Raw genomic sequence first — 57065 nt, forward strand, 5'->3', positions numbered from 1 at the left:
GTGGGGCAGAGATGGGATGAAGACTTTGGGGGTTTTTCTAGGCTCTGATGTCTTTCAGAAAAAGAACTGGGAGGGTGTAGTGGAGAAAGTGTGTACCAGACTGTCAAGATGGAAATGGGTGCTGCCCCAGCTGTCTTATAGGGGAAGGGTACTGGTAGCTAATAATCTTGCTGCCTCTACCCTGTGGCACAGACTAATGATTTTACAGCCACCAAAGGGTCTGATTCAAGAGCTTCAGAGGACCCTTGTCAATTTCTTCTGGTCTGGACAACACTGGATTAAAGCTGCAGCCCTGTACCTGCCACTACACGAGGGTGGGCAAGGTTTGGTGGATATTTCCTCTAGGATCATGGCTTTCCGGCTTCATGCAGCCCAGAGGCTGTTGTACAGAGATGGTTCTAGCTGGGTCGACACAGCCTATATATTGATGAGGAGAGTTGGCTGTTTGGGCTTAGATAAGCACCTTTTCCTCTTAAAACTGGAGGGGGGTGATTTGCCTGGCCTGACTCCATTTTATGAGTCTGTTATGCAGGCTTGGAGAGTTTTTGTGAAGTCTCGTAAGGCCAGCACGCCACCAGGGATGTGGCTTTTTGAAGAGCCTCTTTTTCACAACACTGCCATCCAGTCCCGTGTTCTGGGTTCAGCTAGCCTACGTTCATGCCTGTTAGGCGTGGGGTGTACTAAACTGGGTCATCTGATGCAGAACAGGAATAGATCGTTGGAGGAGCTGGGAGAAAGAGCGGGGATCAGATCATCTCGCCTACTGAGGAAGGTCGTCGCTGAAGTCTGTGACTCCCTGCCAGTGCTTCATCTGCAGTATGTGACTGACATTTCCAATTGTGATCGGTGGAAGGAGGGTCTGGATTATGTGTTCCCTGCACTGATTGTTAGTGCTGCAGCGGGGGCATTCATGGAGGACGTGGGGATGCTGCTTTCCTTCGATACCCCGGAGCTGGGGGAGTTCAAGGAGGTGGGAAAGAAGGCCATGTACAGAGTATGTGTAAAGGTGTCCCATGCATCTTCCCTGGAAGGGGTCAAATCGACGAGGTGGGCGGATGTGCTTGGTCCAGGTGCCTCTCCAAAAGGCTGTTGGCGATCACTGTACAAACTGCCTATTGATAAGAGGACAGCTGACCTCCAATGGAGGATAATACATGGAGCTATAGCCACTAACATGCATCTGGTACACCTGGACCCTACTGTTGGGGAGGGGTGTCCATTTTGTGCTGAGTCTGAAACTCTGGCACATCTGTTTTTACAGTGTCCCAGGTTGGTCGGGATGATTGACCTGATCACAAATTGGTTCTCAACGTTGGGAGAGGTTTTTTCTTCTCAACTGTATATATTTGGGCCAAAGTACAGGTTCAGTCGAAAGGGTGTAGTTGTGCTGCTTAATTTTGTGTTAGGGGCAGCAAAATTAGCGATATGGAAGACCCGAAAGAACAGTATTCAGGGACAGGGGTCTGTTGATGTGGTGGGAATGCTGGAGGGAATGTTGGCAGCGAGACTGAGGGTTGAGTTTGCATATTATAAACTGGTCAACAATATTGATCTGTTTATGAGTATATGGGGTATTCAGAGGCTGTTGTGTATAGTTACTGTGGAGGAGGAATTGGAGTTGTGTTTTTAATTGATGTGTAACTGTGTTTTTTTTGTATGAGTATTTATTGTATGGTGGGCTCCCAGACCCAATAAAGATTATTTAAAACTCAAACTCTCTTCTCTCTCTCTCTAACCTCTCTCTCTCTTCTCTCTCTCTCTAACCTCTCACTCTAATCTCTCTCTCTCTAACCTCTCTCTCTCTAACCTCTCTCTCTCTCTAACCTCTCTCTCTCTCTAACCTCTCTCTCTCTAACCTCTCTCATCTCTCTCTCTCTCTAACCTCTCTCTCTAACCTCTCTCTCTCTAACCTCTCTCTCTCTAACCTCTCTCTCTAATCTCTCTCTCTCTCTCTCTAACCTTTCTCTCTCTCTAACCTCTCTCTCGCTAACCTCTCTCTCTCTAACCTCTCTCTCTCTTCTCTCTCTCTCTCTTCTCTCTCTCTAACCTCTCTCTCTCTCTTCTCTCTCTCTAACCTCTCTCTCTCTCTTCTCTCTCTCTCTCTAACCTCTCTCTCTCTCTCTTCTCTCTCTCTCTCTAACCTCTCTCTCTCTAAACTCTCTCTCTCTAACCTCTCTCTCTCTCTCTAACCTCTCTCTCTCTCTCTAACCTCTCTCTCTCTCTAACCTTTCTCTCTCTCTCTAACCTCTCTCTCTCTCTAACCTCTCTCTCTCTCTCTAACCTCTCTCTCTCTCTAACCTCTCTCTCGCTCTCTCTAACCTCTCGCGCTCTCTCTAACCTCTCTCTAACCTCTCTCTCTCTAACCTCTCTCTCTCTCTCTCTCTAACCTCTCTCTCTCTCTAACCTCTCTCTCTCTAACCTCTCTCTCTAACCTCTCTCTCTAACCTCTCTCTCTCTCTCTAACCTCTCTCTCTCTAATCTCTCTCTCTCTTACCTCTCTCTCTCTAAACTCTCTCTCTCTAACCTCTCTCTCTCTCTCTAATCTCTCTCTCTCTCTAACCTCTCTCTCTCTCTAATCTCTCTCTCTCTAACCTCTCTCTCTCTAACCTCTCTCTCTCTCTAATCTCTCTCTCTCTAACCTCTCTCTCTAATCTCTCTCTCTCTCTCTCTAACCTTTCTCTCTCTCTAACCTCTCTCTCGCTAACCTCTCTCTCTCTAACCTCTCTCTCTCTTCTCTCTCTCTCTCTTCTCTCTCTCTAACCTCTCTCTCTCTCTTCTCTCTCTCTAACCTCTCTCTCTCTCTTCTCTCTCTCTCTCTAACCTCTCTCTCTCTCTCTTCTCTCTCTCTCTCTAACCTCTCTCTCTCTAAACTCTCTCTCTCTAACCTCTCTCTCTCTAACCTCTCTCTCTCTCTCTAACCTCTCTCTCTCTCTAACCTTTCTCTCTCTCTCTAACCTCTCTCTCTCTCTAACCTCTCTCTCTCTCTCTAACCTCTCTCTCTCTCTAACCTCTCTCTCGCTCTCTCTAACCTCTCGCGCTCTCTCTAACCTCTCTCTAACCTCTCTCTCTCTCTAACCTCTCTCTCTCTAACCTCTCTCTCTAACCTCTCTCTCTAACCTCTCTCTCTCTCTCTAACCTCTCTCTCTCTAATCTCTCTCTCTCTTACCTCTCTCTCTCTAAACTCTCTCTCTCTAACCTCTCTCTCTCTCTCTAATCTCTCTCTCTCTCTAACCTCTCTCTCTCTCTAATCTCTCTCTCTCTAACCTCTCTCTCTCTAACCTCTCTCTTTAACCTCTCTCTCTCTAACCTCTCTCTCTCTAACCTCTCTCTCTAACCTCTCTCTAACCTCTCTCTCTCTCTAACCTCTCTCTCTCTCTCTAACCTCTCTCTCTCTCTAACCTCTCTCTCTCTCTAACCTCTCTCTAACCTCTCTCTAACCTCTCTCTAACCTCTCTCTAATCTCTCTCTCTCTCTAACCTCTCCCTCTCTAACCTCTCTCTCTCTAACCTCTCTCTCTCTAACCTCTCTCTCTCTAACCTCTCTCTCTATCTTCTCTCTCTCTAACCTCTCTCTCTAACATCTCTCTCTCTAACATCTCTCTCTCTAATCTCTCTCTCTCTAACCTCTCTCTCTCTAACCTCTCTCTCTCTAACCTCTCTCTCTCTCTCTCTAACCTCTCTCTCTCTCTAACCTCTCTCTCTCTCTAACCTCTCTCTCTCTCTAACCTCTCTCTCTCTCTCTCTATCCTCTCTCTCTCTCTCTCTATCCTCTCTCTCTCTCTCTCTAACCCCTCTCTCTCTCTCTCTAACCTCTCTCTCTCACCTCTCTCTCTCTAACCTCTCTCTAACCTCTCTCTCTCTAACCTCTCTCTCTAAAACCTCTCTCTCTAACCTCTCTCTCTCTAACCTCTCTCTCTCTCTAACCTCTCTCTCTCTCTAACCTCTTTCTCTCTCTAACCTCTCTCTCTCTCTCTCACCTCTCTCTCTCTCTCTCTCTAACCTCTCTCTCTCTCTAACCTCTCTCTCTCTCTCTCTAAACTCTCTCTCTCTCTAAACTCTCTCTCTCTAACCTCTCTCTCTCTCTCTAACCTCTCTCTCTAACCTCTCTCTCTCACCTCTCTCTCTCTCACCTCTCTCTCTAACCTCTCCCTCTCTAACCTCTCCCTCTCTATCTAACCTCTCTCTCTCTCTCTAACCTCTCTCTCTCTAACCTCTCTCTCTCTAACCTCTCTCTCTAACCTCTCTCTCTCTCTAACCTCTCTCTCTCTCTAACCTCTCTCTCTCTAACCTCTCTCTCTCTAACCTCTCTCTCTCTAACCTCTCTCTCTCTCTAAACTCTCTCTCTAACCTCTCTCTCTAACCTCTCTCTCTAACCTCTCTCTCTCTCTCTCGTTGTTCCTTTGTAGGTTTACTTAGTTTCCACTCAGTCATGTTCACACACAGATTCATGCACCTTACATTATGACATTTCCACACCTCATTCCTTTTTCGTTGTTTTCATTTTTGCCACAGGCTATGAGCCGGCCTGTGACAGTTTATACTCTACACCAAACAATTAAACAACTTTATTTTTACTGTTTATCAACTGCAGCTTATGTCATGCGTTGTGCATCCATGGACGGCTGGAAGACGGTGGAGTCTGGTAAACTAAAGAAGGCCTTCATTAACAAGTGCTGCCACCGTGCTGAAAAATCCAAATGTTAAAAGAAGATAGGCAAGTTGGGGGATTGGGCTCTTAATTGAAGTATTGTCTTATTGTAGTTAATTTGAGTAAGGACTACATTTGGTTAGTGTATTTTTATTTTTATTTGTCATGATCTTAGAATTATAAGATTCAATCTGGGTTCTGAGTGATTCTGAGATATTGAGCAGAGTTTTCACATCTCAGCAAAACTGTTATTTAGTATATTAAACTTTTATTGCTCAACAAGGTCATCACTCTGAAGGTACTAAGATTACCAAGTATCTACATTCTAGGACATTTAGATATGCAGGTGATTTAAAAAAAATCTTAGCTTCACATATATTTAAAGAACAGATTTCAGATCAACATTGTCAATCCCCCCCCCCCCCCCCCCCCCCAAGAAAAATGCCAGATAGAACCTTAGAATTATACATTTTAAATTGGTTATGCTAAACTTGGTTATAAAAAAGGATACCTTAAGTCCATTAAGCCCCTTGCACACTGCCCAAAACAACCCCAACAAATGCCAACAAACTCAAACATAAAACGGTGTTTGTTCAGTGTTCAGCACCACAGTTGAAACGGCTCTAGTTAAGCTAATAACTTTATTTAAGCAGCTGATACTGGTCAGTGTTACATTGTATTTCTTAGACAAGAGTGAGATCCTGGGGAGATTATATTGAGATCTTATACTTCTCAGATGGTGCTTAAATGTTTTATTTTTATTTTATTTATTACAAAAAAACACAAGGGGTAACGTTAAAGTATTGGAACATGAAGGACAAACAATACAGCATCAAGACACTATCAAACATGTATCAGTCTTTCTGCAACAGAGCCATTCTTATGTGTGAGGGTGCATGTGCATGGTAGTGATATAAAATGTCATAGTTTCCTTTTTCATGATCACAATCTTGTAAAACCCGAACCCTCCAAGATCCCCCCCACAGTTCCCCAATAGCTGTCCCTCAACCATTTGAGACCCCTCCCACAGTCCCCCCCCCCCCGAAATAAAAAAGACATTTAAAAAAATGAATTCCATTCCCCACCCCCAAGAACCCCCCCAATGCACCAACAACTATGAGAATGAACTAAAGAGAAAAAAGGAAAAGACAGAAGAAACAACAATCGAAAAAAATTTAACTAAATAATACATTTAAAACCAAGGACATCAAGGACAACTGAAATAATAACAGCAATGCCAACTGTATATGTTTGTGCATGTCTGGCACTATTACATGTATGTGTGTTCTTGTATGTGTTTATTTGAACGAGAGTGTGTGTATATATGCATGTGTACAAACACCTGCACGGCATCAGCCTCAGGCAAACCGGCATTAGTTGTAAAAACACTGCCACTTAGTGTCATTCAAATGTACTTTTATTATGTTTTATTTAGACTTTTTTCCCTTTATCTTTTGACCATCATTCTGTCTCACACAGCAACTCCACTCCCACTTGTCTCCAATTCCACATACCAACCCTCAGCTTCCCTCAGCCCATCCCATCTATCTCTGCTGGCCACCCACTTCATGTTTCTACGCAGCACATATCTTTCAACTATGCTATGATGTTTAACATACAATTTCAATCTATCGAATAGAATCTACAGATTGCGTGTTGAAGATAAATACTTTCACTAAGAATATTAGTAATTGACTGACCTGGTCTTTCCAGATTTCCTAACAGTACTATTTCTAGGGTAAATTTTAGATCAATGCTATGCATTTTCAGCCATCCCTGAACCTGAGACCAGAAACAGGCTACCTGAGGGCAAAACCAAAATAAATGGTCTATTGATTTTGTATCCTCACAACAAAATCTGTAGAGCTTTGATGATTTTATGCCCCAACTATTCAACATTTCGTTGGTGGCAAGAATTCTATATTATAATTTTAGCTGACAAGCACAAAGTCTTGAATCTTGCGTTGTTTTATATATCAACTCATACACCCTGTACCATGGAATCGGTACATCATAAATCTCTTACCAACTATTTTGCAATCTGTATGGCACAGTTGTCAACATCCTGGTCCTCAAATGAAACTGGTATACTTTCCTATTTATGCTATTTTTATTCATCTGCCAGTTTTGATCCTTTATATTGGGCAGACAGACCAGGTCCCTACCTCCTCCCGCTGCCATCCTCCTGCTCTATTTTTGGGGCAATGCTGTAATCAATTGGTTGTACTCTTGGATTGAGCAGACCTTCCCGTACAATTGTGATAACTCCATGAAGGACATAACTCTACCTTTACAATATCATTTAAGAACAAAATACCCTTTTCAAACATCTTTCCCATAAATACAGGTATTTTATCAACCAGCACATTTGAGTTCAGCCACAATATTTGCTGTAATATTTGTTCTATCTTTTCAGGGGGGTGAAATTGAAATTGTAGCCAGCTCTGCAATGCTTGTTTGAAAAAGACAGATATTTTGAAAAAAAGTTATTAAAAAAGTAGCCGTTATTTACTATTTTACACCTGGGGTTGCTATACATTTCTTTTTTTTAACCATTTTATAAGAGAATTACTGAATTTGAAAAAATCCAGGCATTTATAAATAAAATCTACTCTTACTTTATCAAATGCCTTTTCAAAATCCACTATAAATACAATTTCTGGCTTGTTTCATGATGTTCTATTATTTCTAGTAGTTGTCGTATATTGTCTCCAATGTATCGTCCATGTAAAAAAAACCTGTCTGATCAGGATGAACAATACCTGGTTAATCCCTTTTAATTCTGAGTGCTATGTATTTTTGCATCACAACATTGAAGTGTAAGGGGCCTCCAGTTTTTTAGATAGACTGGGTCTTTATATTTGCCATCTGGGTCTTGTTTTGATAATAGAGAAATCAGACCTACCTGCTGAGTACCTGACAGACTACCATTTCTATAGGAGTAGTTAAAACAATCTAACAAAGGAGCTTTTAGTATATAAAAAAATACTTGATATACCTCTACCGGTATGCCATCAAGCCCTGGGGTTTTTCCAGACTGAAAGGATTTAATAGGGGGGGTCTTAGAAGAAATACTTCGGACTCAAATGATTCCAAGTAATACTAGTTTGAGAAACGCCGTTATTTTTCTTGAGATTGAGAAAAGTTCACTATAAGCGACTGGTTTTCCCTCTGGGTTCTTAGCAAACAAATGCACTGCCTCTGATTGGGTTTTGTTTACATTCATTGACGTTTATGACATTTCCATTTTCACCCATTACACATCAATATGATCCAACAGCGCAGTGCCAACGCAGTATAATCTATTAGCTAGCTAGTTTCTTACTTGCTATCTTTTCTAAAATGCAAACAATGCCTTGTAACATTACGCTGTTTATAGTGCGCTCCAAACTTTCTGCCAGTATGTCCTTCAGGGATATCATTGCCACCTCCGAAAGGTCTCGCTCTTCACAGAGCATGGTGAAGAGCCTGTGATTAACGATACAAGGTAGTTGTCCTGGTCCACCACTGACACCCAGGTCATGTAGGGCTGCTCCTTTGCAACAGTTCAACTCTGTGACCATTGGCATTGCAGTGCAGTTGCCACAAGTGACCACTTGCAATTGTTTAGCCTGTGGTGTAATCTGTTTACATTACAACTACATTCTCTTGCTCAGAAGTTATTGAATGTGCTACTAGGTGACCACGATGAACATGTTTAAGGCAAATGCCAGGGGATGAACAGGGACAGCCTCGATGGGTCCACCTTCCATTTCTTAATTTACCGCTGGGACACAGTCTCACGCTACAATTCCGATGATGTCAGTCGTATACGTCATGCCAACATGGCAGCGACCAAGTCAAATATTTTGCTTTTCTGGCATTTTTTTGTTTCCATTCACTATATATTATTAAATACATATGCGAAAATTATATCATGCCTTGTTTTAGCATTTCAGTTCATCTTTTTAAGGGTTCATAGGCATTTTTAACAGATGGAATTATGACTTCTCCATGACTTTTAACCAAATTTCCATGACCAATTATTGGTGGCGTCTCTATGTAGCCTACATGAAAAAGTCAGCATGAATCTGGTATTGACACCAGAAGGCTACTGGTCTCTGATCTCATGTAGGCCTACTATCTCCTGGCATTGTTTTTACACTGCTGCTACACACAGCCTATTATCTATGCATAGTCACTTTACCCATACCTAATTATCACTTTACCCATAACCCCCCCCCCCACATTGACTCGGTACCGGTACTCCCTGTATATAGTCTTGATATTGTTCTTTTATTGTGTTGCTTTTTATTATTTTTTACTTTAGTTTACTTAGTAAATATTTACTAACTCTTTCTTGAAATGTGTTGTTGGTTAAGGGCTTGTAAGTAAGCATTTCACAGTAAGGTCTATCTATACCTGTTGTATTAGGCACATGTGACATACTATTTTATTTTATTTGATCAAGGCAAGGATTTGCTGACGCAAATCTATACTGAACAAAAATATAAAAGCAACATGCAAAAATGTCTAAGATTTTATTGAGTTAAAGTTCATAGAAGGAAATCAATCGAAATAAATTAGGCCCTAATCGATGGATTTCACATGACTGGGAATACAGATGTGCATCTGTTGGTCACAGATACCTTTAAAAAGGTAGGGGTGTGGATCAGGAAACCTTTCAGTATCTGGTGTGAACACCATTTGCCTCATGCAGCGCAACACATCTCCTTCACATAGAGTTGATCAGGCTGTTGATTGTGGCCTGTGGAATGTTGTCCCACTCCTCTTCAATGGCTGTGCGAAGTTACTAGATATTGGCGGGAATTGGAACACTCTGTAGTATACGTCGATCCAGAGCATCCCAAACGTGCTCAATGGGTGACATGTCTGGTGAGTATGCAGGCCATCGAAGAACTGGGACATTTTCAACTTCCAGGAATTGTGTACGGATCCTTGCAACATGGGATTGTACATTATCATGCTGAAACATGAGGTGGTGGCGGCAGATGAATGGCACGACACTGGGCCTCAGGATCTCGTCACGGTATCGCTGTGCATTCAAATTGCCATCGATAAAATGCAATTGTGTTTGTTGTCCATAGCTTATGCTTATGCTTACCCATACCTTAACCCCACCACCACCGTTGGCACTCTGTTCACAATGTTGAAATCAGCAAACCGCTCATCCACATGACGCCATACACGTGGTCTGCGGGTGTGAGGCCGGTTGGGCAAACTGCCAAATTTCGTTGGAGGCGGCTTATGGTAGACAAAATAACATTCAATTCTCTGGCAACAGCTCTGGTGGACATTCATGCAGTCACCATGCCAATTGCACGCTCCCTCAACTTGAGAGACCTGTGGCATTGCGTTGTGTGACAAAACTGCACATTTTAGTGGCATTTTATTGTCCCCAACACGAGGTGCACCTGTATAATGATCATGCTGTTTAATCAGCTTCTTGATATGCCACACCTGTAAGGTGGATAGATTATCTTGGCAAATGAGAAATGCTCACTAACAGTGATGTAAACAAATTTGTGCACATTTGAGAAATAAGCATTTTGTGCGTATTGAACATCAGCTCATGAAACATGGGACCAATACTTTACATATTTATATTTTTGTTCAGTGTAGGATTTCCCAGCATTTTTGCAGGAGGTAGTCATTTCTATGCGATATGGCCACAGGCACGTGAAGAAGTACCATAATGACACACACAGTGCGACCAAAACAAAAATCAACACGCATGCAATAGCCATTTCTCACTCGATACAAAACATGGACTGAATATCTTGGTATCTCTGTTTTCTGTAGATCTACCTGCAACTGGACTCTGATATTTATAAGAACCTAGTCTTGGCGATACTTTCCTCATTCTCGATTCGGGAAAAGGGTTAACACACTGTAGCTACTTGCGCCGATGATCTCCCTCATGCGCGACTAGCAAGCTAGGGCTAAAACTTGTGAAAAATAAGTGAAATAGGTAGCTAGTTATCTGGTAGCTAGTTAGACTTTTCATATTATCATGCAAAAACCTAGTCACGTTAATTTGTATTGACGTTCGTTTGAACTTAGTCTACCTGTTGTCTGCTGTTTTTGTCTTTTCGTTTTGTGGGTTGAAATTTGGGACAAAATATCCACAGGAAAGTATTACTAAACCGACTTCAAAACGCAGGTCTCTGTGTGGCGATCTTGATTTGTTTGCTCATCACCTAAAGCGCGCACACACACAAGACAGAAGTGCATGCATACTAACCAAAACCATCCGAGCCCCCCCAGAAATGTGGTTGTTTGTTCAGAGGCTGACTCAGACCTGGCTCCGAAGCAGAATGCACGATACGACCTCCTGCTCCCAGAGGATGCTGGGTAACAAATCGCTCTTCCCCCCCAGTTGTCTGTGTAACTGACTCTCTCTCTGGTCTTAGGTTCCTGGAGGGAGACGAGGATGAGGAGACATGCACCATCTCACAGGATGAGATCGCTGATGCTGTGGGCATTACCTCCGGGGAAAATTTGATAGTCTTTCGGGACAATGTGTCATTTAAGTTGCCACAAGCAGAAGACTTTAAATTATCTGGGTTCTCTGTCTGTCTTTTTTTATAACAATGTGTCTGTCTCGAACTCGCTCTCACTCCACAGTACTTTAACCTGATCCTGTCTCAGTTTGGGCCCTACCAACTGAATTACAACAAGACTGGACGGTCAGTTTCACCTTCTGTTGTTTGAGTGTTCTGTGCAAGTGGGCCAGATATTATTTCTGCTTTATTGTTAGACCTGCATTTACTGGATAAATTAACTGTGAGTGTGTGTTTTGGTCTTGAGAAGATGTGTGTTTCCTGCTGCTTAGTGGAAGTAGAGGTCATGTGACCTGCCTGGACTGGCAGTCCAAACAGCTGATGTGTGAGATGAATGTGATGAAGACAGTGATCCAAAACACACCTCCATGCTGTAAGGGCTATTTGACTAAGAAGGAGAGTGATGGAGTGCTGCATCAGATGACCTTGCCTCCACAATTACCCGACCTCAACCCAATTGAGATGGTTTGGGATAAGTTGGACCACAGAGTGAATGAAAAGCAGCCAACAAGTGCTCAGCATTTGTGTGAACTCCATCAAGATTGTTGGAAAAGCATTACTCATGAAGCTGGTTGAGAGTGCCAAGAGTGTTCAAAGCTGTCATCAAGGCAAAGGGGCTACTTGTAATGTCCAAACGTTGACTGGTACTGTGTGTGTATATATAATTCAGCAAAAAAGAAACGTCCTCTCACTGTCAACTGTGTTTATTTTCAGCAAACTTAACATGTGTAAATATTTGTATGAACTTATAACAAGATTCAACAACTGAGACATAGACTGAACAAGTTCCACAGACATGACTAACAGAAAGGGGGGGTCAAAATAAAAAATAACAGTCAGTATCTGGTGTGGCCACCAGCTGCATTAAGTACTGCAGTGCATCTCCTCATGGACTGCACCAGATTTGCCAGTTCTTGCTGTGAGATGTTACCCCACTCTTCCACCAAGGCACCTGCAAGTTTCCGGACATCCAATAGGTCCCAGACGTGCTCTATGGGATTGAGATCCGGGCTCTTCGCTGGCCATGGCAGAACACTGACATTCCTGTCTTGCAGGAAATCACGCACAGAACGAGCAGTATGGCTGGTGGCATTGTCATGCTGGAGGGTCATGTCAGGATGAGCCTGCAGGAAGGGTACCACATGAGGGAGGAGGATGTCTTACCTGTAATGCATAGCATTGAGATTGCCTGCAATGACAACAAGCTCAGTCCGATGATGCTGTGACACACCGCCCCAGACCATGACGGACCCTCCACCTCCAAATCGATCCCGCTCCAGAGTACAGGCCTCGGTGTAACGCTCATTCCTTTGATGATAAACGCGAATCCGACCATCACCCCTGGTGAGACAAAACCGTGACTCGTCAGTGAAGAGCACTTTTTGCCTGTCTGGTCCAGCGCCGGTGGGTTTGTGCCCATAGGCACGATGTTGCCGGTGATGTCTGGTGAGGACCTGCCTTACTACAACAGGGCTACAAGCCCTCAGTCCAGCCTCTCTGTCTATTGCGGACAGTCTGAAAACTGATGGAGGGATTGTGCGTTCCTGGTGTAACTCAGGCAGTTGTTGTTGCCATCCTGTACCTGTCCCTCAGGTGTGATGTTCGGATGTACCGATCCTGTGCAGGCATTGTTACACGTGGTCTGCCACTGCGAGGACGATCAGCTGTCCGTCCTGTCTCCCTGTAGCGCTGTCTTAGGTGTCTCACAGTACAGACATTGCAACTTATTGCTGTGGCCACATCTGTAGTCCTCATGCCTCCTTGCAGCATGCCTAAGGCACGTTCACGCAGATGAGCAGGGACCCCGGGCATCTTTCTTTTGGTGTTTTTCAGAGTCAGTAGAAAGGCCTCTTGTGTCCTAAGTTTTCATAACTGACCTTAATTGCCTACTGTCTGTAAGCTGTTAGTGTCTTAATGACCGTTCCACAGGTGCATGTTCATTAATTGTTTATGGTTCATTGAATAAGCATGGGAAACAGTGTTTAAACCCTTTACAATGAAGATCTGTGAAGTTATATTGATTTTTACAATTTATATTTGAAAAACAGGGTCCTGAAAAACTGACGTTTCTTTTTTTGCTGTGTATGTGTGTACATTTTTACCACCCCCATTGATTTAGTCACCCTAATTCTGGCCATCCTATAAGGGTAAAAACTCCAAGCTTTTGAATGCATTATGATGGCGATATGAGATTTGGACCATTGGTTTCCTTAAAGGAATATCTACACAAATAACATTGACCCATTGGTCAAAAGATGCGTTTTTGATTGAAAACCCTACACACTCATTTACATGCACATTTGAGACATTATTTCCTCTCCTCCCATTGAATCATCCTAATCTGTACTTCTCTCTGTGTCCTTTAGGTGGCTCCACTGTGAAGCCATGTTAACAGTGGCTCAGAAGAAGTGGCTCTATATCAATGACAACAAGGGCATTGAGCTCAACGATGGTTTCCGCATGCAGTTTCTCCCCTACCACTTCCTGCTGGCCACAGCGGTGTTAACTTATACTAGCGTTGTAATGTGTGTTTGTCATATGTCAGGGGAATATATTGTGTAATGTGCTTGTTGAGAATATGAATCTGACTGAAGACATAGCTAAGCTCTGGGGGCTAACACAAATCTTCAGGTCTCAAGCAAGGTTACTCACACAACATGCGAGCGTAGTCAGGTGAACCACCAAGACTCACCTGTGAACTCCTCCTGTCCCTCTACCCCTCCTCTAGAGTGCGACAGGTTTCCTGCAGTACCTGGACGTGTCGGTAGATAAGGAGGCGGCGGCCATCTGCACCAAGGCTGGATGTGATGGCCCATAACCCACACAATGCTATCATCCACCTGGGCCACTCCAACGGCACTGTTACCCTCTGGACGCCCAACCAGAGAGAGCCGCTCGTCAAGATGCTCTGCCACCAGGGAGGCGTGTGCTCGGTCACCATCGACAAGACTGGCACGTGAGTCCCAATGAAAAACATAATATAGTTCTGGTTTTGTTAGGAGTGGTTTTGGTCTCAGCCATTGCAAGGTGATTATAATGTTATGTAATGTAGCTGTTGTATTCGAATATGAAATCCACACATTTGAGTCATTTTATTTTTGTCTTTGCTGGTGTACTTCCGTAAATGTCCAGCAGAGGGTTCTCCTGTAACAATCTCCTGTCTATGCAGGTACATGGTGACCTCGGGCATGGAGAAGAGGCTGAAGGTATATGACATCAGATCCTACCGGCCCCTGCTGTCCTACTTCTTGCCTGCTGGAGCTTCCTGTCTGTCTCTAAGTCAGAGGGGCCTGCTGTCCACCGCCATGGGAGACATAGTCCAGGTCATACACTGTAGTTAGACATACTGCTTAAAACGTTTGTCTGCCATGCCTTTTGTATTTCCCTGTGATCCTCAATATAAACTCAGCAATGTTTCCTGCCACTGCTATTCCATAGTTCCATTCCACCAAGCCATGGTATAGCCTCAAACTATGTTAATCTTATGGCCCACTGAATCTAGAACCAAGCATACTAATTGGAATTGACAGAACTGGAACCTAAATACTCATTAAGAGTGAGAGAATGGATTGCTCTCGGGCAGCAACATGGCACCCAGCAATGTTGTCCAAACTCTCTGTACTGTTTTTTAAAAACATTTTTTTTACTCAGTATCTGTTAATGACTGAGTCTGTGTCTCTGAAACCACTGTGCTCAAGTTTTGTCTGCTTATCTGTGTGTGTTCTGTAGGTATACAGAGATGTGTGGGGCACCCCAGTGACCGAGCCCTACATGGCCCACAGGGCAAAGAGCTCAGTGTGGGTGGTAGACTTCTCCCTTTGAAGACGTGCACGTTGTAGGGCATGGAGAGGGCTTCACCAGCATGGTCGTACCAGGTCCGAATGAATTTCTGATTCAAATTGTCCTTTGTGCCATGTCCAATTTGAATTCCAATTCATAGGGAATTGAATTCAATTCTGCGACTGTTCACCCTAACCCTGGTGTACAGTCGCTAACTACATGCTCTCTCTCCTTCCCTCCTCCAAGTGCTGGCGAGCCCAACTTTGATGGTCTGGAGGCCAACCTGTACCCCAGCGCCAAGCAGAGGCAGGAGTGGGAGGTCAAAGCCCTGCTGGAGAAGATCCAGCCAGAGTTGATAGGCCTGAGGACAGGGTCCAAGCATTGGTCAGTACCACCAAGGGATGGGAGCAATTTATCAGAGAGATTTTGCATAAATCATGCATTGATGTGGTGAGACTGATTTCAGGGCTTCAACCTGCTGGCCAAGGAGAAGTTCATGCCAAGTTTTAAAGACCAAAGGTCAGAGTTCAAGTTGAAAAGCGCAAGAAGCAAGTGGCACACGAGGACCAGAGGGTGAGTTCTATTACTACTCATACACAATACAATTACATGAAATGTCTTCATTATTTCATAATTTAGTAACACGTATCTCTCTTGGTCTTCTTTATGATCCCTAACCTCTGTTGGCAGCTTTCCACCCCCTCCGGAAGTGATCAGGCAAACAGTGGAAGTCAGATAAAGAGAGAAAAAAGAAGAGGCGGCAGCAGCTGGTCAGAAGTCTGCTCTGGACAGATTCAGGAAGTAGGACAGTGGCACCAGTGGATGTGTCAACTCCCATTGGTCCTCTGTGGGAATGAATTTTGACCTTTCAGATACACATTCTTGGACATGTTCCTCCGAAGCCCAGACAGCAGGCTCCAACAGCCACTGCAGACACACAGAACATACAGTGCATTCAGGAAAGTATTCAGACCCCTTGACTTTTTCCACATTTTGTTATGTTACAGCCTTATTCTAAAATTGCTGAGAAAAACGATTTAATCAATCTACACACATTACCCCATAATGATAAAGCAAAAACAGGTTTTAAAATTGTTTGCAAATGTATAAATAAACTAAAAAACGGAAATATCACATTTACTTTACTCAGTACTTTGTTGAAGCACCTTTGGCAGCGATTACAGCCTCAAGTCTTCTTGGGTATTACGCTACAAGCTTGGCACAACTGTATTTGGGGAGTTTCTCCCATTCTCCTCTGCAGATCTTCTCAAGTTCTGTCAAGTTTGATGGGGAACATCGCTGCACAGCTATTTTCAGGTCTTTCCAGAGATGTTTGATCGGGTTCAGCTCTGGCTGGGCCACTCCAGGACATGGAGACTAGTCCCGAAGCCACTCCTGCGTTGTCTTGGCTGTGTGCTTAGGGTGGTTGTCCTGTTTGAAGGTGAACCTTCACCCCAGTTTGAGGTCTTGAGCGCTATGGAGAAAGTTTTCATCAAGGATCCCTCTGTACTTTGCTCCGTTCATCTTTCCCTTGATGCTGACAAGTCTCCCAGTCCCAACGCCTGAAAAACATCCCCACAGCATGCTTCACCGTAGGGATGGTGCCAGGCTTCCTCCCGATGTGACGCTTGGCATTCAGGCCAAAGATTTCAATCTTGGTTTCATCAGACCAGAGAATCTTGTTTCTCATGGCCTGAGAGTCCTTTAGGTGCCTTTTGGCCAACTCGAAGCGGGCTGTCGTGCTTTTTACTGAGAAGTGGCTTTCGTCTGGCGCTCTAACATAAAGGCCTGATTGGTGGACTGCTGCAGATATGGTTGTCCTTCTGGAAGGTTCTCCCATCTCCACAGAGGAACTCTAGAGCTCTGTCAGCGTGACCATCGGGTTCCTGGTCACCTCCCTGACCAAGGCCCTTCTCCCCACTGATTGCTCAGTTTGGCCGGGGAGCCAGCTCTAGGAAGAGTCTTGGTGGTTTCAAACGTCTTGCATTTAAGAATGATGGAGGCCACTGTGTTCTTGGGGACCTTCAATGCTGCAGAAATGTTTTGGTACCTTTCCCCAGATCTGTGCCTCGACACAATCCTGTCTCGGAGCTCTACGGACAATTCCTTCGACCTCATGGCTTGGTTTTTGCTCTGACATGCACTGTCAACTGTGGGACCATATATAGACAGGTGTGTTCCTTTCAAAATCATGTCCAATCAATTGAATTTACCACAGGTGTACTCCAAGTTATAGAAACATTCCATGATCAATGGAAACAGGATGCACCTGAGCTCAATTTCGAGTCTCATAGGGTCTGAATACTTATGTAAATAAGCTGTTTTCCATATTTACTAAATTTCTAAACATTTCTAAACCTGTTTCGCTTCGTCATTATGGGGTATTGTATGTAGATTGAGGACAATTTCTTATTTAATCCATTTTACAATAAGGCTAACGTAACAATGTGTAAAAAGTCAAGGGGTCAGAATACTTTCTGAATGCACTGTACATACCAAAGTCTATGAGATGACTTGGAAGTGCATCCTAATCAGTGCCCCGAGCTCATGCTGTGTGACATTTACAAGCTGTCAGTGTATTTATGTCTATCCTACTCAGTTGGACATGCTGTCACTGAAATGAAGTATTTTGACCTTCATTTTCTGTTGGGACTTATGAGCATTTTCAACAAAGGTGAATACTGTTTGTTTCTTGTCAAATGTTTTAGTAAAAAGTCATGTCATTTTTGACAAAAACATTGTCACAAAACAAGTATTTGTGGCGTACTGCTTGGACTTTTTCCATCAGTGGCAAATGAGTCTATATTCTACCATCTAAAATAGTATTTCAATAGCTTCAATTATTGTTATGCTACAGACAAGTCAAAAGTAGGATGAAATGTTCTATCCCTGTTGCGCTCATTCGGTTTGCATCAAAGCAAAACCAACCAGCACCAGTTTTATCAAGCCAACTTGACAGCATCTGTGCTAGTTCTCTGACAACTACCGTCACCACACAATCACCCCATACATAAACACACACTACTGCCAGCATGTCATATCCATCCATTCGTGCATACTAGCATATCTTTACCAATCATTTAGAAACCACTTGACCAAATGCAAGACTTATTAATATTTCATATTTTGATGCTTCCACAGCCATTGAGAACAAATTATACACTACATGACCAAAAGTATGTGGACACCTGCTTTTCAAACATCCCATTCCAAAATCATGGGCATAAATATGGAGTTGGTCCCCCCCTTTTCTGCCATAACAGCCTCCACTCTTCTGGGAAGGCTTTCCAAATACCCAATGATGACAAAGCAAAAACAGGTTTTTGCAAATGTATTAAAAATAAAAAACTTACCTTATTTTCAGCAGCAGCAAATTTGATTTGTTTTTTTAAATTTGCCCCCTAAAATACATCTAACCCTGTTTTTGCTTTTTCATTATGGGGTATTGTGTGTAAATTGATGAGGGGAAACTTGAATACATTTTAGAATAAGGTTGTAACAAAATGAAGGGATCTGAATACTTTCCGAATGCACTCCCCCTGAAGGCCAGGGACTCATTTGATAATCAAAGCAACTACAACATATTTACTGCCTTCCTGCTCTTCTGTATGTGAGGGTAACGCCACCAATGTATTGTGCTTCTACAATCCTTCTAACACCTCTGAATTATACAATTGCTAAATAATTATGTATGAAATATCTATCAAGAATTCACAATTTCTAAATGTATAAGCCTTGAAATGGGAAAGGGGAGATACCTAGTCAGTTGTTCAACTGAATGCATTCAACTGAAATATGTCTTCCGCATTTAACCCAACCCCTCTGAATCAGAGAGGTGCGGAAGGCTACCTTAATTGACATCCACATCTTCAGCGCCTGGGGAACAAAAGACTTTGGAAACTGGCCCAACACGCCTACCCGCAAGGCTACTTGCTGGCCCTCACTGCCATTGTTTTGGACAATACATGTTATTCTATTTAGTTATGTGGACGTCAAGGAAGTGGAAATTGTTGATTCATTTCGCAGTAGACCATTCTATGGGTGTGCAATAACCAGAAAATCGAGTTTGGTTTATCTCATGCAAGAGTGTTTTTATCAATGCTCATTGACATTGGCTGATTAATTGCATGCAGGTCTGGTTTCAAGACTTTGCATGTTATAACCTGCTTTCCACATGACTACTTATAATCAACAACCACTGGGCACACACTGGTTGAATAAATGTTCTTTCTATATCATTTCAATGAAATAACGTTGAACCAAAGTGGCATAGACGTTGAACCCAGGGGGGTAGTGTTTGTCACGAATGAGTGAAAATTACTAGAACTGGTTAAGCATAGAATGGGTAAAATAGCTTTGTGTCGACAGACATTCAGGATATGATTCACCTGTCCCCTGGTTGCTAGGCAACCGCGAGGGAAGGTTCAGGTAAAAAAAAAAAATGCCTCGCTTTGCCTTCCTGTCGTCATCATCTATATTAAGGAAGAACCCGGATCCACCCTTTGTTCATACAATGTCAGTTCAATGTTCCAGTTCGCTTCTGACCACATTAGTTATTGTAAACAATAATACATTGGTTATTCTATTTATCCTTCACACAGTAGCAAAGAGATGAGTGTTGTCAAATTATGTCCCCACGTCTGAAAATTCCAAGATGTTCTTTTGTCAACAACATTTTGTAAACTGCATTTGACTGTATTGGATCTCAACTGATTGCAGAAAAGCCCTCTGCAGCAGTGGACTGAATCCCTCTCTGGGTCAGACAAATCATTACTCCCAGCATAGAGAAATTCATAAATGTCCACTATTCACACTCTACTTGCTAAACATCACAGTTACATACTTTAATGGAACGGGGATAAAAATAAATGGAAGCATTTCGCTGCCGAAAGTCAATTGAAAAGGCAAATGGACAAAAATGATAAATCTATCATGTTTGTAATTCCTTTTCCTAAATGGGTATGCATTTGTGACAAACTTCTAATTGAAGTTCAAAGTAATATATAGCATTATCATTTTCATGATTGAGCCTGCCAAATAGTAAAGTTTGAAATAGCAAAGTTTGTTTAATATGTGACCATCAGGCTCGATTTGGTCTTATGTAGCTAAATGTGTTTTTACATTGGATAAAAGTAGAGGCTCAGAGCTAGAAAATGGTATATCATACATTACAGTTGAGGAACATTGGGAAAGTAAATCTGCTTTGAATGTTGACAAACTTGTAAACCCACTTTTGGCCTGTGAATGTTTTGGTACACCTACTGGAGAGCTCTTCTTTGTCTACACTAGAGGTCGACCGATAATGATTTTTCAACGTCGATACCGATTATTGGAGGACCAAAAAAGCCGCTACCGATTAATCGGCCAATTTTATTTATTTGTAATAATGACAATTACAACAATACTGAATGAACACTTATTTTAACTTAATATAATACATCAATAAAATCAATTTAGCCTCAAATAAATAATGAAACATGTTCAATTTGGTTTAAATAATGCAAAACAAAGTGTTGGAGAAGAAAGTAAAAGTGCAATATGTGCCATGTAAGAAAGCTAACGTTTAAGTGCCTTACTCAGAACATGGGAACATATGAAAGCGGGTGGTTTCTTTTAACACGAGTCTTCAATATTCCCAGGTAAGAAGTTTTAGGTTGTAGTGATTATAGGAATAATAGGACTATTTCTCTATACGATTTGTATTTCATATACCTTTGACTATTGGATGTTCTTATAGGCACTTTAGTATTGCCAGTGTAACAGTATAGCTTCCGTCCCTCTCCTCGCTCCTACCTGGGCTCGAACCAGGAACCACATCGACAACAGCCACCCTCGAAGCAGCGTTACCCATGTAGAGGAAGGGGAACAACTACTCCAAGTCTCAGAGCGAGTGACGTTTGAAACGCTATTAGCGCACACCCCGCTAACTAGCTAGCCATTTCACATCGGTTACACCAGCCTAATCTTGGGAGTTGACAGGCTTGAAGGGGTGGGTATAATTTGCGGAACGTTCCAACAGGAATCTGTTCCAAAAAACGTAAAGTAAAAGGTTGCCAACTAACAACTCATACAAAGTAGCAACGCATACAAACCTAGCTAACTAGCTGCCGAATAGGCATCAACTCACCACATAGCTTATTCTTAATGTTTGTCCATAGGCAACCAGAGTGAGGACAGACATTTTTCGGAATAAACGTGATGAGTGAAAAACGCAATGAAATAGACCACTCTCTACCTGGTATCTTATTCTGCCGCTATACAACTTTGTATGCCTTGTTTTTTGGCAACCTTGTTATTTACGAAGTTTTTGGAATAGATTCCTGTTGGAACGTTCCACAAATTACACCCACCCGGCTTGAAGTCATAAACAGCGCAATGCTTGAAGCACAGCGAAGGGCTGCTGGCAAAACGCACGAAAGTGCTGTTTGAATGAATGCTTACGAGCATGCTGGTGCCTACCACCGCTCAGTCAGACTGCTCTATCAAATCATAGACTTAATTATAATATACTGCTCAAAAAAATAAAGGGAACGCTTAAACAACACAATGTAACTCCAAGTCAATCACACTTCTGTGAAATCAAACTGTCCACTTAGGAAGCAACACTGATTGACAATACATTTCACATGCTGTTGTGCAAATGGAATAGACAACAGGTGGAAATTATAGGCAATCAGCAAGACACCCCCAATAAAGGAGTGGTTCTGCAGGTGGGGACCACAGACCACTTCTCAGTTCCTATGCTTCCTGGCTGATGTTTTGGTCACTTTTGAATGCTGGCGGTGCTTTCACTCTAGTGGTAGCATGAGGCGGAGTCTACAACCCACACAAGTGGCTCAGGTAGTGCAGCTCATTCAGGATGGCACATCAATGCGAGCTGTGGCAAGAAGGTTTGCTGTGTCTGTCAGCGTAGTGTCCAGAGCATGGAGGCGCTACCAGGAGACAGGCCAGTACATCAGGAGACGTGGAGGAGGCCGTAGGAGGGCAACAACCCAGCAGCAGGACCGCTACCTCCGCCTTTGTGCAAGGAGGGGCACTGCCAGAGCCCTGCAAAATGACCTCCAGCAGGCCACAAATGTGCATGTGTCTGCTCAAATGGTCAGAAACAGACTCCATGAGGGTGGTATGAGGGCCCGACGTCCACAGGTGGGGGTTGTGCTTACAGCCCAACACCGTGCAGGACGTTTGGCATTTGCTAGAGAACACCAAGATTGGCAAATTCGCCACTGGCGCCCTGTGCTCTTCACAGATGAAAGCAGGTTCACACTGAGCACATGACAGACGTGACAGAGTCTGGAGACGCCGTGGAGAACGTTCTGCTGCCTGCAACATCCTCCAGCATGACCGGTTTGGCGGTGGGTCAGTCATGGTGTGGGGTGGAATTTCTTTGGGGGGCCGCACAGCCCTCCATGTGCTCGCCAGAGGTAGCCTGACTGCCATTAGGTACCGAGATGAGATCCTCAGACCCCTTGTGAGACCATATGCTGGTGCGGTTGGCCCTGGGTTCCTCCTAATGCAAGACAATGCTAGACCTTATGTGGCTGGAGTGTGTCAGCAGTTCCTGCAAGAGGAAGGCATTGATGCTATGGACTGGCCCGCCCGTTCCCCAGACCTGAATCCAATTGAGCACATCTGGGACATCATGTCTCGCTCCATCCACCAACACCACGTTGCACCACAGACTGTCCAGGAGTTGGCAGATGCTTTAGTCCAGGTCTGGGAGGACATCCCTCAGGAGGACATCCGCCACCTCATCAGGAGCATGCCCAGGCATTGTAGGGAGGTCATACAGGCACGTGGAGGCCACACACACTACTGAGCCTCATTTTGACTTTAAGGACATTACATCAAAGTTGGATCAGCCTGTAGTGTGGTTTTCCACTTTAATTTTGAGTGTGACTCCAAATTCAGACCTCCATGGGTTGATAAATTGGATTTCCATTGATTATTTTTGTGTGATTTTGTTGTCAGCACATTCAACTATGTAAACAAAAAAGTATTTAATAAGATTATTTCATTCATTCAGATCTAGGATGTGTTATTTTAGTGTTCCCTTTATTTTTTTTTGAGCAGTGTATAATAAACACTCAAATACGAGCCTTAGGTCATTAATATGGTCGAATCCGGAAACTATCATCTCGAAAACAAGTTTTCTTTCAGAGAAATACGGAACCGTTCCGTATTTTATCTAACGGGTGGCATTCCTAAGTCTAAATGTTCCTGTTACATTGCACAACCTTTAATGTTATGTCATAATTACGTAAAATTCTGGCAAATTAGTTCGCAATGAGCCAGGCGGCCCAAACTGTTGCATATACCCTGACTCTGCATGCAATGAACGCTAGAGATGTGACACAATTTCATGTTAGCAGACAATATTAACTAAATATGCAGGTTTAAAAATATATACTTGTGTATTGATTTTAAAGAAAAGCATTGATGTTTATGGTTAGGTACATTGGTGCAACGACAGTGCTTTTTTTGCAAATGCGCTTGTTAAATCAACACCCGTTTGTCAAAGTAGGCTGTGATTCAATGAGAAATTAACAGGCACCGCATCAATTATATGCAACGCAGGACACGTTAGATAACTACACATGGTTGATGATATTACTAGTTTAACTAGTGATTATGTTAAGATTTATAGTTTTTTATAAGATAAGTTTAATGCTAGCTAGCAACTTACCTTGGATTCTTGCTGCCCTCATGTAACAGGTAGTCAGCCTGCCATGCAGGCTCCTCGTGGAGTGCAATGTAAGGCAGGTGGTTAGAGCGTTGGACTAGTAACCGAAGGTTGCAAAAACGAATCCCCCCTGAACAAGGCAGTTAACCCCCGTTCCTAGGCCGTCATTGAAAATAAGAATGTGTTCTTAATCTGACTTGTCTAGTTAAATAAAGGTGTAAAAAAAAAATCATATATATATTTTTTTTTGGACAAATCGGTGGCCAAAAAAAACGATTACCGATTGTTATGAAAACTTGAAATCGGCCCTAATTATTCGGCCATTCCGATTAATCGGTCGACCTCTAGTCTACACCCATTTAACATAGTTCACACCCTCTTAAGCCTTAGCCCCACCCATCTCTTTAAGGATTCACATGTGAGACACGTGCTGAACCAGTAGTTCCCAACCTTTTTTGGTTACTGTACCACCAACAGTATTTTGCTCTGCCTGGAGTACCCCCGAATTACCCCCTCTTGCATTTTACCAGTAAGCCTATGGTTTCATGAGTCTTCTCAAGTACCCCCTGTGGATAGGTAATGTACCCCCCGGGGTCCTAGTACCCCTGGTAGTGAACCACTGTGCTAAACGGTGAGTACGGTAGTGTACTAAACAACCAAAGAGTTCAAGACTAAAGGCTGGTTTATACTACATCTATCGACATGTCTGTATACAGTTGTCGTAGTGGCATCATGAACATTCTATTATCGTCTGACATCAAAGTTGTCGTTGTCGTTATGAAAAGTATTAACACAAAAACGACAGGCTGCATGACATCAGCAGCCTGGGGGTCCAAAATGTCATAACTAGTGTATTTTAACACAAATAAACCCATCTGTTTAAAAATGAATGTAGTATGTCACTCTAGCAAACCAGGCAACTAAAAGCAACTTTCTAAATGAAGTTTTGGTTCGTTTGTAGCTTGTTAGCTAGCTAGCTACCATTAAGTTACCTGGCTAGGCAGTTCAAATAATGACTATATCATATAGCTGACCGTCTTAACTTTAGCTAATTTGTTATCATTATTACAGGAAAATAAATTCACAACTAGATCATTATTTACAAGATAATGGTGAGCTAATTACAGAAAATAGCTTACAGTTGCGAGTGTGACAAAATAAAAGCAGGGCATTCTACCGGAGGATTTTAGAACTTGGACGCTGACTTGTTGGCCTAACATTATATCCAAATTTGACTTTGGTGCAGTTGATGTTCTTCACATTAGCGTCTCTGGTAACACACACTATTTAAAATAAAACCTAAGTTTATTTCTCACATGCACAGGATACAGAAGGTGTAAACGGTACAGTAAAATGGTTACTTGCCCAGTGGAGTATTTTGTTTAAACATGTAGCTAGATAGCTAGCTAAACAATTAACTATAATCGCAACTCATAACATTACTACCCTGCATAAATCTACAGGTTGTTAAAGCTAACCAACTAGTTGGGCTCAATGTTAGCTAGCATGGAATGCAAATCGCAATGAAATACGTATATTACTACACAGATCATACACATAACGTTAGCTAGCAAGCCAGTCAGTCAGCTAACATTAGCTAGTTAGCTAACAGTACGCTTTAACTTGCAATGAAAATGACTTTCTGACTAAATTAGAAACGTATAATACCTGAAAATGTAGCTAGCTAGACTCTCTTACCCGTATACATGGATGAACGCTTCTCCCTCTCTGTCACGGATGCCATGGTTTCCCTTAGTTTGAAGATGTAATGTGCCCTCTTTTTGACTCCCTCCTCATTTGCAATCAAACGCTTGAATTTTCTCCATCTCCTTAGCTATCACACTCTGCTTCCACCAGGCATTACACTGACTTCAAAACAACTTTCAAAACCATTTCAAATGCCTTAAACACTTTTTTAGTCATTTCAAAAATGTCGCTTCAGAAAAGGATTACCTACACATACTAAGCAGCTCATGTTATAGACAGAAGCGTGCTACATGGCAGACCAATCCTAACTCATCTCTTGGCATGTGCAGCACATGCATTATCTCAGCCAATAATGGCTAGCGGGAAGGTTCCGGCCTTTTTCCATGGCTCAACTAGGCTCGTAATGTAATCGTTTTATTCGTATTTACAGATGGCATACACATTAATGGTTAAGGCACAAGAAAGTTCGCATGTTCCAGTAGGAATTTCTGGGCAAAAATGTATTTTTATGAAAAAAATTAATTTGTATTGAAATGCCTCTCCTGTGAAGTAGTGAAGTAGTTTCCTGAAACGAGTCACATATTTAAATTCCATGGTACTATCCAGTACAACACTGACATATTTAAAAACGGCATATAAATGCTTAAATGACAAACTATTTCTCATGTTTTTGCTTGTTGTGACTGCATTTTATTTTTGTCACAATTCATGCTTTCTCAGTTACAATTAACAATTATTTTCCAAACTCTGTGGTTTAAGACTGTCAAAATTCAAATGATCATTAAAATTCGATAAATCAATTGCAATCCTTAATTTTGTTATATAGTTTCCCCATTGCTCCTTTGCCTTTTCAATGTGTTAGACCTGTCAATCAAACACGGTTGGCGGTGTTTTGGTAATGTGAGGCGGAAGAGGTTGCCTGGGCATGCTAGCATACCAAATATTATGGCTACCGTATACTGACAAGATACATGTCTTTCCACCCTAACAATGGGAGTCGTTGTTCACAAAGCGACACGGCGGGCTGTCTAGCTCCCGCCTATCCTTTCTTTGGATTGGTGGATACAGCTCATTATTGTAATCCTTTTTTGAATATCCGATGAGGGATGTTGACAACCGCCCGCAACCGCCTGTATTCAGTGGAGAGAGAGGCTATGGTACTAGCCTCATGCCATGAATATGCATAGCCATCTAGAGACAACTCCGATTTAACGTGTTTTTTCTCAAAGTTGCCGGGATGTCATGTGTCCTACTTATAACAGACTCGTACCAACTTAATCATTACGAAACTTCTATTCGATCAAATAAACCTCATGTAGTAAATCAATTTTTTTGTTAACCGAATTCAACACCCTCTCATTGACTTCCATACAAAAACTCCTTGCTTGTTGGGCGAAACAATGAAAAAATGCCACATGCTGGAGGGAGTATGGAAAAGCATTGTCAATTGTCAATTGAGAATTAATGTAATTTGTCAGAATTCATGCTATCACAACAAGCAAATGAAATGGCAAACGTGAGAAATGATTTGTCATTTAAGCATTTACATTCGATTTTTAAATGTTTCTTTGTTGTACTGGATGAAATATCAAACACTGCTAAATTAATATAGGTGAAACACTAACATTAGGATATCCTGAATGTTATGCGTTTCCTGGTCAGTAATATTTTCATATCTACAGTATATGTCTGTGTAGTGTGTGTTTTAACAGTCTTAAAAATATATTCACACTAATTCCCTTCAACTGATTCATATAGCTTCAGCTTTTACAAAATGCTAGCGTAATAATCATCAACATAAAATACATTAAAGTATTCATAAAAGTCTATCAAAATAAAAGTACATTTTCACACTGCACAGTGATTCCTTATCGTAGCTAAAGAAATAGAGTGCTTGCCGCTTGTGCTATTCACAGTATTGGCAGAGGCACAGCCCCCCATAACACAATAGTATTTTCTATCCACAATGGCAATAACTCTCTCACAGACCCTGCTCCACCCCCAGAAAGGTCCCCAGCATGGCCCGGACTTTACAGACCCCCAGGGAGGCACGCATACCCAACCAGGAGCAGGGGGGAGGGGAGTGGACGTCAGCCCAGAACCGGAGCATCTCGCTGGGGGAGATGTGATGGATGGACACCATGGCCTGGTAGCAGCAGCGTGTGTAGGGCACCACAGGCCCACCAGAGAACAGTGGGCAGTGGGAGGGCAGCACTCCAGCCTCACGGGCACACAGACCCACAAACATGTCCTCGGGGGGCAGAGGAGTGGACGGATGCGAGGCAGCGGCCGTCAGGGAGATCTTGAGCAAGGCGGAGCGGGAGAGGATGTAGGCAGTGCCGCTGCAGTAGTCGGGGAAGACAGAGGCAGGGTACGCCCCTCTAGGGAGGTAGTGCTTACTGCCTGGGTTTCGGTCTGGAGCCACGTGGTGGTGGAGCCGGCCCAGGTACAGGTCCCCGTGCTCGTAGGTGCTGTTCAGGTAGTGCAGCAGGGCCCCAGGGTTGAACAGGACGTCATCGTCCACCTTGGCCAGGAAGTGGGCCTGGGGGCAGAAGCGTCGGGCCCAGCTCAGCATCGATAGGGTCTTCAGGGTCAGGTTGGAGTAGGACTCCCAGAAGCGCCCTTGGATCAGGTCCCCTCTTTCCCAGGACTCATCTATCAGCAGCTTGGCTAGCCCGGGGTCAGAGGCCACCCCGAGCATGAACAAGGTCATGACCTTATGACCCCTGACCTCCACCTCCCCACCCCACGTGTCCCGGATGGCCTGGCGGGCCCTCTGATTGGCTGGGGCGGAAGTCACCATGGTGATGAGGTAGGGCTTGGCATGCTGGCAGACATGAGGGCTGGGCATAAGGAGGTACTCCTCGGGTCTGGTTGGGAGGACACTCTGAGGGGGTATGATCCCCCCCTGTGCCTCTACCATTGTGTTCATATTCATGTATGTGGCCCATGACTCAATGGAGTCAATGAAGAGTAGAGCTAGCAGGGCAGCACTGACTATCAGCACACAGAGAGCAGGCACCACCCCGAACCGGCCCCCACGCTTCCCAAAGCGGGGCTTAAACACCCACAGCCCCTGCCCCACCATGACCTCCCTCCAACCTCCACACTGCAGCTCAAAAACTCACCCCTTCTCTCTGTCTCTTTATCCTCTGGTCTTCTCTCAGTCCAGCTTTATAACTCTGAATGTTTTGCTTTCCTCATGTTTTACTTCCTCGTTGTCTCTTGCATCTCTTCCTCGAACAACAGTTGATCTGCTAGCGGATAACTATCCAGGTTGTTGGTGGGTGTTGTGTGATGCTTTCACTCTGCAGACCAGTAAAACTGCGCGTTAAAGAGGCAAATAAAATTGGGGTTAACAGACAGACATTTACCTGGAGCTGTCAATGGCCTCAACACTCTACATGCATCAAAATGATGTCGCTATTCTCAGCGCAAATGAAAACGAAAGAGAGTAAGTCTTTCCACCTAGAGGTCCTTGGCAAAGCTCCTGAATGAGTGTTATCACACAGACTGATCCTATAAAAGATAAAAGATGTGTAGCAGTTGATTGGCTGCTATATAAATAACCTGATGATAAATATCACACTAACACATACAGTACCAGTCAAAGGTTTGGACACTCATTCAAGGGTTTTTCTTTATTTTTACTATTTTCTACATTGTAGGATAATAGTGAAGACATCAAAACTATGAAATAACACATATGGAATCATGTAATAACCAACATTTTATTAAACAAATCAAAATATATTTTAGATGTGAGATTCTTCAAAGTAGCCACACTTTGCCTTGATGACAGCTTTGCACACTCTTGGCATTCTCTCAACCAGCTTCATGAGGTAGTCACCTCGAATGCATTTCAATGAACAGGTATACCTAGATAAAAGTTGATTTGTCAAATTTCTTTCTGCATTTGAGCCAATCAGTTGGGTTGTGACAAGGTAGGGGTAGTATAGCTAAAATACTGATTCACGCAGTCTCCTCTGAACAGTTGATGTTGAGATGTGTCTGTTACTTGAACTCTGTGAAGCATTTATTTGAGCTGCAATTTCTGAGGCTGGTAACTCTAATGAACTTATCCTCTGCAGCAGAGGTAACTCTGGGTCTTCATGAGATCCAGTTTCATCATAGTGCTGGATGGTTTTTGCAACTGCACTTGAAGAACGTTCAAAGTTCTTGACATTTTCCGTATTGACTGACCTTCGTGTCTCAAAGTAATGATGGACTGTCATTTCTCTTTGCTTATTTGAGCTGTTCTTGCAATAATATGGACTTGGTCTTTTACCAAATAGGGCTTTCTTCTGTATACACCCTACCTTTCCACAACACGACTGATTGGCTCAAATGCATTAAGATGCATTAAAAAATTCCACAAATGAACATTTAACAAGACACACCTGTTAATTGAAATGCATTCCAGGTGACTACCTCATGAAGTTGGTTGAGAGAATGCCAAGAGTGTGCAAACTTGTCATCAAGGCAAAGAGTGGCTATTTGAAGAATCCCAAAAATATTTGGATTTGTTTAACACTTTTTCGGTTACTACATGATTCCATATGTGTTATTTCATAGTTTTGATGTCTTCAGTGGTGTAATGTACTTAAGATGTACTTTAAAGTATTTTTACTTAAGCACTTTTTTGGGGTATCTGTACTTTACTATTTATATTTTTGCCAACTTTTACTTTACTACATTCCTAAAGAAAATTATGTACTTTTTACTTCATACATTTACTTACTCCCTGACACCCAAAAGTACATGTTACATTTTGATGGGAAAATTGTCCAATACACACTTATCAATCTGGTGGACTTACTAAACACAAATGCTTTGTTTGTAAATTATGTCTGAGTGTTGGAGTGTGCCCCCTGGCTATCCAACAACAAAAAAAGAAACAAAATTGTGCCATCTGGTTTGCTTAATATAAGGAATTTGAAATGGTTTATACTTTTACTTTTGTATACTTAAGTACATTTGAGCAATTCCATTTACTTTTGATACTTAAGTATATTTAAAACCAAATATTTTTAGACTTTTACTCAAGTAGTATTTTACTGGGTGACTTTCACTTGAGTCATTTTCTACTAAGGTATCTTTACTTTTAGTCAAGTATGACAATTGAGTACTTTTTCCACCATTGATATATATACACATACACGTATAGGCTACACACCAACTACACCAGCCGAGATATCGTTAAAAACTCCTCCCTTCCACTTACAGGGAAGACAGTAACACCTACAGAACTTCCCCTCTGTAGAAAATGTTTAACAGCACAGCATTCCTGGGATTGGCTTGACTAGGCTACTGGGTACAGTTGTGCAGTGCGCGTTTTGGCACTATGAACGTTATGCTCTCGACATTGACGTGCTACATTTATCTGACTGTTTCAAATTTGATGTATTAGTGCCTTACGGGCAATTCAGATTGTTGTTTGAGGACCTCTTTAGCAAGGAATGTGTTTGTTTTTTATGATTGTGGTTTTTGTTTTTCTTTGTGTATTTCCTGTACTTATGTTGCTTGCTCTTGTATTTGTTTGTGATTGAAAATCGGATACTTTTGCTCTGTATTTCTGATCTTTATGTAATATGATATCTCTTTGAGCTTTTTGAATTGTTGTTTGTTGTAATACAGGCAACAGTTGCAAAATAGACCATGCTGCCAATTTAGATTCTCTGCTTAAATAAAGGTTAAAAAAATGTATTAAGTAAGTGTGATTCAAGACACCCAAATCCTGATCTTATATGACAAAGAAACCTATTGCATAGCACGTGTCAAACTCATTCCACAGAAGGCCAAGTCTCTGCTGGTTCTCTCCTCCCTTGTCCTTGATTAATGAATTAATGTCACTGATAAGTAAGGAATTCCCCTTAACTGTTTGTCTAGGTCTTAACTGAAAGGGGAAAAAACGAAATCCAGCAGACAGTAGGCCCATGGAATGAGTTTGACACCCCTGCTGTTTAGCCTAACAATCAAATGCTGTTTTCACGGCTGATATCATCTGAGCACGCTAATAAATAAAAACGCAATAACATCAAACCTTGAATCCAATGAAGACGACAGTGTCAACACATTCTGTCCATGGTTCCGTTTTGGTCCGCAATATTGTACGGCTTCAAATTCATTCCCGCTGAGCAGAAACAATTCGCCGCATCCGGATGCAGGCTGTACCATGCACTTAATAACAAACTTCCTCGGTGGTCACTTCATGCAAATGCATTTACTCCAGATAGACTGCATGTGTGTCGCGTTTTATTAATGTAGGACTATTTGTAAGCTTTAATTGAGAAGATATTAGAAGAACATACATGTATAATGTAGGATATTCTTGCGTTTGGCATTTCTTCTGTTCTTGATATTTGTATGACATCTTGTGGACATATCTGGAAATGTAGCCTAACTTGTCAAGCATCTTTGTGGGGCACTGTTTTAACTGATAATGCGTTACTATGCTACTTGTATGAATGACAATAGCATACTCCACTGCTTTATGGTGACAATCAATAGCTCAACATATAACTTGAGACTGATGTTTGATTATAATAGCCCTACTACTTTTTAGTACTCATTTATTTTTTGTATTTTTTAACCTTTATTTAACTAATCAGTGCTAAAGGTGTGCATGTGACATAATCTTTTACAAGAAGAGATTGTCTGCATCTCAAATGACACACTATAGGCCTAGTAGTGGCTCACTATATAGAGAATGCGGACTTGAATGGGGTCATTTAAGATTTTATCTCCATTGATGGGATTGATAAAGTTACAAAATTCAAGCCCAGGCACTGTGTGATTGAGAGAGTGACAGTGATATTCGAAACCCTGTAGGTGCACCCATCTCCATGTGTACATATTTAGAAAACACAAGAAAAACAAAGTGTCACGATTTGGACAGACATTTTTATTTCAACAACAATTAGCTATGAAGCCTGGGGAAGCAATGTAATGCCATCTGAAATATACACAGAACAAAAAAATAAACACAACATGCAACCATTCCAAAGATTTAGCTGAGTTAAAGTTCATATAAGGAAATTAATTAGGCCCTCATTTATGGATTTCACATTATTAGGCAAGGATGCCGCAATGAGTGGGCCTATGCCCACTGGGGAGCCAGGCCCAGCCAATCAGAATGAGTTTTTCCCCATAATAGGGCTTTATTACGGACAGAAGTAGACCTCAATGTTGGATGTGGCTTATGGTAGAGAAATTAACATTAAATTATCTGGCAACAGCTCTGGTGGACAATCCTACAGTCACCCTTCTAATTGGATGCTCCCTCAAAACTTGACACATCTGTGGCATTGTGTTGTGACAAAATTGCACATTTTAGAGGGGCCTTTAGCCTAGTGGTTAGAGTGTTGGGCCAGTAACCAAAAGGTTGCTAGATCAAATCCCCAAGCTGACAAGGTAAAAAGCTGTCATTCTGCCCCTGAACAAGCCAGTTAACCTGACTGTTCCTAGGCCATCATTGTAAATAAGAATTTGTTATTTACTGACTTGTCTAGTTAAAGGTAAAACAAAATATATACACTGCTCAAAAAAATAAAGGGAACACTTAAACAACACATCCTAGATCTGAATGAAAGAAATAATCTTATTAAATACTTTTTTCTTTACATAGTTGAATGTGCTGACAACAAAATCACACAAAAATAATCAATGGAAATCCAATTTATCAACCCATGGAGGTCTGGATTTGGAGTCACACTCAAAATTAAAGTGGAAAACCACACTACAGGCTGATCCAACTTTGATGTAATGTCCTTAAAACAAGTCAAAATGAGGCTCAGTAGTGTGTGTGGCCTCCACGTGCCTGTATGACCTCCCTACAACGCCTGGGCATGCTCCCGATGAGGTGACAGATGGTCTCCTGAGGGATCTCCTCCCAGACCTGGACTAAAGCATCCGCCAACTCCTGGACAGTCTGTGGTGCAACGTGGCGTTGGTGGATGAAGCGAGACATGATGTCCCAGATGTGCTCAATTGGATTCAGGTCTGGGGAACGGGCGGGCCAGTCCATAGCATCAATGCCTTCCTCTTGCAGGAACTGCTGACACACTCCAGCCACATGAGGTCTAGCATTGTCTTGCATTAGGAGGAACCCAAGGCCAACCGCACCAGCATATGCTCTCACAAGGGGTCTGAGGATCTCATCTCGGTACCTAATGGCAGTCAGGCTACCTATGGCGAGCACATGGAGGGCTGTGCGGCCCCCCCAAAGAAATGCCACCCCACACCATGACTGACCCACCGCCAAACCGGTCATGCTGGAGGATGTTGCAGGCAGCAGAACGTTCTCCACGGCGTCTCCAGACTCTGTCACGTCTGTCACGTGCTCAGTGTGAACCTGCTTTCATCTGTGAAGAGCACAGGGCGCCAGTGGCGAATTTGCCAATCTTGGTGTTCTCTGGCAAATGCCAAACGTCCTGCACGGTGTTGGGCTGTAAGCACAACCCCCACCTGTGGACGTCGGGCCCTCATACCACCCTCATGGAGTCTGTTTCAGACCGTTTGAGCAGACACATGCACATTTGTGGCCTGCTGGAGGTCATTTTGCAGGGCTCTGGCAGTGCTTCTCCTGCTCCTCCTTGCACAAAGGCGGAGGTAGCGGTCCTGCTGCTGGGTTGTTGCCCTCCTACGGCCTCCTCCACGTCTCCTGATGTACTGGCCTGTCTCCTGGTAGCGCCTCCATGCTCTGGACACTACGCTGACAGACACAGAAAACCTTCTTGCCACAGCTCGCATTGATGTGCCATACTGGATGAGCTGCACTACCTGAGCCACTTGTGTGGGTTGTAGACTCCGTCTCACCGCCAGCATTCAAAAGTGACCAAAACATCAGCCAGGAAGCATAGGAACTGAGAAGTGGTCTGTGGTCCCCACCTGCAGAACCACTCCTTTATTGGGGGTGTCTTGCTGATTGCCTATAATTTCCACCTGTTGTCTATTCCATTTGCATAACAGCATGTGAAATTTATTGTCAATCAGTGTTGCTTTCTAAGTGGACAGTTTGATTTCACAGAAGTGTGATTGACTTGGAGTTACATTGTGTTGTTTAAGTGTTCCCTTTATTTTTTTGAGCATTGTATAAAAAACTATCATCCTATATCGAATCTCCCAATCAAATCAAATCAAATCAAATTTAATTTATTTTTATATAGCCCTTCGTACATCAGCTGATATTCTCAAAGTGCTGTACAGAAACCCAGCCTAAAACCCCAAACAGCAAGCAAAGCATGTGAAAGAAGCACGGTGGCTAGGAAAAACTCCCTAGGAAAAACTCCCTAGAAAGGCCAAAAACCTAGGAAGAAACCTAGAGAGGAACCAGGCTATGAGGGGTGGCCAGTCCTCTTCTGGCTGTGCAGGGTGGATATTATAACAGAACATGGTCAAAATGTTAAAATGTTAAAATGTTCATAAATGACCAGCATGGTCAAATAATAATAATCATAGTAGTTGTCGAGGGTGCAACAAGCACGTCCGGTGAACAGGTCAGGGTTCCATAGCCGCAGGCAGAACAGTTGAAACTGGAGCAGCAGCACGGCCAGGTGGACTGGGGACAGCAAGGAGTCATCATACCAGGTAGTCCTGAGGCATGGTCCTAGGGCTCAGGTCCTCCGAGAGAAAGACAGAAAGAGAGAAAGAGAGAATTAGAGAGAGCATATTTAAATACACACAGGACACCGGATAAGACAAGAGAAATACTCCAGATGTAACAGACTGACCCTAGCCCCCCGACACATAAACTACTGCAGCATAAATACTGGAGGCTGAGACAGGAGGGATCAGAAGACACTGTGGCCCCATCCGATGATACCCCCGGACAGGGCCAAACAGGCAGGATATAACCCCACCCACTTTGCCAAAGCACAGCCCCCACACCACTAGAGGGATGTCTCCAACCACCAACTTACCGTCCTAAGACAAGGCCGAGTATAGCCCACAACGATCTCCGCCATGGCACAACCCAAGGGGGGGGGGGGGGGGGCGCCAACCCAGACAGGAAGACCACGTCAGTGACTCAACCCACTCAAGTGACGCACCCCTCCCATGGACGGCATGGAAGAACACCAGTAGGCCAGTGACTCAGCCTCTGTAAAAGGGTTAGAGGCAGAGAATCCCAGTGGAAAGAGGGGAACCGGCAAGGCAGAGACAGCAAGGGCGGTTCGTTGCTCCAGCCTTTCCGTTCACCTTCACACTCCTGGGCCAGACTATACTTAATCATAGGACCTACTGAAGAAATAAGTCTTCAGTAAAGACTTAAAGGTTGAGACTGAGTCTGCGTCTCTCACATTGGTAGGCAGACCATTCCATAAAAATGGAGCTCTATAGGAGAAAGCCCTACCTCCAGCCGTTTGCTTAGAAATTCTAGGGACAATTAGGAGGCCTGCGTCTTGTGACCGTAGCGTACGTGTAGGTATGTACGGCAGGACCAAATCGGAAAGATAGGTAGGAGCAAGCCCATGTAATGCTTTGTAGGTTAGCAGTAAAACCTTGAAATCAGCCCTTGCCTTAACAGGAAGCCAGTGTAGGGAGGCTAACACTGGAGTAATATGATCAAATTTTTTGGTTCTAGTCAGGATTCTAGCAGCCGTATTTAGCACTAACTGAAGTTTATTTAGTGCTTTATCCGGGTAGCCGGAAAGTAGAGCATTGCAGTAGTCCAGCCTAGAAGTAACAAAAGCATGGATTAATTTTTCTGCGTCATTTTTGGACAGAAAATTTCTGATTTTTGCAATGTTACGTAGATGGAAAAAAGCTGTCCTTGAAACAGTCTTGATATGTTCTTCAAAAGAGAGATCAGGGTCCAGAGTAACGCCGAGGTCCTTCACAGTTTTATTTGAGACGACTGTACAACCATCCAGATTAATTGTCAGATTCAACAGAAGATCTCTTTGTTTCTTGGGACCTAGAACAAGCATCTCTGTTTTATCCGAGTTTAAAAGTAGAAAGTTTGCAGCCATCCACTTCTTTATGTCTGAAACACAGGCTTCTAGCGAGGGCAATTTTGGGGCTTCACCATGTTTCATTGAAATGTACAGCTGTGTGTCGTCCGCATAGCAGTGAAATTTAACATTATGTTTTCGAATGACATCCCCAAGAGGTAAAATATATAGTGAAAACAATAGTGGTCCTAAAACGGAACCTTGAGGAACACCGAAATTTACAATTGATTTGTCAGAGGACAAACCATTCACAGAGACAAACTGATATCTTTCCGACAGATAAGATCTAAACCAGGCCAGAACTTGTCCATGTAGACCAATTTGGGTTTCCAATCTCTCCAAAAGAATGTGGTGATCGATGGTATCAAAAGCGGCACTAAGATCTAGGAGCACGAGGACAGATGCAGAGCCTCGGTCTGACGTCATTAAAAGGTCATTTACCACCTTCACAAGTGCAGTCTCAGTGCTATGATGGGGTCTAAAACCAGACTGAAGCGTTTCGTATACATTGTTTGTCTTCAGGAAGGCAGTCAGTTGCTGTGCAACAGCTTTTTCTAAAATTTTGGAGAGGAATGGAAGATTCGATATAGGCCGATAGTTTTTTATAATTTCTGGATCAAGATTCGGCTTTTTCAAGAGAGGCTTTATTACTGCCACTTTTAGTGAGCTTGGTACACATCCGGTGGATAGAGAGCCGTTTATTATGTTCAACATAGGAGGGCCAAGCACAGGAAGCAGCTCTTTCAGTAGTTTAGTTGGAATAGGGTCCAGTATGCAGCTTGAGGGTTTGGAGGCCATGATTATTTTCATCATTGCGTCAAGAGATATAGTACTAAAACACTTTAGTATCTCCCTTGATCCTAGGTCCTGGCAGAGTTGTGCAGACTCAGGACAATGGAGCTTTGGAGGAATACCCAGATTTAAAGAGGAGTCTGTAATTTGCTTTCTAATGATCATGATCTTTTCCTCAAAGAAGTTCATAAATTTATTACTGCTGAAGTGAAAGCCATCCTCCATTTGCGAAGGCTGCTTTTTAGTTAGCTTTGCGACAGTATCAAAAAGAAATTTCGGATTGTTCTTATTTTCCTCAATTAAGTTGGAAAAATAGGATGATCGAGCAGCAGTAAGGGCTCTTCGATACTGCACGGTACTGTCTTTCCAAGCTAGTCGGAAGACTTCCAGTTTGGTGTGGCGCCATTTCCGTTCCAATTTTCTGGAAGCTTGCTTCAGAGCTCGTGTATTTTCTGTATACCAGGGAGCTAGTTTCTTATGACAGATGTTTTTAGTTTTTAGGGGTGCAACTGCATCTAGGGTATTGCGCAAGGTTAAATTGAGTTCCTCGGTTAGGTGGTTAACTGATTTTTGTCCTCTGACGTCCTTGGGTAGGCAGAGGCAGTCTGGAAGGGCATCAAGGAATCTTTGGGTTGTCTGAGAATTTATAGCACGACTTTTAATGCTCCTTGGTTGGGGTCTGAGCAGATTATTTGTTGCAATTGCAAACGTAATAAAATGGTGGTCCGATAGTCCAGGATTATGAGGAAAAACATTTAGATCCACAACATTTATTCCATGGGACAAAACTAGGTCCAGAGTATGACTGTGGCAGTGAGTAGGTCCAGAGACATGTTGGACAAAACCCACTGAGTCGATGATGGCTCCGAAAGCCTTTTGGAGTGGGTCTGTGGACTTTTCCATGTGAATGTTAAAGTCACCAAAAATTAGAATATTATCTGCTATGACTACAAGATCCGATAGGAATTCAGGGAACTCAGTGAGGAACACTGCATATGGCCCAGGAGGCCTATAAACAGTAGCTATAAAAAGTGAGTGAGTAGGCTGCATAGATTTCATGACTAGAAGCTCAAAAGACGAAAACGTCATTGTTGTTTTTTTTTTTGTAAATTGAAATTTGCTATCGTAAATGTTAGCAACACCTCCGCCTTTGCCGGATGCACGGGGGGTATGGTCACTAATGTAACCTGGGGGTGAGGCCTCATTTAACACAGTAAATTCATCAGGCTTAAGCCATGTTTCAGTCAGGCCAATCACATCAAGATTATTATCAGTGATTAGTTCATTGACTATAACTGCCTTGGAAGTGAGGGATCTAACATTAAGTAACCCAATTTTGAGATGTGAGGTATCACAATCTCTTTCAATAATGGCAGGAATGGAGGAGGTCTTTATACTAGTGAGATTGCTAAAGCGAACACCGCCATTTTTAATTTTGCCCAACCTAGATCGAGGCACAGACACGGTCTCAATGGGGGAAGCTGAGCTGACTACACTGACTGTGCTAGTGGCAGACTCCACTAAGCTGGCAGGCTGGCTAACAGCCTGCTGCCTGGCCTGCACCCTATTTCATTGTGGAGCTAGAGGAGTTAGAGCCCTGTCTATGTTCGTAGATAAGATGAGAGCACCCCTCCAGCTAGGATGGAGTCCGTCACTCCTCAACAGGCCAGGCTTGGTCCTGTTTGTGGGTGAGTCCCAGAAAGAGGGCCAATTATCTACAAATTCTATCTTTTGGGAGGGGCAGAAAACAGTTTTCAACCAGCGATTGAGTTGTGAGACTCTGCTGTAGAGCTCATCACTCCCCCTAACTGGGAGGGGGCCAGAGACAATTAATCGATGCCGACACATCTTTCTAGCTGATTTACACGCTGAAGCTATGTTGCGCTTGGTGACCTCTGACTGTTTCATCCTAACATCGTTGGTGCCGACGTGGATAACAATATCTCTATACTCTCTACACTCGCCAGTTTTAGCTTTAGCCAGCACCGTCTTTAGATTAGCCTTAACGTCGGTAGCCCTGCCCCCTGGTAAACAGTGTATGATCGCTGGATGATTAGTTTTAAGTCTAATACTGCGGGTAATGGAGTCGCCAATGACTAGGGTTTTCAATTTGTCAGAGCTAATGGTGGGAGCCGTCGGCGTCTCAGACCCCACAACGGGAGGAGTAGAGACCAGAGAAGTCTCGGCCTCCGACTCCGACTCGCTTAATGGGGAGAACCGGTTGAAAGTTTCTGTCGGCTGAATAAGCGACACCGGTTGAGCATTCCTACAGCGTTTCCCTCCAGAAGCCATGAGAAAGATGTCCGGCTGCGGACTATAGCAATCCTCAATTGTTTTTAGAAAAAGCTGTTTAATGGCTTCAGACTGAGGCTCTGCATCTGTCCTCGTGCTCCTAGACCTTAGTGCTGCTTTTGATACCATCGATCATCACATTCTTTTGGAAAGATTGGAAACCCAAATTGGTCTACACGGACAAGTTCTGGCCTGGTTTATCTGTCGGAAAGATAACAGTTTGTCTCTGTGGATGGTTTGTCCTCTGACAAATCAACTGTAAGTTTTGGTGTTCCACAAGGCTCCGTTTTAGGACCACTATTGTTTTCACTATATATTTTACCCCTTGGTGATGTCATTCAGAAACATAATGTTAACTTTCACTGCTATGCTATTTTCTCTCTCTCTCTCTCTCTCTCTCAGGACCTGAGCCCTAGGACCATGCCTCACGACTACCTGGCCTGATGACTCCTTGCTGTCCCCAGTCTACCTGGCCCTGCTGCTGCTCCAGTTTCAACTGTTCTGCCTGTGGCTATGGAACCCTGACCTGTTCACCGGATGTGCTACCTGTCCCAGACCTGCAGTTATCAACTCTTTAGCGACAGCAGGAGTGGTAGAGACAATAATTGGCTATGAAAAGCCAACTGACATTTACTCCTGAGGTGCTGACCTGTTGCACCCTCGACAACCACTGTGATGATTATTATTTGAACCTGCTGGTCATCTATGAACATTTGATAATCTTGGCCATGTTCTGCTATAGTCCCCACCCGGCACAGCCAGAAGAGGACTGGCCACCCCTCATAGCCTGGTTCCTCTCTAGGTTTCTTCCTAGGTTCTGGCCTTTCTAGGGAGTTTTTCCTAGCCACCGTGCTTCTACACCTGCATTGCTTGCTGTTTGGTGTTTTAGGCATGGTTTCTATATAGCACTTTGTGACATCAGCTGATGTAAGAAGGGCTTTATAAATACATTTGATTGATTGATTGATTGAAGACAATAGAAGACGGAATATCCAAGTCTCACAGAAGACGGCAGACATGCTAGCTAGCCACAACGAGAACCAGAGCAGCATGAATACACAAGAAGCCGTGAACTCAAGCAAGAGAAAGAACAAAACTGACCAGGATGAAATCCTTGCAACCTTTTTACCTCAGACCCCAATTAAAAATCCACTGGTGAAAAAAGTAAAAGAGGTCATTTCCATGTCTGAACTTTTCTCTGCAATCCAGTCCCTGTCTATTAAACAAGACGCCACGCTCTCCAAAGTGTCCATCATAGAGCAGGCTACCGAAGAAACATCAAAGAAGATCGATAATTTGTCAGAAACTGTCAGTCAGCTACACAAAATTATGAGCGAGAACAAGGAAAAGATAACATTCCTAGAGAATGAGTTGAAGAAACTGCAATCCCAAAATAATGAGCTGTGTGAGAATGTAGCTGAACTTCAAAGATACTCTCGCAGGTGGAATCTGAAAATCCAAGGTGTAAAAGAGGTAGAGGGAGAGGATATCCTGGGAAAGGTGGCTCTGTGCATCAAAGACAAGCTAAGAGACGTGATCGACGTGGTACATCGACTTGGGAAACAAAGATCTTCTGGACCCCCTCTCAATATCATTTTGCGCTTAACTATTACAGGGACAGGGACATCATCGGGAAAAAAGCCAAGGGGATCAAGTTTCTGGACGAGAAGAAGCTCCGCGTCAAAGAAGCTCTGATACCGCAGGATCAGACTGCCGGGGAGAAACTGTGCTCATACAGAAGGCACGACAAGAGGGAAAGAAGGCTGGGTTTAAGGGTCCACACGCATTTATCGAAGGAAGAATAATTACTGGGTAACTCTGTTGACATTAACCAAACTGGAACTGTGAGTACTGCCAAGAGTACAGTTAGTGTACTGCCACGAGTAAATGTACCATTTGAACTACAACTGATGAACACTTGCCAACTAAAAAAAAGGAAGTAAATAGATTTGTTGTACTGTTAACCACCGCTACCTCAGCTGAGTGTAGTTTTTCGTCGGAGTAATCCTCTCAAGGTTCACTGTTTGTTTTATTGATCACAATACTACTTGTGTTATGTAATTTGTGTTCTTTCTCTTTTTAATGCAGGAGTTCGTTTTCAACTCACTCAATATCATTAGTCTGAATGCTAGGGGTTTGAGAGAGCCTTATTTTTATATTGTAAATGCAGTAACGCAGAAGTGATTTGAAATTTTGGAAATCACAATGGGGAGACATAGCCTGGATCAAACCATTCTGCTGGTGTTTTGACACTTATTCACAAGTTTAAAGGTGACATTCTAAAATCCACATCTTCACAAGATGGGAGATGGGTCATAGTAACTGTTAAACTTGACAATGCTATTTTCATCATTTGTAATGTATATGGACATAACTCACATGCTCCAAATAAGACCATTTTTACCCAATTTACCAGGAAAGTACAGGATTTAAGCAACAAATAGCCAGAGGCTTTTCTAATTATTTCAGGGGATTTTAATGAAACACCTGATGCATCTGTTGATCATTTCCTCCTAGAACGAGTCAAAGCCTTCAAAATAGCAATATCATCACTACATTATGCAAGGATTTCTGTGTTGAGGATGCCTGGTATTATTTCAATCCGGATGCAAAGGGTTATACCTGGACCAACAAAACTATGTCATGTAAATCTAGAATAGATATATTCCTAATTTCCCCTTTTTGTTACAATTTGTTATAGACGTAGATCATCAGTTGGCTCCCTTTTCTGATTATCACTTGATTTTCCTGAATTTACAAGCTACTAAAAAAAAGATTTTTTTCAGAGTGATTACAATTGCACTAGAATTGTATGTTTTTTTTATTACTTGATATTTTTTGTATGTTTTAGTATTTTCTTGTTAATACCTGCATTCTGTTTTGTATGATGTAACAATGTAAATTGTTGATCTGTATTTTGAATAAAAAATAAATAAAAAATACTTTGTGTGTTTTAGGTGTCAAGTTTATGGGCATGTTGCAGCACTATGTGGAAGGGAGAGTCCTAGATTTGAGAAGTGTGCAGGAGGGCATGAGATGAAGGAATGTGTAGTTTCTGTGGAGGAAGTTGTGTGTGTTAGTTGTGGGGATGCCCGGTGAGAGAAAGACAGGTTGAGGTTGCTAGGGTCAGAGTAGTAGAGAAAGTATCATATGTTGAAGCAGTGAAGAGAGTGGTAGAGGACGATGGGTACGGGTTGAGGGATCCTGAGGCTTCCTGTGAATAGGCAGAGACCAATAGAGTGACAGGAAGAATATGTGCTTCTGTAAAGTAGGTTTCTTGGCATTCATAACCATGGTTGTCAATTGTACTGCAGAAATGGATCGAAAGTTACAGAAAGTAAAAGGTTGTGGTGGCAGCGGCAGAGAAATACTTGAGTGCGAGGTTTTACTGCAGAACAGTTGCAGTGGGTGTTGAATGGTAGTGTTCTGTCCTCCCAGACCATTTGTCTGGAGTAGGATTAGATAGGGTAAATCGTGGAATGGGGTGGTGGTATTATTTTTTAATAAAAAAAAACATATATATATTTGAGAGGGCTATTAGTTGGCAGAGTAATTTTTCCTTTTCCCCACTTTTATAGTACCGTATCACAAATAATTCAATGTGGGTAGGCTATGAATGGCCTCACATTCCAGTACAGTAGGTGGCAGTGTATGCACCTTAAATTGGATACGATCGCTCCAACATATTCCCAAAGAAGAAGAAGAATGGGCGGCATGGTGCATTCTGGGTGATTCTTGGACTATGTGTGTTTGAGTTTTAAACCTAACGAAGCCGACTGTAGACGAAAGTGTGCGAGTAAAGTCAGAGGAGGTGCATCTGCGACAGCCGAAAGTCGGAGACTGTATTGTTTATCCAACAGCAAGGCTCAGATCAACATAGCGACTATTGTTGGTACCTGTTTCATTTACATATTTGGTCACGTTCGTGTGGCGAAAACAAAATAACCCTAATGATTGATTGACAAATAGTGCCTTCTACAATGCAGTTGATGGCTGCATGGTGCAGTTGGTGAGAAACAACTGCAACAACTTGAAGGCGACCTCATTAAAAACTGCATGACCTTCGATCACATGATTTTTGCAGTCGACATGTCGCAAGTCAGACAATATTAATACCCATAATGCAACACACTTTGAAAGGTAGGGACCAATGTTGGTCAATGTCTTGACAAAAGTGATCGGCTCGAACACGCGAGTACAGCTATGACCGGAAGTTACTTTTTGTAGAAGGTTAGGAGAGCATTTTAGCTAACCCCTAAACCTTTTCCTACCCTTAACCTAATTCTCCTAAGCTGCTGCGTAAGATATCATAAAAGCCAATTCATGCTTGATCAAAAACTGTGGTCTGAGGCTCCGTATGGAGGGTGTGACGCAATTGTGGAACCTCTGGAGGCATGCAGAGGCCAAATTGAGCTCCCTACCGCATCGCTGTGCATCTCCCAAATTTTGTAACAGTGCGGAGGGCTCTGTATAGCTCTTCATTGACATGATTGGGTGACAGTAGGTGGGGATGGGAGGGGCCTGTATAAACACAAACACACTTCCTACACAACAGCTCTGCTCAACAGCTCTGCGCTGCTCCGCGAATCGCAAGAAATAGGAATGCCCTGACTTCTACAGAGGCCGTATCGCCGTAAATGCTGGTCGGCCAGTGCAGACGTCGGATTGACCATGTAGCAACCTTTAACCTGCTACGAAGAAGTTACGTCCGATCGTAGCTGTATACCACCTAGTTAAAACCCAGCCCTTCAAGGAGTGAATGTGAGTCAATTGGGCACTAGCTCAAAAACCCAACAATAGCATGAATTTCGTGAACAAGAAGTACAACATTACAAATATTTTCTGAGATGTGAGATAATTAACTTGTTCTTTGTAATATTGTATAACTTTGGAATAGTGACATTATGCAGCTTTCAAACAACTTGGAACAATAGGAAAATATGCAGCTTTTAAACAACTGGAAACCCATGAAATCTCTGACATCCGACTTCATGGTGTTCAAGACAACTGGGAACTCCGGGAAAAAAACAAGCTCTGACTGGGATTTTTTTTTTGGAATAGTCCTCCAACTCGGAATTCCAACCCGGAAACTCTGGCATATTTCTAGAGCTCTGACTTTCTGACCTGAAGATCACTGACACCATTATACTTTTTCAGAGTTCCCTGTTGTCTTGAAAGCACCAATAGGCAGGTTTCTTGATTCATACCCTGGGCGCGTTCGTGCAGATCACTTTTGTCAAGTCAGTGACCATCGTTGGTCACTGGCTTTCAAAGTGTGTTGCATTATGGGGACAAAAAAGATGGATTTGCGCAAGAGCGAAAGAGGCGAAACGAAAGGTTTTACTCTAACTATTCCCTTGGTCGTTGTTGTAAATGAGAATTTGTTCTCAGTCAATTTACCTGGTAAAATAAGAATAAAAAATTGTGAATTTGGTCACCACTTTTTATTGCTTATTTGATTGAATAGAAGCTTGGTAATGGTTAGGTTGTTACGAATGCACTGTCATAAGTGGATGCACGTGGCATTTCGGTGTTGTGCCTGTTGTCATAGAGATAGAGGACTCATTATGGATACAACCCATTTTAACATGGACATAATTTTAAAGTAGTCAACTGGTTGGGATTCCTATGAGTTGGATACGGTCAGAGCAATCAGTAGATGAAGAATATGAAAATGTACTACTTTAAAATGGAGATAGCCTCAGTGGCACTGCCCATGCTGTCACAGATCTATAATGTCACAGATACAAAGATGAGTCTATCTATTTCCATGGCCTGTTGTTCACATGCGTATCTGCCCTCTCGTTGGCTGGAATGGTCCCTCCTGATCTTGCCTCCTCCCGCCTGCTTTTCATCTTTGAGGACATGTATTTCCATTGTCAGAGCTTGAATATCTTGTCAATATAATAGACAATCTTTGCTTGCGCCTACATGTTGACTACATGAACTTTACATAAATCATGTGATCAAAGGTCATGACGTTTTGATTGCAGTCAGAGAGAAAGAGAGGCCCAATTTGGGGTAAAATCTGTCTCCCTCCAGCAGTTGATGTTTTTTCATTGTTTCTCCCACCAAGCAAGGAGTTTTTGTATAGAGGTCAATGACAGAGTGTTGAATTTGGTCATCAGAAAAGTTGATTGCTACATGAGGGTTATTTGATCGAATAGAAGTTTCGCAATGCTTAAGTTATAAGTAGGACACGTGACATCCCGGCAACTTTGAGAAAAAAACACTTTATATCGGAGTTGTCTCGATGGAGCGGGTTGAGAGTTTCAAGTTCCTTGGTGTCCACATCACCAACAAACTATCATGTTCCAAACACACCAAGAAAGTTGTAAAGAGGGCACTACAACGCCTTTTCCCCTTCAGGAGACTGAAAAGATTTATCATGGGTCCCCAGATCCTCAAAAAGTTATACAGCTGCACCATCGAGAGCATCCTGACCGGTTGCATCACCGCCTGGTATGGCAACTGCTCGGCATCCAACCATAAGGCGTTACAGAGGGTATCCAGGACCTATATACTAGGCGGTGTCAGATAAAGTCCCCAAAAATTGTCAAAGACTCCAGTCACCCAAATCATAGACTGTTCTCTCTGCTACCGCACAGCAAGCAGTACCTAAGCGCCAAGTCTATGTGCAAAAGGCTCCTTAACAGCTTCTACCCCCAAGCCATAAGACTGCTGAACAATTAATCAAATGGCCACCCGGACTATTTGCATTGACACTAAATATTTTCTTAACTCTATTTTCTTAAAACTGCTTTGTTGGTTAAGGGCTTGTAAGTAAGCATTTCATGGTGAGGTCTACACCTGTTGTATTCGGCACATGTGACAAATACAATTTGATTGATTGATTGATACATATTCATGGTATGAGGCTAGTAGTATAGCCTCTCACTCCATTGAATACAGGCAGTTAAAGTCAACAACCCTCATTGAATATTCAAAATAGATTACAATAATGAGATGTATCCACCAATCCAAAGAAAGGATAGGTGGAAGCTCGACAGCCCGCCATGCCGCTTTGTGGACAACAACTCCCATTGTTAGGGCGGAGACGTAGCTTGTCAGTATATCCATAATCTTTGCTGCAGTCGACTGTACGTTTCTGCAGTTGCTCTTTACCGACTTCATCCTGTAGCCATTGACTGCATTGTGGGAGGCTCTACTGTCAACAAATCATTATAGAGTGTTTTTGTTTGATCTACATGAAGGTGACTAAAGATGTGACTGAAACAGGAACCAACTTTGCCGGCATTCATTAATACAGTGGATGAAAGTGATATTTGAGAATCTCTGGGTCCATACTTGCGAACATAAGCAACCATTTAAAGATTAACAGGTTTTTCGGCACAAAATGCGTAACGGCCAATTAAAATAGTTTATTTACTTTTTCTCAGTTTACTAAAGTAAAGAAAGTAACAATAACGATGCTATATACAGGGTCAATGTGCGGGGGTACAGGTTAGTCGAGGTAGTTGAGGTAATTTGTACTGTACATGTAGGTATGGGTAAAGTTACTATGCATAGATAATAAACAGCGAGTAGCAGCAGTGTATCACATGCAAGCAAAATCAACAATTTTATTTGGTTGATAAGCTTTTTGTGCTGGAGAACCTGTTTAAATTTAAATGGTTGCTTATGTTCGCAAGTATGGATCCTTACTAACTAATTTATTTTACAATGTACACATATGTGTGTGTGATATGGGGATTAGAGGCATGTTTATTTCGGCATTATAAACAAACTTTTAGGCTATAAACAATGACAGCCCTGCAATTTTGATCTGCGCAAAGATTATGGATATAATGACAAGATACATGTCTCTTCGCCCTAGCAATGGGAGTCATTGTCCACAAAGCGGCAAGGCTCCTGCCTATCCTTTCTTTGGATTGGTGGCTACATCTCATTATTGTAATCTTTTTTGAATATTCAATGAGGGTTGTTGATGTCAACCACCTGTATTCTATGGAGAGAGTGCTATTGTACTAGCCTCATGCCATGAATATGCATAGCCATCTTGAGACAACTCCGATACTCCAACTTTCTTTCTCAAAGTTCCCGGGATGTCATGTGTCGTATTACTTATAGCAGTACACTCGTAACCACTTAAGCCTTACAAAACTTCTATTAGATCAAATAAACCTCACTTAGCAAATAAGCCATACATTTTTTTATACCAAATTCGACAAATAGAGGGAAACAGAGTTTCCGCAGAGTTGTGCTCTTTTCCTCTCTGTCTGAGCCTTGCTGTTGAAAAACCATATTAGTGTCGGACTTTCGGCTGTCACAGATGCACCTCCCCCGACTTCACTCCTCAATCTTGATTCTCAAGATCTTGCACACTAATGAGATGATATTGAGCCCACACTACTACACTGTCTGAGCCAAGGACTACATGCTTTCTGGTAAGTTTTGATTACAATACTGGGTGGAGTGAATATATTTTATGTGGCATACATGATTTTTCGTTAACTAGTAAATAGTAGCCTATAACAAAGTGTGTTTAAATAATTTCTAACTTGTTAACAATTTCTGCTAGTTTGTTTTTGCTACCATGTGGGTTTTAGCTTCCTTGAGCCTGAGGACTGTTAATTCACCTGTTTCTATACGTTTCATTTTAAAACATTTCTTACAAAGGAGTTGTTTAATCTAACTGCTTAACTATTTATCTGTACATGGATTTGTATTTGTTTTTTTACAATGTTCTTTCTAATCTTTACAGGAAAATGCCACGGGCACTACCTGATGTGTGGAGACATTTCACTGCAACTAATGTAGAAGGAAAGCTGTGTACATTTGCAAATACTGTGCCAAATCATATGTGAAGACTGCAACAAAGATGCAGAATCATCTGGCCAAGTGCATAAAGTTCCCTCAGCGCTCACAACAAGCAACCTCTGACAAAAGTCCCTCTACTTCTATTTGAGGGGAAAATGATGAATCAGACACCTTATCGATAGCAACAGCTCATGGTCCTCCTGGAATCAGAAGTTTTTTTGGACTCAATGGAGGAATGTAGTCAGAGAAATGCTGATTAATGTCTTGCTCCAGCTGTGTATGCAACTGGTTCACCTCTGATGCTCACAGGCAATGTGTATTGGAAGACATTTCTGAATGTTCTTCACCCAGCATACACCCATCCAACCAGACATGCTTTATCTACTCATTTGCTGGATGCAGAGTTCAACAGCATTCAAGTGAAGGTCAAGTAAATCATAGAGAAAGCAGACTGTTTTGCAATCATCTCTGATGGGTGGTCAATTGTTCGTGGGCAAGGAATAATTAACTACATCCTCTCCACCCCTCAACCAGTATGCTACAAGCACACAGACACAATGGACAACAGACACACCGGTCTTTACATTGCAGATGAGCTGAAGGCATTCACCAATGACCTTGGACCATTGAATGTATTTGCACTGGTGACAGACAATGCTGCAAACATGAAGACTGCTTGGTCAAAAGTGGAGGAGTCCTACCCTCACATCACACCCATTGGCTGTGCTGCTCATGCATTGAATCTGCTCAAGGACATCATGGCACTGAAAACAATGGATACACTCTACAAGAGAGCCAAGGAAATGGTTCGGTATGTGAAGGGTCATCAAGTTAAAGCAGCAATCTACCTCACCAAGCAAAGTGAGAAGAATAAGAGCACCACATTGAAGCTGCCCAGCAACACCCGTTGGGGTGGTGTTGTCATGTTTGACAGTCTCCTGGAGGGGAAGGAGTCTCTCCAAGTAATGGCCATATCACAGTCTGCCGATATGGACAGCCCCATCAAGAGGATCCTCCTGGATGATGTATTTTTGGAGAGAGTGGTAAGTAGGGATGAAATGGTTACCGGTTTCACAATAAACCACGGTAAAATTCCCAACGGTTAGTATTACCGTTTCAAATTTGAATTATCATTAAAACCGTGTTTGATTACCACGGTTTGAAAAACTCATGGTAAGTACTGTCCAGCATCAACCAAAGTTAGCAACAGTCTGACGCAGGCGCAGCATGCAACGTGGGTTTTGTTTTGTGTGAAAACATGGCGGAAGACAGTGACAGCACTCTGGAGATTTTTCAGCCTTCTAAGAGGACCAAAACTGAAGTGTGGTCATATTTTGGGTTTTACAAGAGTGCTGAGGGAAACTTAATCGAAGATGGTCACCCAGTCTGCAGAACATGCAAAAATAAAATCGCTGTGAAAGGGGGCAACACTTCAAATCTCTTGAGTCATCTTCATGACCACTACTTTATAGCGAATGCAAGGTAAGTTCACTTTTAGCTCAATGCATGATGTGGGGACTTCGGAATGGGGGAAAATGTCATGGTTTGTCTGTCTAACTTGCTAATAGCTTGTCAATAATGTAAACTGAAGCTGTCAGTGTTACCTACTCTTGTAAAAACACAACACGTTGTTCTGCTGCTGTATGCGTCATGTGTCTGCAGACTCTATTCGCCCATTGCACACTATAACACCTTATGTAGTTTAGTCACCCAACCAACATATTTTGTTTATTTAGAATCCGGCAGTCATCGACTTGGTTGTGAAAGTGTTCCAACAGGAGAAACACTATAGCCTCCTTTACAAGACTCCTGTATTTATGTCATTTGTTGGGCTCATTGCAATTACTATCATTGTCTTCTTAATACTCATTTGTATTTATGTAAATTGTGCATGGGGTCATTGCATATACTCAAATGCAATACAGAAGTATGTGTTTTAATAATAATTGTTATTATAATGTAACAACACCAATATTAATAATATATTTGCTATTCCCTGGTTTACAGAGTGGGCGAGCAGCAGGCTAACCCAATGATGCTACTGGTCCTTCCTCATCTACAGTTGTGACAGACACTCCAGCAAGCATTTAAAAAGGCAGGCTGCTTATGCACCCACATCAAAAAATGCTCAAGACCTCACTGCAGCCCTTTCATATTACATTGCAAAGGACATGATGCCATTTCAAATTGTTGAGTGGCCTGGCTTTCTGAGGCTGATGGAGGTTGCCGTGCCTCACTACAAAGTGCCTTCACAAACTTTATTTTCCAAGACTGAAATCTCAAATCTGTACCAGGTTAAAGCTGATGTTGGAAAAAGTTTGGCTCAAGGCACATGGTTTGCTGCAACTAGACCTCTGGACCAGCGGGGGTGGTCAACCCTACATCAGCTTCACTATCCATTACCTCACCCCAGACTGGCAACTGGAATCAAACTGCCTGGAAACACAGTTCTTCCCAGAAGATCACTCGGCTCACAACATCAAGAGTTTTTTGAGAATATGCTGGAAGAGTGGGGTATCAACAAGAAAGAGAGAAAAGCAAGCTGCCCTCAACATGCCACAAAAGGCTCTGATCCATGATGTGGAGACCCGATGGGGATCTACACACAAAGCACCAGCAGCACCTCCACCACCAACACCCCCACAGCGGCATCGGAGGGGAAAGGCCTGGCTGGGTTGCTGAGAAAGATTACCTCAACAAGGCAGCAGAGGTGAAGAGGGTCAGATTCTGACCACCCCAGAAGACAGAGGGAAAGAAGAGATCAAGGACTACATGTCTCTGCCACCCATTCCAGCAGAAGAGGATCCACTGGTGTGGTGGAGGGACCCCACCCATTCCAGCAGGAGAGGATCCACTGGTGTGGTGGAGGGGCCATACATCAGAGTTACTTCACCTTGTCAGGGTTGCCAGGAAGCTTTTGTGCATCCCAGCAACCAGCGTGCCATCAGAGAGAGTGCCAGCGGGCACATTGTCTCCCATTGCAGATCACTACTTAAACCGGACAAAGTAAATATGCTGACATTTTTACATTTCAATCTCAAGTGAACAAAGATGCATACATACAGGATGTTAGGCCAGCAGCACCTTATTTCTTTATGAAGGAGAGAACGGACATACAATCAGTGCTGTTCATTTTGATTTGTTAACATATTTTGTGATATTTTAATGTCAACACCTGCACATTGGATTTGTTTCCATATGGTTGTATTGTTGTTACATCCACATTGCTTTACTTGTGTTGCTTTTATATGCACATTTAATTTGCTTACTTAAGGTTTTGTTCATTAAAACCTGCACTAGGGAAACTTTTACCTCTCATGGCCACATGGTGCCATCTTTAAAGTAATAACATTAATGTTTATGCACAAAGTACATAGTGCTGCTCATTTTATTGTTTGTTGGTTTTCAATATAAAACTTGGTGAAATGATTTCAGTATCTGTATCAATACTTTTTGAACATTTCCAGCACATTTTAACAATACCACGATAATACTGATAAGTGATACTTTCGGTCACTATAATCGTGATATGAAATGTTTAATCTCTAGTGGTAAGCAGCCTGAAACTCCTGAAACCTATAGCAGTAGCCATTGCACGGATTGAGGGAGACAATGCCATCCTGTCTGATGTTCACTCTGCTTGCAGATGTAAGAGAAGAAATCCCTACTGCCCTGCCCACTTCACTGTTGCTCCAAGCAGAGTAAACTGCAGTTCTGAAATACATCAAAAAAGCGTGAGGACTTCTGCCTGAAGCCCACACGCCGCAGCGTACATGTTGGACCCCAAGTATGCTGGCAAGAGCATCCTGTCTGGATTGGAGATGCTTAATGTGAGTCTGGAAGGAGAGTTTACAGTCTAGCCAGACACCTAGGTATTTATAGTTGTCCACATATTCTAAGTCAGAACCGTCCAGAGTAGTGATGCTAAGCGGGCGGGTGGGTGCGGGCAGCGATCGATTGCATTTCGTTTTACTAGCATTTAAGAGCAGTTGGAGGCCACGGAAGGAGTGTTGTATGGCGTTGAAGCTCATTTTGAGGTTAGTTAACACAGTATCCAAAGAAGGGCCAGATGTATACAGAATGGTGTCGTCTGCATAGAGGTGGATCAAAGAATCACCGCAGCAAGAGCGACATCATTGACATATACAGAGAAAAGATTTGGCCCGAGATTTGAACCCTGTGGCACCCCCATAGAGACTGCCAGAGGTCCGGACAACAGGCCCTTCGATTTGACACACTGAACTCTATCAGAGTAGTTAGTGAACCAGGCGAGGCAGTCATTAGAGAAACCAAGGCTGTTGAGTCTGCAGATAAGAATACGGTTATTGACAGAGTCGAAAGCCTTGCCTAGGTCGATGAAGACGGCTGCACAGTGCTGTCGTTTATCGATGGCGGTTATGATATCGTTTAGGACCTTGAGCGTGGCTGAGGTGCACCCGTGACCAGCTCGGAAACCAGATTGCATAGCGGAGAAGGTACGGTGGGATTCGAAATGGTCGGTGATGTGTTTGTTCACTTGGCTTTCGAAGACTTTAGAAAGGCAGGGCAGAATGGATATAGGTCTGTAAGTTTGGGTCTAGAGTGTCTCCCCCTTTAACTTTTTAAGGTATAGGGGGCAGTATTTTCATTTTCGGATGAAAAGCGTGCCGAGTAAACTGCCTAATACTCGGGCCCATCAAATATTTGCATACTATTAGTATATTTGGATAGAAAACACTCTGAAGTTTCTAAAACTGTTTGAATGATGTATATTTTGTCACATCCACCAGATAGGTGCAGTGAAATGTGTTGTTTTACATCGTCAGCCATAGTAGTACTGCGCCCCTGGAGCAAATTAGGGTTAAGTGCCTTACGCTTGGGCACATACGTTGTGTGCCTCAGATGAACAAACAATCCGTGAGAGCCACACAAGTCGGTTTACTAGCCTAATACTTTACTGTGGCTATTTTGTCTCAAATTTTGGTGCAAGGACAAACTCATTAGACGCTTGGCAGAGTAAGTTCTAATAAAGTTTATTCAACATTCTGACTTGTAGGGACTGTTCAGCATGCTGGAATCTATGTTCGGGATGAGTGTGGAGGCTTGTCCAGTCCACACTCGGATTCGTAGAGGCTTGTACTCATTGTACCCTAACCCCAGATACCCATTTGCATTACAGCCCACTGCTTGATTTGGTTCTATAACAGAAATAGATGGTGTTGGCCACAATGGGTTGCAGCAGTCTGTTTGGCATGATAACAACAAAGGACTTGGCTAGCCTAAATTAGAAACAGACCAGTGCTCAGGCTAGATGCCAGTGAATGAGTCTGTCTGTAGACTAATAAGGTCTGTTAGGTTAGATCAGTGGTCACCAACCGGTCTATCGCGATCGACTTGATCTCCAAGGCATTTCTAGTCAATCGCCAAACATTTCTGTAAAAAACCCAACGACCAAGCCTTCAACCACAAGACCACTACATTCCTGGGTTATCTTTGGTCTCTTTGTTGCCTCTCTGATTAATGCCCTCCTTGCTTGGTCGTGTGTTCTTATTTTTTTATTTGATGGTGGTAGGTGCAGCCAATTCAGCTGCCCTGTGCGCCGGGTAGGCAAACTGTTGCCATTTCATGTGTCTGAAGGTACAAACTGCCTTTCCAGTGGGCCTGGAGAGGAAATCAAGTGCACTATGCTACCGCTGGCCAGTGTTAGGGTTGAACTGACTATTTGTTTGCATAACTTATATAATATACTGGGGAAGCTATGCTACAATAATAAGTATATGAACGGCGGGTAAATCAACTGGTGAAGACAAGAAGAACTACAACTGGTAACAGGAAGTGCGTCACGACGCTGGGATCAGCCTGCACGCCGACAACAGGAGGAGCAAGTTTAAACCACGCTCCTCCCTCTGACAGGCCAGCATTGAGCGGGAACCATCTCTGTCAGAGTATAAAAGAGAGAACAATAGAATGTGACGCCCTCTTCTTCTGTTTTGCCCTGCGAGGTGTTACAGAGAGACCGTATACGAACGACATATTTACCATACACGTGTTTAATTAATGCAAAGTACAACTAAATCAGAGGATACTATGTGCTGACTATTTTGTTCTGATACCAGAAACGAACTGTCGCAACTTTAACACCAGTCAGATTGCTCAGATGACCGAGCCTGCAGTAACGTAGCAGGCATAAAAGAAAGCTACGACAAAATTGATACTGTGAGATTTCAAAACGTTTAAAACCATGACTAGAGAGACTGTCAACGAATACAGCAAAGAGCTGCTGTTTGAGTGAGTTCATGTTTAACCTCTTACATCTAGACGTTCCGCTAGCGGAACACCTGCTCCAATAGCCAATGATGGGCGTGGCGCGAATTACAAATTCCTCAAAAATACAAAAACGTCCATTTTTCAAACATATGACTATTTTACACCATTTTAAAGACAAGACTCTCCTTTATTTAACCACACTGTCCGATTTCAAAAAGGCTTTACAACGAAAGCAAAACATTAGATTATGTCAGCAGAGTACCCAGCCAGAAATAATCAGACACCCATTTTTCAAGCAAGCATATAATGTCACATAAATCCAAACCACAGCTAAATGCAGCACTAACCTTTGATGATCTTCATCAGATGACCCCTAGGACATTATGTTATACAATACATGCATGTTTTGTTCAATCAAGTTCATATTTATATCAAAAACTAGCTTTTTACATTAGCATGTGACGTTCAGAACTAGCATACCCCCCGCAAACTTCCGGTGAATTTACTAAATTACTCACGATAAACGTTCACAAAAAACATAATTATTTTAAGAATTATAGATACAGAACTCCTCTATGCACTCGCTATGTCCGATTTTAAAATAGCTTTTCGGTGAAAGCACATTTTGCAATATTCTCAGTAGATAGCCCGGCATCACAGGGCTAGCTATTTAGACACCCAGCAAGTTTAGCACTCACCAAAGTCAGATTTAATATAAGAAAAATGTTATTACCTTTGCTGTTCTTCGTCAGAATCACTCCCAGGACTTCTACTTCAATAACAAATGTTGGTTTGGTCCCAAATAATCCATTGTTATATCCAAATAGCGGCGTTTTGTTTGTGCGTTCAAGACACTATCCGAATGGTAAAGAAGGGTGACGAGCACGACGCATTTCGTGACAAAAGATTTCTAAATATTCCATTACCGTACTTCGAAGCATGCCAACCGCTGTTTAAAATCAATTTTTATGCCATTTTTCTCGTAAAAAAGCGATAATATTCCGACCGGGAATCTGCGTTTAGGTAAAAAGAAAAGAAAATAAAGCATGGGGTCGACTCGTGCACGCGCCTAAGCCCATTGTCCTCTGATCGGCCACTTACCAAAGGCGATAATGTGTTTCAGCCAGAGGCTGCCTCGATATCATTCATCTTTTTCCCGGGTTCTGAGAGCCTATGGGAGCCGTAGGAAGTGTCACGTTACAGCAAAGATCCTCAGTCTTCAATAAAAAAGAGCCAAGATGAACAAGAACTTGTCAGACAGGTCACTTCCTGCCATATGAGTTCTGTTATACTCAGACACCATTCAAACAGTTTTAGAAACTTTAGGGTGTTTTCTATCCAAAGCCAATAATTATATGCATATTCTAGTTTCTGGGCAGGAGTAATAATCAGATTAAATCGGGTACGTTTTTTATCCGGCTGTGAAAATACTGCCCCCTAGCCATAACAGGTTAAAGGTAAGTGAATATTTCTAATGTTATTTATGCATTTAGATGACCCCAAAATGGCGGCTATCTGTATTGCCTAGTGTATTTTTCTGAGCGCAGTACTCAGATTATTGCAAAGTGTGCTTTCCCAGTAAAGTTATTTTGAAATCTGTCAATGCGGTTGCATTCAGGAGATGTTAATCTATAATTCTTTGAATAACAGTTTAATATTTTATCAACGTTTATGAGTATATTCACCGGCAGTTTTGGGGGAGATACATTTTCTGAATGTCACGCGCCGATGTAAAATGCTGTTTTTGGATATAAATATGAACTCGATAGAACAAAAAATGCATGTATTGTCTAACATAATGTCCTAGAAGTGTCATCTGATGAAGATTGTCAAAGGTTAGTGCATCATTTTAGCTGGTTTTCTGCTTTTGGTGACGCCTGTCCTTGCATTGAAAATGGCTGTGTATAATTTTTTGTCTATGTACTCTCCTAACATAATCTAACTTTATGCTTTCGCTGTAAAGCCTCTTTGAAATCGGACAATGTGGTTGGATTAAGGAGATGTTTATCTTTCAAATGGTGTAAAATAGTTGATTGTTTGAGAAATTGAAATTATTAGATTTTTGCTGTTTTGAATTTCGCGCCATGTATCTTGTCAAGCAATCCCATTACCGGGATAAGAACGGGAAGGGGTGGCCCCAACAGGTTAAGTTCTTACTCAGCACTGTCAGCAATAACCCCATATAATGCACGCTCTTCTCATTTCCACTCTGCGCCACAAGCAGTGCCGCAGTAATGAGTACAAAGGAGTGTAGGCTTGTGTTATTATTAGCGGCTTGGGTCTTTTTTAATATCATGGAATATTTCACTTTCTCTGTTCATAGGATTAACAACATGAATTTGTGCATGAGGCAGAAATAATGCGGTGCGACTTGAGTTTCGCCATCAGCTGGAAGACGGTGTCCCTTTTTGGCAAGTGTCAGTGGAGGAAAGAGAGAGCTGAGGTAATGTTGAGATGGACCCTCAGTCTGCTGCTCTCACCCGCTGCTGAGACTGACCATCAGTTGCAGACACCATCAGCCCAGTAAAATAAAAAGCTAATTATTTCAAATGTATGCTCACTCGGCTGTGTCTCAAGTAATACAACAATGGATCTATTACCGGTGTGATCATATAGCCTACC

General features: G+C 42.6%; 1 protein-coding gene and 1 long non-coding RNA gene across 4 annotated transcripts; one reads left to right on the plus strand and one right to left on the minus strand.

Annotated features, from left to right (window-relative positions):
- Positions 1–25778: 25778 nt before the first annotated feature.
- Positions 25779–31723, minus strand: b3galt4 (beta-1,3-galactosyltransferase 4). 2 transcript variants are annotated; one of them, XM_014145392.3, is made up of 2 exons: positions 31424–31723; positions 25779–28688 (listed from the first exon to the last, which is right to left on the minus strand). In XM_014145392.3, exon 2 carries the CDS (start codon positions 28466–28468, stop codon positions 27362–27364), a length of 1107 nt encoding a protein of 368 aa, XP_014000867.2. In that variant the 5' UTR covers positions 28469–28688; positions 31424–31723; the 3' UTR covers positions 25779–27361. The 2 variants fall into 2 exon arrangements, with proteins under 2 accessions (XP_014000867.2, XP_014000865.2); XM_014145390.3 differs by having other exon boundaries at positions 25779–28704.
- Positions 31724–43148: 11425 nt separating this feature from the next.
- Positions 43149–51626, plus strand: LOC106571872 (uncharacterized). Of its 2 annotated transcripts, none has more exons than XR_001321025.3 (3): positions 43149–47824; positions 48142–49679; positions 50205–51626. It is a non-coding gene; the product is annotated as an uncharacterized LOC106571872 (long non-coding RNA). The 2 variants fall into 2 exon arrangements; XR_014380651.1 differs by having other exon boundaries at positions 48142–49240.
- The last annotated feature ends 5439 nt before the right edge of the window (positions 51627–57065 follow it).

Source organism: Salmo salar, chromosome 15 (genome assembly GCF_965601325.2).
Source record: "Salmo salar chromosome 15, fSalSal1, whole genome shotgun sequence".
NCBI classification, from domain to species: Eukaryota; Metazoa; Chordata; class Actinopteri; order Salmoniformes; family Salmonidae; genus Salmo; species Salmo salar.

Excerpts from the sequence above, each read along its gene's own strand:
- b3galt4 (XM_014145392.3), bottom strand. The coding sequence starts at position 28,468 with ATGGTGGGGCAGGGGCTGTGGGTGTTTAAGCCCCGCTTTGGGAAGCGT.